The 72,089-nt window shown below is 39.9% G+C and overlaps 4 protein-coding genes across 4 annotated transcripts; 2 read left to right on the forward strand and 2 right to left on the reverse strand.

Moving 5' to 3' along the window:
* Nucleotides 1–5,184: 5,184 nt before the first annotated feature.
* Nucleotides 5,185–7,466, forward strand: irx4b (iroquois homeobox 4b). The gene is made up of 6 exons (XM_026349314.1): nucleotides 5,185–5,229; nucleotides 5,466–5,648; nucleotides 5,870–5,976; nucleotides 6,292–6,448; nucleotides 6,645–6,798; nucleotides 6,889–7,466. Exons 1-6 carry the CDS (start codon nucleotides 5,185–5,187, stop codon nucleotides 7,464–7,466), a joined length of 1,224 nt encoding a protein of 407 aa, XP_026205099.1.
* Nucleotides 7,467–13,165: 5,699 nt separating this feature from the next.
* Nucleotides 13,166–14,637, reverse strand: ndufs6 (NADH:ubiquinone oxidoreductase subunit S6). Its single transcript, XM_026346748.1, has 4 exons — nucleotides 14,459–14,637; nucleotides 14,067–14,120; nucleotides 13,570–13,692; nucleotides 13,166–13,301 (listed from the first exon to the last, which is right to left on the reverse strand). The coding sequence occupies exons 1-4, from the start codon at nucleotides 14,600–14,602 to the stop codon at nucleotides 13,233–13,235; spliced, it is 390 nt and encodes a 129-aa protein (XP_026202533.1). The 5' UTR covers nucleotides 14,603–14,637; the 3' UTR covers nucleotides 13,166–13,232.
* A 2,978-nt stretch (nucleotides 14,638–17,615) lies between these two features.
* lpcat1 (lysophosphatidylcholine acyltransferase 1) lies at nucleotides 17,616–37,488 on the forward strand. The gene is made up of 14 exons (XM_026348825.1): nucleotides 17,616–17,842; nucleotides 25,903–26,042; nucleotides 26,318–26,532; nucleotides 27,211–27,323; nucleotides 27,563–27,623; nucleotides 31,331–31,389; nucleotides 32,896–32,930; nucleotides 33,246–33,300; nucleotides 33,513–33,595; nucleotides 33,697–33,822; nucleotides 34,396–34,549; nucleotides 35,571–35,669; nucleotides 35,743–35,884; nucleotides 36,354–37,488. Exons 1-14 carry the CDS (start codon nucleotides 17,765–17,767, stop codon nucleotides 36,485–36,487), a joined length of 1,494 nt encoding a protein of 497 aa, XP_026204610.1. The 5' UTR covers nucleotides 17,616–17,764; the 3' UTR covers nucleotides 36,488–37,488.
* A 12,636-nt stretch (nucleotides 37,489–50,124) lies between these two features.
* Nucleotides 50,125–55,363, reverse strand: nrsn1l (neurensin 1-like). The gene is made up of 4 exons (XM_026349139.1): nucleotides 55,230–55,363; nucleotides 53,318–53,401; nucleotides 52,461–52,613; nucleotides 50,125–51,746 (listed from the first exon to the last, which is right to left on the reverse strand). Exons 1-4 carry the CDS (start codon nucleotides 55,356–55,358, stop codon nucleotides 51,333–51,335), a joined length of 780 nt encoding a protein of 259 aa, XP_026204924.1. The 5' UTR covers nucleotides 55,359–55,363; the 3' UTR covers nucleotides 50,125–51,332.
* Nucleotides 55,364–72,089: the final 16,726 nt, after the last annotated feature.

Consider the following 72,089-nt stretch of genomic DNA (forward strand, 5'->3'; position numbering starts at 1 on the left):
AATATGAGATCAGAGTTCAAAATATTGGCTGGTATTTAACATGCTACTGAGAGGTGTTTTTTTTTTATCTTGTATATCCTACAAGATTAATTGTAAAGAAAGAAGAAATAGCTCTGACAGAAAATCAATTAGTAGAACAATACAGACATTGGGCATAATAATCACAACAGCGAAAATGTAAAATGTGCTTAAATAGAAAGAAACCACTGGTATACCTTTCAGCAACATAATTAAGAAAAAAATCTTATACACAAAAGTATTTATGTTTTTACATTATTCTTTGAAATATAGTCAGTTGAAAGAATGAAGCGCACCAAAGTGCAGTACTTGTGTGAAAGTAAATATTTCTGCTAACTTCTATTTGGCTTTTTCAAACATCCCACAGAGACTTTAGTATAAGTTCCCTCTGCACCTTCTTTAGCAAAAAGAAACAACACACATTTAACAATGTTTTATTATTATCACAATTCTTGTCCTAATTGTATGAGAACTACTTATAAATGATTTTGAGCTTAATACTTGCTTCAGAAGTGTAGCTTAGAAAAAGAGATAAGATGATTGAATATAACAGATTTTCCTCTGCATTAGTTATTAATTGGATTTTTTAACAGGGAGAACCCACACAATGCCAGCAAACACACAGGTGTAATTAAGAGCAAGATTAGACGTTTAAAATAATGGTCAAGAAATGTATCAGAAAATACTCTAATGGACAGAGAGAGTGATGAGCAACAAATAAACAGATCAAGGATCAGTGGGGGAGTTAAGGTAGGTTAAAGTGTTTGTTAAAGGCTCTATCGGTCCCTGTGGACCGAGACTTGGCAAGCTGAATAATGTATGTCCGCTCCTGCAGTAATGAAGTGGAAGTGATAGGGAGGAATACGGCTGGCCTCCAAGGACTCAGTGCAAACTGTACACACTCTTAAGAGCTGCCTGTATCCTGAACCTGTCTCCCTCTCTGACTGTGTCTGTGTCCGTCCACCTCCTTCGCACACACACACACACACACACTCAAACACACCCTTCCACACACACTGTTAAGAGGGTTAGCTTGTCTCTGTACCCGTGTCTTACATCATTGATGAGGAAGACCAGGGCATTTATAGTATCCCACTCAGAGAGTTCAGCAGCTCCAGATCGTCCATGAAGCCCTTATTAGACAGGAAGCAGAGAAGCAGCAGATAACATGGCTGCTGCACACTGGTCAGACAGGCACTTGGTGTTGGCAGCCTTGTTTGTGGATCAGGTCTAGCCTGGCGTGCACTTGTACTCAGTTGGTGCTTAACAAGAAGCAGCTGCTGTAGGTCATGTGGTGAAAAAGAAAGGACTATTTTCTTTCTTCATGATCCATTTATTGCTCTTCCCCGTCTATCTTCGTCTCTTCGCCGGGATATCTTTGTTTTTTGTGCAGAGCAGAAGCCGGATGAAAAGTGGAAAAGTGACCTTGAATCACGCTTGTGTGTGCGACAGCGAGGACTGGAGACAAGAACGTTTGCAGACAAAAGTAATGACATGTTGGAAAATAACTTTAAAAGGAAGAACGCAAGTTACAGTGACACAAGTACAGACAAGTTTTTGTAGTTTTTGATTAACTTTGTCCAGATCACCAATCACTGTTGTAGTGGATGCTGAACATTAAAAAGTATCCCCCTCATTTTTCCAAAATTACTGGTTCAAGATACAGAAGCTAGAGGCTTACCCAGATATGACATAATTGCTTTGGTTAGTTCTTGGCTGCGTGCACACACCAGTAGGAAGCCAGGCCATTCAGGAGAGATTCCAGGAAGTCACTGCACACAGCCAAGGCAGAGCCCTGTACATGACCCCACAAAAAAATTGTGCATTTCAGTTTTGGATGAATTACACAAGCGAAGATATGACCTCAGAGGAACTGGGAGGCACATTTTGGAACACTTTGATTTGAGGTGTTATACGTTTTGCCCCATTTGCACTCTCAATGCTAAGCTATGCTAAGCTCGCTGCCTATAACTTCATATTTAGCATACAGACATGACAGTGGTGTTTATCCTCATATTTAAGTCTTGGCAAGAAAGTGAATATGTGTTTTTGCCTGAAGGATTTACATAGAATGCAAATTGTATATTATCCATCCGCTCGAACAAGACTCGAAACTAGGCTCAAAAATCCATGTCTCCACTCAGGTTGTTCAAAGCCTTCTCACTTTAATTTGAGTTCAGCCGCTGAGATATTTTTTCCACAGTGAAATCGCTAAAACCAAGGCGAAGGCTCAAAAAGCATCTACATGTTAAACAGTGATTAAAATTGCATAGATTTCAGACTTTAAGGTAGAAAATATTCAAATGCAGTGCACTGTGATTGAAGGAACTTGTGATTGGAGTTGTTTTGCCCTGTCTTCCAAACACTTTGTGCAGTGCCTAGCCCTCCTCCTCCACTCACATTAACATGCTTCTATCATTAACCCCCACGCCCCACCTACTGCATAATAGCTGCAGCTGGATGCAGGAAGGAGAGAATGAAAATGTGTTTCCGTTCTTTTCTCTTGTGGAGCATCTTGAATGAATGATTGATTCGGTGAGGGGACCTAGATCAGAAAGATATAATCACGGTCTGACGAACGCACAGCCTTAAGACATATACAGTATATATATACTGGAGGCCTGCCATAAATTTATAAACACACCATATATTAATATATAAGTAGCCCATTGAATATTCACAAAGAGGGAAATAACATGTTTTGTGCACGTCCATGTACAATATATGCTTTGTATTCATTCTCTTTACTCAGGAAGAAGGTAACAAAAGCTCGAGAAGTTAAAGCGGGACTCTCGAAGCCTGCTCGTTCAGCTATAGCTCTCACGTTATTTCGCCCATAAACCAAGATTAAACACAGTCATGTTCATTGTCACTGAGTAAACAAATTGCCATTCTCTGTGAGTGACATATGTTTTGTGTGAAGTCGTGCAACATGAGCGCGGGGAGATAACTTCATTTCCAAGCTTTGAGCACAGATGAGGGAGAGACAGTTAGTTTGTGTTCACTATATGAGCACCTTTCACGGGACAAATGGAATGTCAATCAAGAGCCGGTACACAGATGCCTTCTCCCCAGTGGGGCCCAAGATGCTTTCTGGTGATGCAGCTCTGTTGTTTCAGACTTACTCTGGGTGCACTGGGAATATTTTGTCCTTTTACCCCTCCACATCCCCTCGCTCCATTTCAGATCCCCTGACTATTAATGATTTCTTCAGCTCCCCAAGTTTGCCTGTTTAGACTTTCCGTCTTTTCCTCTTTCATTTCTTCGTGTTGTGCTTCTTGTGCACGTAAAGATTATCACCCAATTCTCCTTTTGCCTTTTTTATTTCTTCATTTTTTTCTATGTAGAAGGTAAAACAATCTCAATACATTGAAGGAAAACATAACAAAGACTTGCCAAATGGTTGGTACAGCTACAGAATACAGTAAGAGAACAAGGAAAAGACAGCACTTGTGTGGCTGCTGGTGTGCTTGAGCAACTTTTTCCACTCAAACTGCAACTCGGAAATAATGGTTATACCGTATACAAAAGATTTGCAACAGCAAATACATTCTGGCTGAAATGGAATACAAACTGTATAATATTTTTTATTCTGCATAATGAGATTGTGTAATTTAATCCATGTAGAAGTTTGCAAAAAATGCTGCTGCTAAATGCACAGAAAAATGTTCGCTGACTTCAATGTATTAGATTTGTTTTAAACACAGACACATCTGATCATCAAATATAAGGTACATTTGTAGTTACTACAGCATTTATTTAATTTTTTCTGTTCACACTTTTTGGTTAAGACTAGTGAAAGAGATCTGGATTACTGTAATACAGAAAAAGTACCTTATTTAAAGCCTTATTTTAAGTAAAGTGCCTTTGTTTGATAAAAACAAACCAGATATACAGGATAATCCAGCCAGAGGTTGCTTTTTCACCATGGTGCAATTGGGAAGCCAGCTGCTGACACAACACTTGACTTCAGTTGCTTGTTGTGTGATATACACAACTATGTCAACAATTTAAAATAATATAATTAATCTCCAAGGGGAATAATGATTTCCTCTCTTATAATTTTTACACAGCTTCTAACTCTGTCTTTCCCGATTCTACACCTTTCTCTCCCTAAAATAATTGATTTATGCCACTTTTTTTAACCCATTACCTGTAAACTAAATAAAAACAACTAACTGTGAACTGAGAAAAAAAAATGAAATAAACGTTTCCACTTCAACAGAGCAGCTTACGACTGTTATTAAAACATGACAAGCCATTCACTTGGTAAAGGTGCTTACTCAAGGGAATGCGGAGAGTGTTTATTCTTTGACTAATTTGCTTGGAGGAGATCTGAAATTCCCCCACTCATGAATATGTGGATGACAGGGAGATTTCTCCGTGGTGACAACTTATCTAAACTGCAGGGCAAAACGATTATGCTAATATCAGGTTGTAGTCATCAATCATCTCGTGTCAATGTGGTGTCAACGCATCACGTTCCTGATACGTCCCCTCTGGCCGTAGCACTGCCTGCGTGTGTGTAGGAGTGTGTGTAGACGGCGTGCACGTGTGCATGTGTTTATTTGGAGAGGAGAATTGATCATATTCTTATTACGCCTAGGGACTGATGGTGGCGGCGGTGGTGGTGGGGGGTTGCACTTGCGCTTGCGTGGAGCTGTTCTCCTGGATAAGAGTTGAAAGGAAACTGAGAGGAAATTAATTAGGTGAACTTCTTCATCCTGATACGAACAGCGGGCTACACGCTGAGAGTCGGGGGCTGACGTCACAGAGACGCGCCTTAAAAACCAAAGCGCGAGCGAGATGCATGGTTTGATCAAAGACGCGCACGCTCGCTTTGGATGGTGAGATAGCGGAGACACTGCAAGAGCTGCAGCAGCTAGGCTAGGTGAGGGAGGCGGGGAACCGCAAAGGAAGCCAAGAAGTTACTTCTAAGTGTTGTTAATCGTGCTGCGTAAAACAAAAAAGTGGTGCGTAAATGTCAACGTGACCCTATTTGGATACGCTGGTAGATGATAACCATATTTTTTTTAAACTGAAAACTTGACTGACAAACTAGTTCTGAACTAGTGTCAGAGGCAAAGGTCTGCGTTTGGCACGGATGCTGTTGGATGTCGTCCCGAGTCTGCGCTTCTGCCTTTTCTTCTTTAATCTTAAGTGAGCATGGCTTACTCTCAGCTGGGATACACCTACTCCACCACCCCGCAGGTACAGTCTGTATGTTTGTGCGTCTTTATCGGCCCCAAAGTTATAATGAACCTGAGTTAAGTAAAGAAGTAAAGGAGTAAAGAGGGTGGTACTGCCTGAAGAAGTATATTTATATATTGTCTTTTTGACCTCTTAAAAAATATTTAATTTCTTTTAAAGTATGTTGCACTTTCTGCCTCAGTGCGTATCCCGTCAAATGACAAATTAAGTTAATTTAGCATTTTTCTTTGCCAAAGTTTCTGGTGAACTCCAGCTCTTTGGCCACTTGTCTGGAGCCGGGAACGCCCGCGTCCGCGCTGCGCTCGCCGGGTCATCAGCTCACCTCCAGCACAGGAGTCGGAGTCTACAGCGGCCCTTATCCAAAGAGCCAAGGTTACTATAACACCTGCGCCAGCGACGCCACGGCTCTTTATTCCAGAGTGAGTTTCACATTTCTGATTGAGTTCATTGGGCTGTTTCTACTCCCTCTGACAGCATTTCTTACTTCACAGCCTTCTTTTAAAACTGCACTGCTGCGCACTAGTCGGTAGGCACGTTGGAGAAGCGGGGCTGAAAAAGTGTTAAAATAGCAATACTACATGGGAACAAATTAAATTAGGGATTGTTCAAATGCTAATATTTGCAATGTCAATATTTTCAGGGGCAACTAGAAGCCAAAGACGGAGCTGCATCTATGGGGACGCCTCAGGCTCCTGCCTACTATCCTTATGAATACACATTTGGACAATATTCTTATGATAGATATGGGTAAGTCAGTTCTTAATTTAAAAGTTATTTACGACTGGTGACTTCATGACGAAACTATTACTGATCTGTCTGTTGGGACTTTTCAGTGACCTTATGCTTTTATAGCTTGGCATTATAACTAAAACATTTTTTTAGTTTCTTAGTGTCTAGACATGTTACAGGTTTTACAGCAGTGTTTTTAATATACTGCATGGGTTCTCTTATATGGCATCATTAATATATGATTTCATACTCAATTATTACTAAGGAACAAGGAAGTAAAATCACTTATTTCTGGTTTGACAGCTATATGTTCTGTTGTCATTTTTTCTTCAGGTATTCCTGCGCTGATGGCACTTCCCGTCGTAAAAATGCTACCCGAGAGACCACCAGCACCCTGAAGGCTTGGCTTCATGAGCACCAGAAGAATCCTTACCCCACAAAAGGAGAGAAAATAATGCTTGCAATCATCACTAGGATGACCCTTACACAGGTGAGATGGGACTCAATTCTTTAGTATACAGTCTCCCCGTCTTTCCTTACTTCTATTCTCCTTATCATCCTTTTTTCTAATTCTTTGTTTCTGTTTCTACCCTTCATTGCTACATGATGTCCTTCTTACTCCCACCCATATGGTTTTATGTTCCTTTCTCACCTCCTTTCCTTCCTCCTTTCCTTCCCTCCTTTAGGTGTCTACATGGTTTGCCAATGCACGCAGGAGGCTGAAGAAGGAGAACAAGGTGACGTGGTCACCTCGGGCTTGTAAAAGCTCTGATGACCGAGCCCATGATGATGACAGTGAGGAATCTGAGAAGCCACTTAAAAGTGACAAAGACCTTCCTGGTAAGCAGAACCCGGACATTTTGCTCGTTCTGTTCAAAGTTTGATCAGTTTGCACAGACTTAGTGTTATCTGCGTCATTCCTTATTACAGATCAACAATGTGCAGACCTGCATAGTGATCTTGAGGACTTCGACCTGCTGGAGTCAGATGCTTCTGACTGCGAACCGAAGCCAGAATTCCCACCTGAGGACGGTGACAGAAACACAGAGCTCCCACATGGGCACCTCTCATATGACCCTGATCCACTGCACGGAAAAGACAGATTGTCCCCAGACTGCCCCAAGCTCACATCAGTCCAACATCAAAACAACGTGTTCTGTCCCAACGCGGACCCTCGCAGCGCACACATCAAGCCAAAAATCTGGTCCATCGCTCACACTGCGGTATCATTAAATGTCAGCTTGCAGCCAGAATACCCTCCCTGTATGCTGTCATCTGCTGGGTCTTCCTCTCCTGCGTATCCATCAAATATGGGTCTCACTAAAGCAGACAGGCAACAGGAATCTCCAGTCGCCACGCTCAGAGAATGGGTGGACGGAGTTTTCCATGGTTCCCCTTTCCAACAGGCCAGGCCAGCTGAGGTGTGGAAAGGCTTCAGTGATGATGTAATAGACAATAGAACACCTGGACAGACCTTTGAAATAGTCAGATCCACGTCATCTTTGTAGTCCAATTAATACACCGTCAATAGACTTTTCTGAACTCTGCTGGACCAACTGACCATTCAGTAAGCTCACGTGTGCTACGCCTGTCATGATTTCCATTCTCACATGGCACATTATGCAGTTTACATTCACAATTATGGCAGATTCACCAGTTAAACATATTTGATTTGTAATTTTTGTAAAATTAGTCATTGGTTTCAGAAAAAGGTGGACCAACGCAGGCCTCTCATTTCCTGTCATCAGCTGTTGACTTTTTTCCATCTGGAATGACAACTGTTGGTGGTGGCTTTTGTTAGCCTTAGCTAACTTGCTAATTAAGAAAGGTTAGCATCCTCACCGCCTGCTGATCCATGCAACAGGCTTAAAAATACATAATAATAATAATAATAATAATAATGAATACTTTATACTTTATAGACATAAAAATGTGACCACCTTCAAAAATGCAAAGTAGCCTGTAACTTGTGGACACTGCATCAACATGTGGAGAAATCGAAAGCTTGGCAGACCTGGTGTGCCCAGCTACAGTTGCTATGATTAAAAATGTATGATCCCATTTTGGACACTTTGACAGGCCTTCACTCTCTTACAACTGACAGACTCTTATGGGCCCAATCAGCAGTCAAATGTGAGCAAACAACTGTCACCGTACACTCCCCTGCAGCAAGCTTCACACACTTGAAAAATATACAATATTGTACACTTGCACTATAGCCTGAACATGCACTGAGTCACAAAAATAAAAGGTGTATTCTGTAGCATGGCAAAGCCCTCTGAGTGTGGCCTTACATTAGCTGTACTGGAACCACTGGTGGAATCAGTTTAGATGATGTAAATCCTGCTCAGGAATTATGGAATATACCTCCCCAGCTTGTGTATGTGCTACAGTGTGTGTGTGTGTTTTGAGAGAGTGGATGAGGGGAAGTGGGTGGTATTCAGCCGTGACTAATGGAAACACACAGAGGAGGGTGCTGCTAAATTGTTAAATCGATGCCACTTCCACCTTGGCTCCAGATATAGCTGCAATCAGCGATGCGTCCCATTTCATTAGGCCGATTTTGACTTTGTCAACCTGGGACTGCCAGCAAATCCACCACGCGCAAAAACGCTTCATGAAACCTCTTAAGTAATTTGAAGTAAGTGTCACATCTTTATCCACCTCGGTGAGTTTCCATACAACCAATAACAAGAAACATCATTTAAATAAACTAAGAAATGAGGCTCATCAGGGCTAAATGTTTTATCAGAAAACATTCCCAGGAGCTTCAATTATTAAAGAAAACTTTGCCAATGTAGCCCACAAAACATTTAAACCAACACTTTCTAAAAGAAAACCCAACAAGAAACAGTGAGAAGTTATTTTTTCACCCCCATCTTTCTCCTCCTCCTGTTTTCGATTTAGGAACAGTGATAAAGTATTTATCAGAACAGAGGAGGGATCTGCCTGGGCTTTGTATGGAATTAACTATTTCAGATTAAATAATTCAGGATGAATTCAACCGAGAATTTCATTCTGTTTCTGCCTCATAAATAAGTAAGATTTAAGATGATAAATAATGACATCTGACTTTTCATTTCTGTAAAGTTTTCTTTCAACCGCTTACTGTCAGGCAGGATCTCGTTGTGGCAGGCTTCATTTTTTTATGCCATTTTGCTCAAATTTTCTAAATGTAATGTTCCAGAACAGATACAGTTTTGTTTCCTTTTTCAAAATCTTGATCTGGATATGACTTCAAAAGGAATGGTGGTAGGGCCATGAAGGATATAGAATGCCGGTCAGATAAGATGTCAGCTAAGTGTTTAGTGGGGTTAAGCGATGCAGGGTTATACTAGTTCTCACTGGTAGCTGTTAGAGACAGCTAACAGAGCAGGTTTGAACCCAGAACCTTTGCAGACGCCTGTGCAGATTTGCAGCTATATTTTTGTAGAAATAGGTTCTTAAACATATCTTAACAGCTTCCATACACTCAGACTGACAGAACAGCTTGGCAGCAGTGCAGAGATGTTGGCTTCCATGTGTTTTTAAGTGAGGCTCACCTTTCCAACCAATCAGATTATTTAAATGATTCCGGCCTTATTAGTAGACTTTACAGCTTTGCATTTATTGTAATTTGATTATGACTAATGCCTGTCAGGCTGTGCACAGCGCGGTGGAGCGTAGCAGACAATAAAAGAGCACGGCGGAGCACTGGAAGGGAGGATTGGATGACGCTGATTTTGAGTCTCATGATTGTAGTGTTAAGTTAAAGTTCAGTATCCATCAGGCACAAAGTAAGGATTCTTTCCACCTGCAGAATGTAAGACCAATATCCCCCCTCTGTTTTAGTCTCTGCCATCTCCTGGGACAATATCAGGCTATTTCTCTGGTAAATGCTGCTATGTTCACCATTAACTAGTAGTATAGTGGTTCACTCTGTCTGTTAACTATTAGCACTTTTAAACTAGCTGTTCAGAGCAGGATTATTGCCCACATTTGCTGCCATGTCGTCCTGTATGAAAAGCATGCTATTAGCATAGGGAGGTCATTGTTGACTTTCCTTTATGCCAGTATGATAGGTAGTGATGTCAACGTGTTGGTCCTGCTTCACCTTCCCTATAAAAAAGAAGAGGCAGAGCATCGTGGCAGTCTGCGAGACCCTGCCTTTTTCCTCCTGCAGCATCATTAACACAGTGCACTCCACGCCCAACAACTTTGTTTGAGTCCATTCATGTCGTAATTGTGTCATGTTGAACATCACACCTCTGATGCCAGGACGTCAGCAGCTGTGTAAAAAGAAGAGTTTGGTGTAACTAACATAACGATGAACTCTGGGGCAAACACTTCTCTGTGGTTCATCATTACAAGCAAAACTCATCATAATACACATTATATAATAATTTTTTTTAATTAATAACACAGAACACAGTTTAAAACAGGTATTTCAAAAGCTGAGTGTTGTCGACCTAAACCGCCAATAAACTACTGTTTAACTGTTACAATATTGAAATGCACTGTAAGGTTTTCCAAAGAGTTCATCTTGGAGAAGGTGGACTTAATAAATACAATTATGTGTCAAAATACCGCCAAAACAAAGTCTGTGGTATATTTTTGTGGGCAATTTACATTTTTGTCTTGTGAGATTTCCTCACAATCATCTCTCTCACCTCTGTTGTTCACACTCTGTTACTTGCTCCTCTGAACTCTCACACTTTTCTCAGCGTTACTCTTCCTTCCCTAACTCACCCCCTATCCTCCACACAGCCCCCTTCTCTCTCTTCTCCCCGGTCCCTTCCACTCGTCTCACCTCACCTCTGTCTGCTTTCGACACACAAGTGAGCCACTCAACTGCCAGACTGACACGAAGGCCTGCTCCCTGGGCCGTATAATGTGATTAAGCCTCACTGTGTTGCTGTACTGCTTGGGGAATGTTAGACTCACTGTTTACTTGTCTGGTTCACGCCACCAGGAGTTACTTGGTCTTTTGTGCCTCATGGAAAATGACGTACAGGTGGTCACCAAAGGAGCTTGTCCTTGGCAAAAATGTTTTGTTAAACTATAATTTGGAATTGGCCGTGTTATTATTTAATTGCACACACCATGCCCCTTTTTCTAATTACTTCTACTTACTACTAAAATTCAGTTGGAATGTCCGCACAAGAAGTATTGACAACTTCAAATTACTCCTCTCTGCACCTTCTGTCTGACACCTATTTCCTTTCAACACCGTCTGTGTCTCTGTCAGCATACTCACACACACAGCCACACACACACGCTCAGCGGTGCACACATACACACAGTTCTAGGTCTCTTGCGTCTTGTCACACACACTTTGGTTTTCTGGGGCTATCAAAGTGCTGAGTGCAAACTCTCTCCTCCAAAAACTGTCACATGTCGCCAGAGGTGTCTCGTTCCCTGCAGTAACCCTCTGAGCTCCTGGCACAAGAACAAGTCATTATTTCCATGGTAAAGGTCAGACGCTCTGTCACCTGACTCTAAAGTGGAGCTGACTGGAGTCACCCCGAGACAATGACCAAAGGTCAGTTTTCTGTTTTGCCTCTCGTACAGATAGTGCGGATGTGAAGAGGATGTGCTGCTCCCAGATCTGCCCGTGAGTTCCTTTTGGTGACAGTGGCTTCTAGACATGGAGGTTCAGATAACTGGCTGTAGGGAGCTCAGTAATGAGCCTCAGGGTCTGTAATGTGACACATCTTCAAGGAGGAATATTTTAATAGGGCAATTACAGCAACGAAGAGGATGTTTTGTGTAGATGAGTGATTGTTGTGGAGGGGAGCTATGTTAAGGAATTCAATGGCATTTAACTCCATTATCTATTGTGTGGCTCAGTAGTGAGAGGATTTTCAATATCATTACAGTTTGTCTTTGTGTGAGTGGTCTGACCCAACAGTGCAGGTCACATAATGCTTAAGAGTTGTATTTGCAATTACTATTTAATGTTATGCAGAAAGAAAGTAGATAATTGGATGTAGCCATGGACTCCTGTGGTGATTTGACAGTTTAAGGTGGAACCCATGGTGTAGTCCACCTTTATAATCTGGCGTTATTTGACATATATGATGTTAAAGAATACTCTATTCTGATGGGTAGTGCATTTAAGAGGAGTGAATAATTAAAGAGTGTGGTTAAATCCAGCACAAAAACACACTGCTGTTTAATTCAGCACAATTCATATGCTCAGTTTCATTTCAAGATTTCGCCCCAGGCAATGCCTCCAACTCATCCGACCACCACTTCTGACCCACTCAGACTTATCAACCACAAGACCAACCAGTCATCAGTCTGACACCGACCCAGCTCGCCTACCTCAATTTAACAATGCACCTCTCTCCCCTTCAATCATCCAAAGTGGTCTGACTATAGATGAGGTTAACTACAGCATAAGCCCCACTTCCAGGAGTCATCGGGGCCAATTATATCAGCCTGACTACTCTTCCCAACCTGAGCTCCACAGTGTGGAAAATTTAGTTCCACTGGCTGCATCACTGGGGACAGAACAGGCTAGTGCTGTCTGGAGCCTGAGCCAAGCGCTGGCCAATTTGGCATGCAGAGGTCTATGGAGAATAAGCCTGATGAAATATATATATGAGCTTCTTCAAACATGTATTGTTCCGCGATGCTGTATCTTATCAGGCTGGCTCCCTCCTGATGTCTTCCAGGCTTGGCAGACCGAGACTCTACAGCGCAGATTGTGGGGGGCCGAAGCACAAAGAATGCCAAGGTTCTCTCAGTGCTTCTGATTGCAATCACAAGTAATCAGTTATTCATGCAGGAGAGAAATATATGCTGCTCGTGGACACAACAATGGAGCTGAGGAAATATAATAGGCTCACTGTAGTACTGATCACCTGGCCTGTGATGGCTTGTTCAAACTAAGTCGAAGTTTAACTTCAAACAATCAATTTACTGTCAGCTTTAATTATCAACTAGCTTTGGTCTGTCAACAGGAACTGGCGTAAAACTTAGCATATATCTCTGTACCAAAGAGCTCTTCACTAGCTTTGTTTTTCTCAAAGCAATTCAGCAGGACACTGCTGACCTCTGTCTGTCAAATTGAGAACTGCATTCAGCTCCTCAAATTATAGCGTACACATTTTATTTACAATAGTTACACTGTATTCAGATCCCTTCTAAACTACAACTGCAGTTATATATAACGTGTTGATTTTGTTGATTTCAACAGTGCCCAATAAGAAGAATACAGACAGACAGGCAAGATATAATTTATTAACCAATATGTCAATTTATACAGAGAAGCAAAGTCAGGAAAAGTTTCAGTGATGATGCTTCTGCTTGAATTGTAATCCACAGTAGCCGCATGTGCCCACTTTTGTGTCTTTGTCCTGGAGACAGAGTAGAGTAAGTAGAAAACAGTTTAGTTATCATCTACCATTTAAAACATTTGTATAATTTGCTGTTAGAGCAATTATAGGAATCATTAATCAGTAGGAAATGCCATAAATGCACTTTTATTTGTTCAGAAATGCACAAAAGGCTATTTGTTTTCAGTACCATGGTCTCATAAACTTTAAATCTACAGTAAAGTTATTATATGTCAGTGAACCACTTCTACTTGGAATGACAGACCACTTTGATTGTTCAGGCCCTTACCAGGTTGATGTAGACTTTAGGATGACCCAGAGCTCCTCCGCCTCCATCACAGGACACAACTCTGGCCTCAGTGTCAGTTACTGGCTCCTCTGCCACCAACTTGATGGCAAAGTTCTTATTCATCTTAACATAAACAACACGATATCTAGTAAACCTAATGTTAATGTGTGTGTGATTGATGATTTGATTATCCATTGTTTTTGCATATTGTTTTACTATTACACCAACTGCAAAAGTGTTAAACTTGTAATAATGTAACAATTGCGGCAAGACATACAGATTTCAGTACATGGTCAAATGAGGAAGAGAAATCAAATAGAGAACAAGCTCTTGATCATACAAAACGTGTCTATCACCAATGTGTGCAAATGTGACAATGTGCACATGGCAGTCTCATCGTTTGATAATTGCCAACAACAAACGCAGATTTGCTCAGAGATAGCTGATTAGATTGACCTACCATTTGAGTTTTAATAAGCTCGTTGGTAAGTTCTCACCTCTTTCTGTCTGCCAACAAATCTGGCTCTCCTAGGATCCTTTTCATCAAATACCTGAGAGGAAAACACTAAAGTTGTCAATTGCAGAAGAACAAGCCAACAGCTGCACACAGTGCTAATTTGTTAACGACCTAGTCTGTTTTCGGTCATTGTGTTTGTCCTGGGGCAGGTAACAATTGCACATAAAACTTAATTTACAGAGTCACTGAACAGTAGATGCGTTTAGATCAAGGGGCGACAAACAAAGTGATATGGAGAGCTGTCTGATAATGGAAGTAACGTTGAAGGACCAACTGCGTTAGCTAAACTGACACAAAGCTAATATTAGCTAATGTCAATCCGCTCATGATTCATTATATCAGAATACTGGCAAGAATGGCTTCTAAACTTACCTGGCCGGTGTGAGTGATTGCTTCGCCAGTACTGGAAACCTCTAAGCTGTAACGGCGAACAGGTACAGCAGACAGCCGCAAAGGTGAAACAAGCAGCTGAGCATTTTTACTGAAGGACAGAACTCTACTGACTGCAGCCGCCATGTTTACAACAGCCTGGTTTCCCAGGATGCCTTGCAGAGAAGATTATTAGCGCTGAAATATTATGCCCTGAGTTTTGATTCACAGGTTAAAGGTATGTTTTTTTTTTACCGTGTAAAGACTCCAGCATTACATTCAGTTAAATCGTCATATGTAGGTATAAAACTATAACATTTACAATAATACTACAGCTATGTTAGAGTTAAAGTCTGATAATAGGCAGAGAGGCAAGCGTTATCCAATGTCATACAGAGAAACAGACTGACAGGCTAATCTGAGGGTTCACTGTCCATAAGGTACTGTCGCAACCCGGAACCTATTGTTGCTCATAAGCAAGAACAGCATCGCAATTGTGCTGTGGCAAAGAAAACACAATATCCAGGGACATAACCCCTGTTTTAAACCCTTAACTACTTACTACAAGGTTTGTCCACGTTCTTTGATTTTGTGATGAGACTGTCTCATGTGGGGACCAACTCGTGGGTCGTTTTATGTGCCTAGCTGTGGTGTGCTAGCAGGTCAACTAGCATGCTTGTCTCCTTGGCATGTTGCACACTGGGGGAGTCTGAAGTGTTTTGCTACATATATTGGTACCTTTCTTGTACACGGCTTCAGGTAGTATTGCATTAAGTGACTCGGGTTTTTCGATTTTGAAGCATGGCAGCATAGTAGGTGTAGCCTATACAGGACATACTGAGATTTTGGTTCATTTCGACAACACTCGGCCTATAATACCGAACATATGTATACATATTGAAGTTGGATGTTATTTTTGTTTATGTATAACTGCAGTTTTGCATTGTAAATAGTGCTAAGTGTGGTTATGGGCATTCAACAAGACACATTCAAAGTTAATATTCATTTCTATCGTTTATTATTTATTTATACATATATATTTTTTTTCTTTTCACTATCCTATTGTAGTCTTAGTACTTAATTTGGAACATCACATGATGTTCACAGTGGCTTTGAAACCCAAAAAAACTAAATATGTAATTAACAAAACCATATAATAGCTTTCTAAAAGTTTGATATCTCCGTTTTGCAGTTGTTATTGAGTATGTCCTTCTTTGCAGCCTTCCATTCAATGGCACCTCTTCTGTTGAAGCACCTGGCTACCTGCCTGACTCGCCAAGTGGCCCAAATGAGCCGGTTTAATGTGACATCCTCACCAGCAGCTAGCGCTTTTAGATGTCTCTACACCCTCACCACAGCTCCTCGCACATTGCTGCTTTCATCAGCCAGAATCAGCTCCATCCTGCCCCCCTCATCTGGCTCCTCTGCTCAGTGTGGGTCATTGCTGTCTGGACAGTGTCAGCATCTTCCCTGCATCCAGCCTTCTGCAGGGATGAAAACCAAGTCTGCCCTGAGGAGGCGCTGCAAAGACTGTTTCTTTGTCCGACGGAGGGGACATTTGTTTGTGTTCTGTAAAACAAACCCAAAACACAAGCAGAGACAGGGCTAAAATATTTCATGTATATTGGAGAAAATTGCTTTTCAGTCGTGGATATTAAAGATAACTGTGTTGCAATAATAAATTCTTTGGCTGAGTAATGTTTGTAGGTTATTTCACATTGGCTTTGTTTCCCTCTTGCTATTTCATCCTCAGCATTATATTAACAGCAGTCATATGATTATAACCAAAAACATCTTCTTATTTCCTAACCTAATTTGCGGAAGAAACAATTGTTAACTTTGACTTTTCACTCATCTATTTGCCTGTTGCAGCTGAGATTTCCTTCATCATTGCACCACATGAGGGAGCCAAAGTCTTTGCAGCATGAATTTAGGGCCTAACCGTCACCTGTTAATGATCACAACTTTTTTTTTTTTAGTGTTACCTACAGTTTTTGTCTCTAGATAACCCAGTGATCTCTACAAATCAGTCATTATCAAAACTCACAGAGGCTGGCCAGAATCTATTACCAGAGGCCCTGTGACAAACTAGGTATTTATCCTGAAATCTAGGGCCAAATTTAGCTTTTTAGTATCATTCCTGAAGGCAAAAAGATGCATGTTACAATACTGACACAATGTGACATGCAAACTGGTCTGTGTTTTTGAACAAACACTAAGTTTGCAGGTGATGGTGGAACAAGAAACAAAAGACAGACGTGTCTACCTAAATTATTACTTAAAACTTACTGAAAGTTTGTATAGTGAATTTCCTTAGGTAAAATATAAGTAAAGTAGGTAAAATATGTAAGTAAAATATACTGGTAATGAGCCATTGTTATTATTATTGAATTGCATGACATTGAAGCATATTAATAGGAATGAGCGTGTGGTAAAAGTTCCTATGGCATCTTTGTGACTCCAGAAATGTCACCTTACAAGAAGCATTGTAGATAATAATCAGTGCTTTGTTGTAACTAACCGCCAGTAGGACTATAATGACTGATCATTTTAAATGTAAACTGCAGACTTGCTGTACATTTTTTAGTGAGGAGTTGACAAACCACTCAGCCCAGGGGATCTGTGAAGATCTGTAGTTGAAATTGGCTAGATTGTGTCATCCAGAAATAAAAGACACAGACATCAGAAACTGATGGGTGGATCAAAACCACGGAGAGAAACTCCGCTTCAAATAGACACAAACCTCTCAAACACACATATCGCAGATAGCCTCGGAATTCCTATCACATTATCGGAATGTTTTACAGTACATGAGGGTGCATGTGTCTGTCTGTGATTAGAGGTTCAACTTCAAAAACGCGTGACATGCGTGCGTCCGAGTGCGCGCTTGTGTTCCACAGGTTTCCAGAGAAATTCGGTTGCCTTCAAAATAAAAGCTGAAACACGGTGCAGACACTAGTGCGATGTTTGTAAGTATACCAAAACTATATGGAATAGCTTAAAATAAATATGGAGAGAATATGCAGAAAAGACAAATAGGCAAATACAAAAATGTTTTGTATGTTTATTAAAATATTAAGGAACTTAATTCTGAAATTGCGGAAGTAGCATCGTTTGAGCTCAGGTTAGCTTGAAACCGAGCTCAGCTCTTCTCCTCCTCCTATCCACGCTTCATCAGTTCCTCCTGAAGTCAGTGGGGGAGAGCAGTGTGAAAGAAAACACACGTCTAACATATAAAACAACCAATTCAGTGGGGCTTAGGCTTTTGTTTTCTTTTCTTTTCACATTGGGGTATCGAGTCGTCCGAAAATGAACAGTCGTTCCTCCGAAGTTCGTCGAAACCCCTTCGTCCACGAGCTGAAATTCACCTTGACAGAGAAAATAAAGGTAAGACAGTTAATATAATGAACGGTAAATTAATTATCTATTATTAAATATGTTATTTGTTCATCTCAAACTACTGTCATGTACACTGTCCAAGCTGTGCGTCCACAGTGTCTGTGCTGAGTAACGTTACACTGCAGGACACAAACTTTAGGAAAACAGGTTTTCTGACTGTAGATCGTAACAGTGGAAAGAAATGACCTTCGTCATTTGATAGTCTACTAAAATACATAGCACGTTTACTTCTCGTAGACTCTTGATATTTTTGTCCCACGAACCTCCTGCTGGAAAATATTTTATAGTTTTGAATCTATAATTATTATTATTAAGTAGATCTCAGTGGAGCTCTCTCAACAGAGATCAGTAACCGTGCAGTCCCATATGTAGCTTGGGAAGCAAACATTTATTTCTTCTAACAGATTATTATTTTTTTTTTCTTTTATCATCCACATGTAACCTCAACACGCCCCTGTTTGGTCCATTGTGACTGTTACATGATACTTGTGGTGTCATTTTTGGACCAGCCACTACCCCACATTTCCCTGAATCAGTCTACAAAGGCAGTGCTGGTTCTTGATTGAATTTGCATGTCAGACATTTGCATTCGATTTTAAGCGACGCACCTGCAGATAATGGGAAGGTTTTCTACAAAATGCAACTGACACCCACACATTATTTTATAATGCTGCTGAACTGTCATATTGACACAAGCTAATTAGAGTAACATGCACTTGACTTCCTCCCACGTCCTCCCCTCGGTCAGACTACACTTCTGTTTCTAGTGGTTGGTTTGTAGCCATCCAATTGAATGCTTGTTTACACTTGAGTGTTAGTACAGAGGTGAGCAAGCATACAGCTAACCAAGTTCCTTGTGTACTCGGATAGTCCTCATTAGAATGGATCAGTTTTCACGATGGCATAGCACGAGTGACTAATGTTTTGGGTCAGGTTTAAGAAGGTGTCTATGATCTGTCCAGGCACATATGGACATTGTGCTGGCTCTGCCACTGTTAGTGCAGCTACATCTTAAATCAACTGCTTGATTTAATTTCTCTGGTAGAGGACAGCACTCAGGCTGAAAAACCTTGTCATCAATCATTCTTACCGAATGGTAGGATCTGCTGACAGCATGAATATTGTGGACACTTGCTTCTAATACATCTGACTATCCAGCAGCTGAATGTAGCTAAAGTTCAATGGAAATAAGTAACAAAATGCTGTTCTGTGAAAGTGTGTTTCAGTTTTTGCAGTTACAGTCAGTTAAGAGGAGGAAGTGCACTCCCTCTCCTCTTCAGCAGCAGGATTACCAGTTTCCCCATAGCCCCAGGTCCCATATGCGTTTTCTTTTATTCATAGCAGAATAGGAAAAAATACAATGCACAGTCCACAGTAAATCTGCTTTTATGTTGTGGTCATTGGTTTAAAACAACTGAGAAACACTGTAAACCTCAGCCTTGCCAACATGCTTTTAAAATTGTAAATGGTCTGTACTTATATTACATACCTTTCTGCTACTCAAAGCGTTTTACACTGCTCCTCATTTACACACACACACACACACACACACACACACATTTTTATCCATTTCAAAAACAATTAAAATTAGCCAGGGTGATTTTTAAAGAATGATCTACATTTTTGCATAGAGGCCTGTTATTAGCAATTATTACTTCTCTGCGTAAATCTCCTGATATGGCTGCTAATTCAAGTTAATCATTTAAAAGGCTAATTGATCATGAGAAAACCCTTTTTCAACTGTGTGGCACAGCTGAGAACAGTTGTGCTAATGGAGCAAACACGGGAGCATGGGTTTCTTTAGGTTAGGTTAGTATCTGAACATCAGCAGTTGTTGTTTAACAGGTTCCAGTAGGTACCAATAGCCAAAAGAAAGAACTTTCATTAGAGACAGTCAGTCTATTGTTGACCTGAAAAAAGAGGCTACTCAATGCTAGAAATTGTGAGGAAACGTAAAATTTCTTATCATGCTCTTAACTACTCCCTTCAGAGAGCAGCACAAACTGGCTCTAACAGAGACAGAAAAAGGAGTTGGAGGCCCCGATACACAACTGTGCAAGAAGTCAAATATCTGAAAGTGTGTAGTTTAATCCAAAGACATCTCACAGGTCCTTAACTGGCAGCTGCACAAAATAGTACACATCAAACACCGGTGTAAGCATCAACAGTGAAGAGGATACTTCAGGATGCTGGATCTATTGGCAGAATTGCCAAGAAAAAGCCGTATCTCAGACTGGCCTATAAAAACAAAAGACTGAGATGGGCAAAAGCACAGATACTGGACACTGGAATACTAAAAGAAGGTGTTGTCTACAGATGAGTTCAAGTTTGAGGTCTTTGGATCAAGCAGCAGAACATTTGTGAGGCGGACAGTGCTTAATACTTTTAGTCAAGCAAGGTGGGGGCAGCGTGATGGTCTGGGTGCTTTGGAGGTAGTAAAATACATAGTGTGTACACAGTGTGTGCACAGTGGAAGGGACCTTGAGGAAGGAAAGCTATTAAAATTCACAGCTAGAAGGCCTAAGGTCTGTCTGGCTAGTTGGCTATTTACTTAAGGTGTTTTTTTTTTGATGAAGAAAATGTTTAAATGTTTCCATTGATGTTGCAGTAGATTGTTCAGCTGAAACTTGTGTGTCTCAGTCAGGTGTGTTTCTCCACACATGTGCAGACTTGCATGCACTATTTTAGTCCCACGTAAACAAACATGAGCTCTGGCTAAGAACTATGTACAGTACATGATGACAAATGACAGGCCAGTTATACGAGACGTGTGTTAGCTTTTGAATCTGTGGGTTTGTACTGTATAGAGATAGTACATACTGTAAGCACATTCTTCCCCCAGGCTATTTGTCTTCCTGGAAATATATTTTCTAAGTTCCTTATGCTTGATACAAGCACATTTCTCTCCCTGGCAATTGGTTTTCCTGAAATATTTTTTCACTTAAAAATTAAAATCAGGAATCAGCAGCATTAAAGACCAGCTAGCTCAGCAAGTAAAACAGACAGACACATGGTAGTGCTGATTAAGCAGAGTCACACATAGCCGAACTGTGAGCTGTAAACAAATACATGGCTTCCAATTCCTCAGATAACAGAATAAATACCTGTAATATTCGTTTGAGTTGGAATGTTCAGAGACCGGATTTAGAGCCCTCTCAAATATCAATAAATATATCATGGCATTTTGGCATGTGGGTGGTGTGTAGTGTACACACATATATACTGTATATAGTTTATGTATAGTTTTTATTTTGTGCAACAGGTTCTACTAACCTTTGCATTTAACCCAGTGGGCTCAGTTCCCATGGGCTGTCCTTACTGCTTGCCAGACATACACTGACAATATGAAAAACTGTAGGTCAGGTTGAGTGCTTCGTATGCCCTCATGTGGAAATCAGCACACACTCTCTTCAGCTCATTCAAAAATAATTAGCCAAGAGCAATTATCCATCACTACAGGGCACAGAGCAGCTGAAAGTGAGCTGGGCCACATTTCACAGGGGAGCTGGATATTATAAGACGTGGCTATGGAAAGTAGGTAGTAGTGTGTCTGGAAACAGTGCAGCTCAGTGGAGCCCAGCAACTTCATCCATTTGAGGTTTCATGTTCAAGACGTGTTAGTGAAACAACAACAAAAAAAAAAAAGATGTGCCAGTGAAATCATCAGGATTACAGATTTATATTTGGGTGAGAAATGGTAAAACAAATTGTGGTAAATCTTTCTGTAAGATCCGTTTATTAAGGTAAAACAGATGGTTCCCTCCCTCTACTTTACCCGTACTTATACAGTTAATTAGTGTGTAGTTTAATTGGTGCTATACTGTATGTACAAGCAGAATGTGTTTGTGTACAAGTCTCAGGAGACAGTAGGACCACCATGGCTTCACAGAGACTTTTGGCTATTTAATAAGAGAATAGCTAAATGCCCAACAATTTCTTAAAACTTGAACTTGAAACATATTTGCTGCTTTTTTGTCTGTATAACCATTAGGAACAGCAGTAGTTAGGAGTAAAGTGTTTCCCACAGAATTGTATTTTACTTGTACTAGTGGCTGCCAACTGCACTGGGGTAGGAAGATTGGTGTACAGGGCAACATACTACAGTGAATTGGCTTATTTAATCTTAGTTTACCAAACATTTGTGACAAAGATGCTCAATATAAATAGTAAAAAAAATGTATTGTAGATCTGTGCAAAGCAGAAGAAAACTTTATATTAATCATATGGTACATGATTGTATTTACACATTTTTAACAATATATTCTCTATTTGTCTCTATGATCAATATCATCTTATTTTCCTACAGCTACAGCTCTAAACACAGAATAAGCTAAAAGTTGGTCTTGATTTATTGACATATAAACATTTTAACTGGGACATTCTGAAACTGATTAAAGATCAGCTGATGATTTTACTAGAGGAGACTCTAGAGACTACGTTTTAAGTGTTTTTGTAACTAAAGTATAGAGACACCCAGTTGTCTCTTTTTGTTCATAGGTTTCACCACATGATATGTCTTACCTCATGTAGGCAAGTAGTGTTGTTTCAAAGCCTGACCCCTCAGCATGTCATCAGTTGAAATCATGGAAGAATATTAGTTAACAATAGCTGATCTGAGCTTCAGTTTCACATTTGAATTGGAGACAGTGACAATTAGAAAAACTAGAATCTCCTACCTGAATGGTTTTATGTGTACTTTTTCTGTTCCTTTCAACATTTTAAGCAACATTTTTCATACAGTTTTTTAAATTAAATAAGAATTAACTGTAATGAAAACTGTCATGTATGTTCAATATTGTGCGTTTTTTCAATTAATTCATTCATATGATTGTATGAATAAATACATTTGGGGTCTGTGTTTAATGCTGTATGAAAGTTTGAAAACATGGGGCCTTGATATTGGACTGCTTTACAACCGGGTAACTGTGGTGATTTAGTAATAAATTTATTTTTCACATTAAATCTGTCACAGGTGTTGGGGAATACTGAACATTTAAACTGTATAAAACATTTTGTGAATCCAGAGGAAGCTGCATGTTCTGGATTGCTCCAAGTTGGATACGCTGCCTTAAGTAATATAATAATATAACATGTGAAAAAACGGCTTCAAAATAAATTGCCTCATTACACTGAGTTATAATGAGGCAAATGGTATCAGTGCCACTGCCACTTCCAGGCTTGTCTGCTATCACACTGTATAATAGCAGAGACTGACCGAGAAAGAGACCAGACGATAGTAAATCAGGCAGGTTTTTACGAGTTGGCAACAGACAGAAGCCAGGCGTTGTTACTGTTATAAGTATATAGAATTTAGAACAGCTTGTCTTGAACATAGCACTGGTGCTGCACGGTTGCTCTCATGTGTCTGACACTCATCTCCTGGTATGCATTAATGAGCATAGCATAGAAATCCCCAGTGATACTTTTCTTTGTTTTATTTCAACAAGATGCATTTTGGGGCGGCACATGGTGTATTGGTAAGCACTAGCACTGTCACATCACAGCAGGAAGGATGTAGGTTTGAATCAACAGATTAGCTGGGTCTTTTTCATCCTTTCTTAGGGTACTTTTACTTTCTCAGACATGCAGGTAGGTTAACTGGTGTCTCTAAGTTGCCCATAGGTGAACGGTTCTCTAACGCTAAATTGGTGAATGACGAAAAATCTTGTACAACTTGCAAATGTCAGCATTGTAAATTCTTTTGTTAGACCCTCTGCTACGCTGCAAAAAAGATTTTTTTAAAGACAAATTAAAAATAACTTTAATGATGTTAACAGATTTCTTCAGACAAACCCTATTTAGAGCCAGAAGAGACTAAGCTGTATGCCTTTCATAATAAGGGGATGTTCATCTCTTTAGTAGAGAACCCCTTAAGACTGTTTTGCCAAGTCATGCACAAAAGAAGAAGCTTTTCGTATTTTAGGTTATATAATGACAATGCATTGTATTCAAAGAAATGTTTCCATCGATCCAAAATGTGTGACACAAGTGAACCCAGCTGTTCAGTGTATTATACAGCAAATTATCAGCCTTGGATGGGCTTATACTCTCATAAAATGGTGTAAATTGCTCCCCTGTACCCCACCGTGACTCATTCTGATGCCACCTCCTGAGAAAATGTCAGTGGAACCTGCCAGATGGATTTGTTAAGCTGTTATGAGTGCACTGTGCACTAGGCATGAGGATGTGGCAGGGGCCAGGAGAGGCGATAAAGCGTCACAAATCACTCCTGTTACTGTTTATTTATTAATACACCCCTGTAGCATGCACATAGGCTCCTCCAGAGAGAGAAAAAGACAGGAATGAGAGAAAGGATGAGACAGGAAGGTGGTGGTTAGGGGTTAGATATAATTCCCCAGAGTGAAGACAAAAAGCACATGAATGCAAAGTAGGATGAACACAGTTGAAGGTGCAGCAGCATGATAAATGAAGGGGTGGCTGTGCAAATCGAGACAGGGAATGAACGACTGATGGATTGATAAGAGGAATTCCTGTGGGACTGGAGATTACTGTAAGGCAGGCCGGAAGGTTGATGAGAAGGGAATGTGGGAAGACGATGGAAGTGATGAAGAGATCGAGTGGGGGTTGGACAAGGGGGATGAAAGAAGCTTAAAATGTCACACATACATCTGAATTTACACTGGAGACCATGACCCCTTGACCCTGTTAGAATTCGCACCACATCTCTCTCATTACCCATTAATAGAAATGACATGACAGGTTAGTCAGACTTCTGATTTCTGCTGTGGCTTCAGTAAGTGAATTTCAGTGACAGGACTTAAACTTAGCTTCATACAGCATTTGTAGAGTTGCCATATCTCATTTCCTATCTTACTATTTATACAGAAAAATGTCACTGTTATGCAAAGGCAAATGACCTTGTCTGATATCATATCCCCATTTCATTCACCCACTTCAAAGTAAAACCTCATGCACTTTTATATGGAAAGTCAAGTTATGACTAAATCCGTATCCAGGCCAACAACTACTACTAGAGTGGCTGTGAAAGAAGGAGACTAATGAAGGATGTGTCCAGGACACACTTGATAAGTGAAGAAGTTTCAAACTGCAGCTGAGTTTGGAGAGGCTGTGCATACATTAACTACTGGTTGGGTTCTTCAAAAGTCAAAGCTCTATAGGGAAAGTGGCAAGAGAAAAAAAAAACATAAGGCATGTGGTAGACTCAAATTGAACTTTTGGCCATTAGACTCGATGCTGTGATTCGTGATGAACCCAGGCAATAGTTACTATATGTGAGCACTTTGATATTTTAAGCAACAACTTGGATGTTAACAAGGTCCAGTACATTTTCCCCTCATGTAGCAAACTTCACACTTTGGTAATATTGCAGCATAACAGTCTTAAAATTTGATTCAAGTTGTTGTTTTATTGATCTATGATGCTGCTGTACAACTCTTGCAGTGCTACTTGAGTAGCAGCAACATTCAACTCCCTTGACTGAACTCATGGCCAGCCCGTCATGAATGTAAATTCAATTTACGATCAACCACAGTGTTCATGGACTATAACATTTTTGAAGCTCGAAGGTCCAGAATGAAAATAAAGATGCAGCAGTCTATCAGTTAAACCTGAGTTGTACATCCTAGCTGTTCTCCCAATCTTCAGCTGAGGTTTGCTGAATAATAGGCTGTTTTCATTACAAAACAGAATGAAGACAAGCACTGAAACAAACACTAGAAAGGAACAGTAACATTAGAAGTTAGTTTTTAATAATATAGTGAATGTTGTAGATTTGTAATGTTTCAAACACAATCAAAAGGTCAAGGTTGTTTAACCAGAAAAGTGTGACTCTGTTTATATTTGATACATGATTGTTTGTTGCTTCAAATATCTTCTTCCCCTGACCCTGAAGGATATACAGAGATGTATAGGAATAAACACTATCCTAAAGATTTCAGTAGTTGTTGTTTGACAGTTTGCCAAGAAAAGACACTAAAGTCTTAACAGTGAGTAGTAGTTTGTGGAAATGTAGTGGAATGGTTCACAATTTTCTCCAATACACACTCTCTTCTGTGTCCTCTCTCCAGATAGGACTGATGTCAGTAACAGTGTTTCCTGTGCGGCTGCTGCTGGTGTCCTTCTTCATGCTGCTGGCGTGGCCCTTCGCTTTCACAGCCTCACTGGGTCGTTCGGAGTTTGTCATTGAGCCACAGTCATGGTGGAGGAGGTGTGTGTTACAGTGCTCTACAGCATGTGCTACTAAGGTTGCTATAGAACTACACAGAAATTCTGTAAATAACATAATGGCAACCAGATTAAAACATACAAGCTATTTTTATTATTTATTTTTATTGTCTACTCAAAACTATTTATATTCCTCCTGGAGTATTTTTTATAAATCCACAAGGTTTGTAGACACTGCACAGGGTTGGTTGGTTGATATCTCTGAACAAAAGATTTTAAACAACTAAACTTTGCTTCTACTCTGTGTATGTCTACCAGATTTATAGACCTGTGTTTACGAGCAATCATGCGAGCAATGTGGTTTTGTGGCGGTTTCCACTGGATCAAGGTGAAAGGACAACGTGCAGCACCTTCGGAGGTTCCCATCCTCACTGTGGCACCACACTCCTCCTACTTTGATGCCATCCCAGTTACCATGACCATGTGCTCCATTGTTGCTAAACTGGAAAGCAGGAGTGTTCCAGTCTGGGGCAGTGAGTAAAACACTTTACAAAAAGAAAGACAAGAAAGTGCAGTTATAACATACAGCATATGTTCAATTTGATGTACATAGTGATCCTATATAGGCTGTTGCTGACATACAGTGAAAAAATGCTGTGCAGTCAGAATGATGAGGATTTAATTTAGTTTTATACTCTTATAAGACTAATGAATCACTGTAGTATGTTGATCAAATACATTTAAATGCTGCACTTGTTTGGCTAAAAGTTGATGTTCTGTGAATAGTTTCAGGTTTTTTTATGCAATTACATTTTTTTAAACACTGACTGCAATAGTTAAAAATGCTGTTTTTCAAATTTAGGTGGCCTAAATTAAACCTTTTATGTTATGTGAAAAATTAGTTAGTTATGTGATGTAGAAAGAAGGCAAATATAGTACATAGTATATCAAGTTTTAAAAATACCTTTTACAGCATACATATTCTGTTGTTGAATGTTTGTTTTTAATTAATATGGGATATATTTTAACTACTATTCTCTTTGACCTCTGTTACTAAAAGTAATATGTGAGCTGCACCTGTCTTAAGATGACCTCATTAGTATAAACTTTGGTTAACAGCAGGAAACATATGTTTTGGAAACATTGTTGTTTCTTTTCTTGTTTGACACACATCCATAGACCTCTTCATCATTCTCCTCTATTCCTCCCAGCTCTCATCAGTTACATCCGGCCAGTGTTTGTGTTTCGGTCAGACCAGAGCTCCAGAAGAAAAACTGTAGAGGAAATCAAGCGGAGAGCACAATCTGGAGGGAAGTGGCCTCAGGTAATGTACATGAATATGCACATGAAGGCACCGACGCTCACACACACACACACAATGAGCTAGGCTGAACTCACACCATATGGGAAGTGAAAGGTGATACCATAAATACAGTGAGTTACATCACACAGGTGTAACTCGGTCACACAGATCAAATCCAAGTTGAAATAGTGAATCAAAGTCAAATGTATTTGTCTCTGTGTGTTTCAGTATACACAACTTAACACATATGTTTGTTCCAGATCATGATATTCCCAGAGGGGACGTGCACCAACAGATCGGGTCTCATTTTATTCAAGGCTGGTATGTGTTTGGTTTGGTTCTCTTCGGACTTTAGGCTAATCATGAACCAGGTTGAAGGTACCATGGGTGGATTTACTTGTCCTCAACAAAAGCAGTATAATCTTAGGATATATGTATTTATTCTTTGTAGACTGAAAGAAAAACCATCCTAGCCAGTCTCTTAATAGAGCTATGGCACTAGCCAGATAGGCTTTTTTTTATGATTTTGTAGATTTGCCCAGTTTGTTAGTTGATCAGTCTACCACCTTGCTCCTGACTGAAACATCTCTGTTAATCCATCCACTTTGTACTTTGTGTACAGTCAGATTGCAGTGGCAGCAGGCTAAGCAAGTAGGTAGCCCGGCCTGTAGACAGTCTGTAAAGACAAATGTAGGAAGACATTACCTCACCCATTCGTCTGCATTAGAACTGGTTTAAAGCCCAGAGTTTATGGTTGGTAGTCTTTTCCAGGACCTTCCAAAGCGATTTAATATTCTGGCTCATTATAGATCAGTGAATAAACAGAAGCTCCAAAACTCAAACTGCAACGCAAACTGTCAATCAGGACCCACACAGCCTTCTATGAGCCAAATTCAAATTCTTTTAATGGGTTATATCTTCCAAAATTACCACTAGAACACTTTTCAGAGGGCCCCAACTAAGCATTTCCAGGGAGAAGCTGATGCTTCTTTAATCCGGGCCACGATTTTTCAGAGTCGGGTGCAGTCAATGGCTCTGCACAGGCTTCAGCCTCCAGTTGTGCCATACGTGTCCACACATTCCTTTACTAAGTAAAAATGTTGCTGCTTGCTGCTTCTCCTGGGAGATTCCAAAGCTTTTGGCTTTCTGGCTAAGGTCAAGCCCAGAGACTCACGCATGGAGGATTTACCTGAAGAACTCCTGACTGAAGGCACAGAAGGCTTCCCAATGAAATGCTTGAACCACCTTCTCTTTTGACTTGAAGCAGTACCTACTCTATTCTTAGCACTCTTCTTTCTGAATCTTAGAGATGAAACAGATTTTGGGCCACTTGTACTTCCAGTCTCAGTCCTTGGTCATGCCCTTACATGAGGGTTTGGAAAATAGCCCATTAAGACTTTGTTTAGATTACGAAACCACTGTATTTTGTTCAGTGGCTACAGATGGTAGATTTCAAAACTAGTCTGCTGCCTAAAGTCCAAATTAGAGTTATTATCCTTCAGAGCAGTGTATACAATAATTGCACCAACCACAGCTCAGCACATTATTTGGTTGTGGTTGTTGGTAATTTCCAGCCAAGGGTGTGTCTGTGTGTTCAGAGAGACTGTGTGTGATCACTTTGTACAGTATTCATTTCATTCAGTGTGCGTGCACTTGTAAATTATTATTTATGCATGGAGTTGTCTGCATAGCTGACAACACCAGGTGTAGACATCTGGGCAAGGTTCAGTGTTTTGTTAAAGGACACCTTAACAAGAACTGTTGCACCTATCTTTTAGGGCTTATTTTTCTGTTCACCTTGTGTGTATGTGTGTGCATATGCGTTATATGTTAGGCTGTCGGACATTCTGCCCTGCCTGCTCTGTCTAATCCCCTTTCTTCCACTCTGTAGTTCTGTCATTCCCAGTAAGCCCTGCTGATCACACCCTGTCCTGCTGTGGTTGTGTATGTGTATCTTTGTGTTTGTCCAGTTTGATCTGCCTGGTGTGTGTTGCCAGTTCTCTCTGGATGTGTCTCCTCTAGTTATATCTATTCACTGCTCCCAGCACAACAGAGTAACCGTGTGTGTGTCTGTGTGTTTTAATGTGCATGGTGCCACTTTTGCATGACCTACTCTGCTGACACCTCCAGCCTTTCGCACTTATTCAAAAGGCCTTTTAATAGAGATGTCACTTTCATCTTCACCCTTTCGTGCCTGTCTGTACTTGTACTATTTGTCAGAGCAGGCTCACTCTATTGCTTTTTTTATATTCTCTCATATCATACGCTGTGTGCACAATTATTAGGCAAGTTATTGCCTGTTCAATGATTATTGAACAAATGCAGTGCTCTCTGTCAATCCAAAATGTTAATAAACCTCAAACCTGAATATTTAAGGAAGTAAAAGTGAGGCTTTGCCTTTCCTAGGAGAATATCTATGTGTGCAGAGTTATTATGCAACTAAATGAAAAACAGAAAATGTCACAGCTCAATTGTATTTTTCATCTCTTGAAGTTAAAACAATGAAACAACTCAAATTTTACAAATAAACATTTCTGACATAAAACAAAAAGTCACCAATAAAGCCACTCTTCTTTTCAATAACACGGATAACCCTTCCATTCATAGAGTCTGTCTGTTTCTTGATCTGTTGATGGTCAACTTTTTGACTTTTTGCTACCACAGCCTCCCAGACACTGTTCAGGGAGGCTGTTTTCCTTCACCTTAAAACCCATTTAAGAAGGGCCCACAAGTTCTCAATAGGTTTAAGGACAGGTGAGGAAGGGGGCCATGTCATTATTCTTTCACCTTTAAGGTCTTTATTGGCTAGCTACACAGTGAAGTGTGTACTTTGATGCATGTGATGGAGCATTGTCCTGCATAAAAATCAGTCTTCTTGAAAGATGCAGACTTTATCCTGTACCACTGCTTAAAGAAAGTGTCTTCTAAAAACTGACCATAGGTTTGGGAGTTGAGTTTGAGTCCATCTTTAACCCAAAAAAGATCCAACCAGCTCATCTTTAATAATACCAGCCCATCAAATCCGTCAAGAGTCACTCTCATCTCAGATATTTCTTGGCCTAGTGTTGAAGTTTCAACGTATATGTCTTGTTCAGTGGTGGTCAGGTTTCAGCCTTCCCTACCTTGGCTATGTCTCTAAGCATAGAACACTTTGTATTTAAATAGACAGCATTGGAGCTTAATGGGTTCCTGATAGCTTCATGTTTGATCCTTCTCAAATCTTTGGCAGTTAACTTGTGTCTTTTATATCCTTAGGCCACACACTACCTCATTAATCAAATACATATCATCAATTTTATACAGTTTGTTGTCAGAAATATGCCTAAAAATAATTATATGGTCAAAATACCCACTTGCCTAATAATTGTGCACACATTGTATAAAATACCAATATTAAATTAAACAAAATATAAGCATATTAGTATAAAACACAATTTCACACACATTAAAGAAAGTTAGTAACCAAAGAAGAAGTCCAGGAGTTGGTCAGCTACAGCTGTCGCTGTTCTTGAGCTAATCAGGTCCACAGATGCTCCACACTCACTCACTTGTTACAGTCAATAACAACAAGAGCACAAATTTGCAAACCAGCAAGTGACTATATCTCTGTGGCAAACAAAATACACACCTGCTCCCCTCATATTTCACTGTGTTGACTGTTGAAATTGGCAAATGATTGGAGTGGAGAGGAAAAACTCCCATTTAAAGGAAGAAACCTCCAGCCGAATCAGACCAAGGATACCTACAGAAACATACACAGAGAGACAGAGAGAGAGACAGGAGGAAGCACAACATCTCCACACAGATGCTGATTTTCTATTGTATTCAACTCTGTTAAAATCTGTCAAAAGTCCCAGTGACTAAAAAAGTATTGTAATTTGGCTTTTGCTAATAATATCCCATAAAGTAATAAAAATGGATCAAATACTGGCAATTTATAAATTGTTAGTAATAATATAGTTCTTGATACATTTGATTTTTTTTTCTACTGTCCTCTCACCACCTATCTCCACTGTTGTCTTTCTCAGGTGCTTTCATACCTGGACTCCCAGTCCAACCCGTGGTGCTACGCTACCCAAACAAACTGGTAAGTACCCTACATCCACTCTGTCCCTTTCTCTTCAACTATTTTGATAGCTGGTCAGTATCTGTAACCTTGGGTGTAGTGTGACTCCACCCTTACATACACTGTGTACACACACCTGTGATGTGATGGTTTCTTTCCCTCACGTTAATATGTGTTCCTCTTGTGTAAAGGATGATATTTCATCCCCCCTTTTCTCTCTCACTCTCTAGCACACACACACACACTTGTTTTACTACAGTTGTGAGGACTCAATTGTGCATTCCCTAGACCTTTATCCTCACATTAAACATTGCAGCTAAATGCCTAACTCTTATCTCTATGTAACCTAAACCTAATTCTACACCTAACCCTAATACCAAGTTTTGACCCTCAAACTGCCCTTTGAAGCCAAAATGTCCTCACAAGAATGGCATCTAACTAAAACATGTTCACACAACTACATAAACACATGAACATACACACACACACAACCACACACAGAGGTGTTATGTCTCTTTCTCCTCACTCTCTCATGAATTATGCAGTTCTTATTACCTACTTTTTCTTTCCTCCTTTGTCAGTGTTTGCCTTTGTGCTGAGTTTAGTCACTGTGCTGACTTTAGTGACAACGTGGCAGCACAAGGCAGTGGAGCAAGTGAGGCAAAGAAAATGTGAATAAACTGCACTACCAGGGGGAATTGTCTTCAGTTCGTATTTTCCTCTCCAGAATTTTTATTTCTACACCACCAGACATTTTCCACCCTATCTATTTTCATCTGTTCATAGTGCTTTGTTGGCCTTCTGCAACTGGAAATCAAATTAACAATGACACAAAGTACAGGTTGTGTCAAAATATGTTCAACTATCTTGATCCATATACAACAATGCCATGAATGTCTTCCTTTGGCCCGTTGTACATGCAGTGTCATACTTTACCATGTGAACTGTGTTCACGCATGTTATTTGGCTTCCCAGAAAATAATTATTGTTGAATTTATACTTAAGGCAGTTTATTTTTTGCATTTTTATTGATAGCAGCTGAGGGCAGACAGCACAAAACTAGCTGTGATGTTGACTTACCATTTAACACTACTCTTGCTCCCTACAGATACTTCCAAACAAGAAGCAGTAATAATAATAGTAGTCTGCTAAGAAATAGCAATGTATATGCCTGTGTTGTCAGCTCTTTTGGTCAGTTGGTTGGAAAAGAATTAGTGCACTGATTTGCTAAGCTGAATAGCCAGTGAGTTTGGTCTCTTTCACCCACTGAGTCTGCTGCTGATTCAACATGCTGAATTGGCTGAAAAGCCATTGACAGTGGTCTGTCAATGGTGCAGGACATACCGCAAAAGCAGATGCCTACCGATGGCACGACATTGGCTGACAGCTGTCCACTGGTAGCAGTATGATGAATTTTAGGAATTTGATAAAGTGACTGTTTTTTCAGCTGCCCTATATAGCTACAGACACATACAACTGAAGTGTTTGTGTGTTTATACTGAGCCTTTTTTTCCTTACTCACCACAGGATACTATTACATGGACATGGCAAGGTCCCGGAGCGTAAGTGTTTCCATCTTTGCCTCACAAACACACGCACACACACAAACACACACATTCACACTCACACACTCACACACACACACACACACACACACACACACACACGCACACACGCACACACATAGAGCTTCTACTGCCCTCTGCTGTGCATAGTTAAAATTAACTATTAATTACTTAGTTTCATTCACTTAAAACAAGGCTGTAGGCCATTGTCTATAAAGTACCATATGTTCAGTCCTGTCTTCATCCATCATATTGTTTTATTCTAGCTCTCTTTTCATGTACACACACGAAGCTAGTTCTTCTGTTTTTCAGGTTCAAGATCTTATGGCTCACTCTGTGCCAACTTCATAATCCTGTGGAGATAGAGGTGAGTGTTTCAGTAAGCCACATGTCAATAAATCTGCTTTTATTTGCCACAATGTCAAGAGTTTTTGCAATTAAAGAACTATCAGTTTAAAAGAAACGATTCTGGTTATCCATATAATGCATATTATTGCTAAGTCTATATTTATTATATAGCAAATCCACACAGTTCACAGCAACAAAGACTAAGTCAGTATTCTCTCTCTCTCTTGTTAGTATTTACCAATTTACACTCCATCAAATAAAGAGAAAGAAAACCCTGCTCTGTTTGCCAGTAACGTCAGAAAGATAATGGCCAAGTAAGTGTGTGTGTGTTTGTACAAGTGTCTTTTATCTGCTTGCTTTCTATCCTCACAAAACACACAGACATAACTTTAAGCCTTCACCCCCCCCATAACAGGGCGCTGGACGTGCCACTCACAGACCTCTCCTTTGATGACCGTGAGATCATCCTATCTCAGGGCCCACTGGGCATTTATGACTACCGCAGCCTGTTGGAGTTCAACCAGTTGGTGCACTGCTTAGGGTGAGATGAGGGGGACTGGACTGACTTGTTGGACTGGGTTGAGGGTGGGTCTTATGGTAGACTTAGTGGCAACAGAGGTGAAGAAACACTGACGCATTATGGTGGCGGAACTGAAACTCAGACCCAGGGACAAACTGTAATTTCTTTGTTAAGATTAATATCTAAATCTAGCTAGCTATCTAGCTCTAAAGTGGTAATTCTGCTGGTTTGTGATTAAGGATGTCAGTACCTGTTTTTTCTCATTTAAGTACAGAAATGTTGAAGTCCCATGTCTCATACACTTAACATGCTGTATGTGCCATTTTAGTGATTTGGCTTCTAATAATGAGATGTTCTCCTAAATATTGTAAATTATATGTGAATTGCAATAATATAACTATTTATATAACTGTTAAATCAAACTGTTGTCGAGGAATTCATCCAGTTTAGATAAAGATAACATCTTTATCAGAGAAAAAGTAGTAGTCAGATCAATCAGATCAGTCTTCTTTGTTTCAACCATGTTTCCATATGGCACAGTAATATGATTTAAAAAAAAAAAATAAAAATTTCTGCTCAAATTTGTCGTAACAGATTAAGAGCAGGAACCACAGACAAAGTGCTCGAGGAGCAGGTCAGAAGAGCTAGAAAGCTGCACCGGGAAAGACTGGGATTGGAAGACTTCGCCCAGTTCCTGAACCTGCCTGTTACAGACACACTCACACAAGTCCACAGCCTCTTCAACGAGGTATATGCAAATTGACTTTGAACTAGATTGAGTGTAAATGGAGTTTAATGAAAACAATGATGATATGATTATATAATCACAATACAACAAAAAGAACTGTGTAAAATAGACACACATTACCCCACTTTTCAGATCTCTGCACTGGCTTCCTGTAGCTGCCGGCATCAGGTTCAAAGATCACAGAGTGGTCAACTTAACAGCTCTGGCTTACTTTGCACTTATAACCCATAAAACTGAAACAAAAGTTATTTTCCTTGGCTTAGATATTTGCTTGATTTGTACCTCACTTGTAAGTTGCTTTGGATAAAAGGCGTTAAGGCAAATAACTAAATGTAATGTTAATGTATAGGCTATAGGTTAAAACCTCAACCTAGCAACGCCCCATATTATCTGGAACTTAACGGCGCCTTTGCCTGTTGATGTCAGCAGCTCAGATCAGCTGTTATTGTAAGTGACTTGCAATAATAGCTGTGAAACCAAAATGTTACTAATGTTGTGTGTGTGTTTGTGTTTTACAAGTCTATGAAGAAACGCAACACTGATCTCTGTAAACCCAGAGATTGTGTGTGATGTATCAACCATTGCACTGTAACAGTGATGAAAAATCTGTGGAATAGAGACTTTTCTATTACAACTCTAACAAGATGAGATTCTCCCAGTTAAAGATTTATTTATATTGTGCCAACAAATCATTCATATCAACTTTTAGTTTCAAATCAATCAGTGACTTAAGATTAGGAGCAAGAAGCAATTGGAAAATGTACCAAATGTACCAAAGTCAGTAGGCTATATTTGTAAATATTTAATCAGCATGTCATATTTTCTGTTGCTCTGTGAGGTATTGTACAGTGTATTTACACTAGGTGTAAAAATCTGACATATTGAATCCAGAAACCTTGTTAATGCCAAAACCTCTTTATCCAGTTGAGTTTACACAGTTTCAAAATTGCTGCAAATATTCATTTTATATACAGGAGGATCATATTTGCTTCCTACTTATACTCACTAATTTTTTCAACAGCATGGAGATGGACAGATAGACATCAGACATTACCTTATTGCTCTGTCAACAGTTCATCGGCCATCCAAGTCAGTGGAGACTCTCAAAATGGCTTTCAAGGTGAGCACATTTAGAACTGAATCTGGTTTGACATTTTTAAAATCACTGCATAAAACTAGATGTTGTGGTACAGATGTATGAAAGTGAAGAGAATGGACAAGTCCTACAGGAGGAGCTAGCCACCATCTTGGAAATAATGCTCGGAGTGAAGGAAGTGGAGCTTTCAAGGCTGTTCTTAGCACTTGGTAGACATGACACAGGGAAGATAACATATGGTAAGACCCATTGTTTGTCACAACATTCAGTAAATGAACTGCAAAATGTTCTAACATTAGTTAAAAATAACCAGATTAATTGTGATTCCTTGTTACAAATGCAAACCACGGTAGAGATGAATGGCAGCATTTATCCGTGTGTCCTCGCTTTCTTCATGCTGTCACACAATTGATTTCTTCTTGGCTTTGATGTCTTTTGCCAGGGTTTTTACATTCAACATCTTGCTTCTGTAGAAACTGTCACAGCCTTTTGGTGCACACAGTGTCTCCTTTTACCATAAAACAGGCAGATTTCCCCATCTGCATGTAGTGTAAAATACAGATGAATACAAGTTTTCTTTCAGGGCACTTTTACTAAAAAATGAAAAAACTAATTACATATAATCTAATAATGTGTAACTCTAACATTCATTGATGCTTGCAGAAATAAAAAATTTCACAATTTTCTACATATCTTCCCTTTTACCAGATGAACTTCATCATTTCATAGAGGAGCATCCGCACATTGTCCATGACTGCCTTGATTTCAAAGACGGCCCACACAGATTCCACATCAGCCAGCCTAACAGCTGCAATGGCCAGAGCCACAAAAAAGATGACTGAATGATGGACCTGAGATATCCAAACACTTTATTTAACCTCTCTGTCTGATGTAACAGCATTGCCAAACACATCAGCTTGTCTGCTACGCTGTGCCTTTACACATAGAGAACGTAGAGGAGGAAGAGAATGTTAAGAAGTGTAAGGGTGGATTAGTGCAACAAAGATTTATGACAAACTTCTACCCCCTCTGTTTTAGTCCTTATTGATGAACATGCTTTTAATGATCTTCAGATATATTGTTTTAAAAGTTTTTTCTTGACAGATATTTAAGACATTTCGTTAAAGTTAGGAGGTGTGAATTTTTTAGCCCTGCTGTTGACTTTGCATTAAAGGTTAGTATTGATGATCTCGTAATTTTTTACTTTAAGCAGCCATCTCACTGCCACTGGGCAATTCAGCCCAAGAAACCCTGCAAAAAAAAAAAAGAAAGAAAGAAAGTGTTGACATCGACGACTGTTAAAGTGACATTATTTATCAAACATTGTGGAATTACTGCTCAGGAATCACTGGCTATCAGTTAAGCCACAAACTGCTAAAAGTAGGACCAAATATGCATGACAACCTTCAGCCATATCAGCCATGTAAAATTATTTATTTTAATTTCAGAGACACCTGATCAGCATAGGATGACTTCTGACACTGCCTTCTAACGTGACTCTATTTTGATTGGTGTTTGACCATGTTTTTTTGCAATAACATAATAGCTGGTTTGGCAAAATTATATTTTGGTACTGATTTCCATACTAGGTTTTTGGCCACCTCCAGGTCTAACTTATGATTGACACAAGTTAACTTTTTACAAGTTAACTTTTTACAGAAGTTACTAACACATCTTCAGTTTAAGCCTCTGTGCATATCTTGGCTGATCTCAGATGGTTTGCTCAGGACTGACACTTTTTGTTCCTTATGACTGCAATGACCCTGTAATATCTAATATCTCAATAGGTGATGTAAATGTGGGAATCAAAGCTTTATTTTACAAATAAAATTATTTCAGTTTTTTTTGTCTCCTGTTGTTTTCCCCACTAGGTGGAGCTCTGCTTTCACACATATACATCTAGCAGGTTTTACTTACTTGACTCTATCAACCTGACCTGCAGCATTGATTGTGTAAGAATTCTGAAACCACTGAAGCTCTTATTGTTAAAGATAAATTTAGATATTTAGATACACAGCAACATTCTGTTCATATAACCTGTGCTCATATTCTTTGTTTTTGCTCTGATCACACTTCTTCAGGCACTACCTACTGTACCTGCTGTTGCTTTCATAATAGCTCATCTCTTCCGAGCCCACATGGTGGTGCTAGCTCCCTAAGTAATACACCCCAGAGAGGCCATGCACCACTGCCCACCTGATGGACAGGAAAAGCATTACCTCATCCCTTTCTTTCATTCCTTCAGGTAAAAATAGACAGATTAGGCCCAGGCTTTGATGAGAGAAACCTTCAGAGGAGGTGTGGAAGCAGAGAGAGGGATATAGGTGGAGGAGAGAGACTAAATGGATCGTTCTGCTCCAAATCCAATTCCTAATAGCTGGAGGGAGGATGGGTGGGAGGAGGGAGAAGAAAACAGTCACAGAAAGAGGAGAGGGGGAGTGTAGATATCACGTCTAACAATTAAGACCTGCCTTCGGGGTCTAAAGAAGAAACTTTGTTGAGAACACATAGACTGTAAATTGCTCATTGAGCAGCGCCTCTCTGCAGTCTCCCTCAGATACTCGTGCCTCAAAGGAATCTGCCATAAAAGACAGCAGCCCACAGCCCACCATATAGGGGGGCTGGAATCTGTTCACAGTATTCAGAGATCCATCTTAAGCCATCATCTTAGCCAAGCAAAGCAACCCCCCCCCCCTACAGTAACAGTAAGCACAAACCTGGATCTAACATCACAGAACATCCACTAGAGATCCCATGTGGTAAATGTACTTTGCAGGGTGAAGAATCCAGCTCTACTAGCAGTTGTCTTATTGTCTTTTTGTTGTACTGACCAAGTGGATGAGCTTCTTGATAGTCTATGTTTGCCCCTCTGAAAATATTCAAAGTCCAGCATGTGTTTAGTACAGGATAATAACAATAAAAGTTCAATCCAGTCTGACCTGTGGACTGAAGGGTACATTCACCCCACGGCTAGTTGTACGGTTGCCGGGAGTGCATGGAAAGACTGTGGAATAAATCGATTGGTAAATGTAAATTATGATTTGTTCAAAAAATATGTTATGTGGTAATTGCTAGATAAAATGTAGCCAGAGAAGTCAAACCATCAGGATAAATGGACAGTCAAGTACTCACAAATGTGTAGCTTCTGAAATATAAGCCAAAATTAATAAATAATTAAGAGTTGTAGTAGAGACAATCCTGACATACTGAAATGAAACTGAAAAACTAGCTATAATAAAGCAATAATGGGTGGAACATCACTAAAAGTGACCAATAAATAGCTAGTAATGACTAAAAATTGAAGTTGTAAGCTTAAAGTACTCAACAAATGGTTCAGATTGCTCGAAAGTACAAACAATGAAATAAATAAACCTTTAGCAAAAGTACTGATTGACTTTAAAGCAGAAATAAATCACTGCCAATATAAATAATCCCTTATTTCATTTCAAAGTGCATTCACAATCTTTTGTTATACTAAAATCAACTGTTTATGAATTCTTTTTTAAGGACTAATTGATTTTAGATCTCAATGGTAGCTATTTATTTTTTATTATTAAGTTAATACAGTTAATATCAGTTTGGAGTTTTTTCTTTTACTAATTTCCTTTAAATGTGTGCCCTGGTCCACCCATTAGGAACTGGTCTTGCCCCTGTTGAACCACAGATCTACTGCATTTGGTGGCCCTTGAAAACTAATCTGCTCTTCTGAGTCAACAATCCCACTTTCCTAATTGGACTTGTAATGGTAGCTATGTTTTGGCTTTAATTTCACTGTTGATTTCCTCTCCAGCTAGCATTATTTAATTATAGCCTAATGCATTTTAGTGGGTTTTAGCTGTGACCTGATTCTGCTTAACTATTCCCTGCTAGTGTGAAATGTAATTCTGGAGAGTGATTGATGACACATCTGAGCAAACATGTCAGTTTCTTCTGTCACTCAGCTTCATGTTATGGTTTCATCATGCTCATCAGCCCACTGAGTACACGGACAAAAATAGTACATCAAATCATCATGAATTTGTGTTTGTGTTATGACAGCACTTATAGTTTACAGCCAGTTCCCATGTTCAAATGAGTCAGTCATTAAGAAAGAAACATGCATCGACTTTGCGCCACTGTGTAAGTGTGCATTTATAATGGTTTTTATGAGTCACAGTGAAAACAGTGCTTCACAATCTAGAGTTCACCCACTGGTGCAGTCTGCTGACTCTTTTCAAAAGTAGGATGCCTGTCCTCCTCATCTCTTTCTCTTTATATCCAACTTCTCTTTTGTCAATGGTATACTGTGCATTTAATGAAGGTAGGCTTTTATTGGCTGTTGGTTCAGCCCACTTTATTATGGTTGGGTGTACAGAGCAACACGACATACCGTGGGCTGCCTGTGCAGGTTTTACACTCCTGCTGTATTCTCGTTTGGGCTTCTGGCCTCACACTCGCAGACTACGCTCCTCTCTTCTCTCATGAGGGTTTCATGCACTGCCTGCTCCAAAAACAGAGCGATCATGTAGGTGTTGAGGGAGGGATGCATGCTCCAAATTCTCCTCTGTGTTTTTACAGTCCAGCCCGCTCACTTTTGAACATCCCTCCTCCATGTTTTATCACAGAAAATGTGTGTTTTTTTTTTTTTTTTTTTTTTTGATACATTAAATGTCAGAAGAAAGATGGTCAAAAAATAAATTCTTAGAAAAAGGAACAGGCACCCTGCTGTTTGACTCAGTCATTTTTCTTTATAAAAATCACAGCAATAAGTGCTGCTTTCTAGAAAACTTGTTCATTCTATTTTATGTTGCAGCCGTCGTGTTGATGAGATATGATTTTTATTCAGAACACGCTAAGCTAGCAGCACAAGTGATATGCCCATTGGATTGGAAGAAATTGGCCAATGTTGAAAGGCAGCTGTAAACCCTTTCAACTCACGGCCATTTTAAAAGGTAAGTAAGGTAAGCCTCATAAAAAGCTGGTGAAAATGGATGCGAGTCTTGTATATATTGATAATAATTCATCCTTTATGCTTTTCCCCCCTCTATGCTGCTTGTATGTGGGGTGGAAACATACATGTGATCAAGGGGCCTTCCCCATAAAAGACACTCTGCGCTGTATGGCTGTCCATTAGCCACTGAGACAAGCAGAGAGGCAACACTTGGCATTCACAGATGGAGAGATGTAAAGAGAGTGCCATTGTGGCTGAAAGGTTCAAGGCGAGTACCAAGAAAATAAATCAGAGCCTAGTTGATGTGATTGTCAGTGTGAAAACAGGATGCAGAGCCTATCAGGTAGTACAGCCTGTCATCAGAGAGCAGGCTGGCCAACCTAGGGAGGAGGAACAATGAGACAAGGACGGCTGTGGTGATGACAAATGCTATAAACGAAGATGGGGCACTATAGACCCGTATCCAAACACCCTGAGTGATTCCGTCCATTTACTGCAGTCATGAATCCTATACATTGCTGCTGGTTATTTTGCAAACTATGCTCTAGTGTTTCAGATTTTTGAATACATATTTCTAACTTCCCATCTTTGAATTCTAGCACATAAAACATTTACTTAAGTTGTGGGGGGAAAAGGTGATATTAAATTTAATTAGTGTTAGGCCTTGTTATTGTTTTGAATTGAATTGAATTTTGTGGTAAAAGGAAGTTCAACAACAATAATAGTTTAAAGAAATGATAAAACCTTGATATCACTTTGTTGGATTATACATCAGCACCCGCAGAGAATGTCTGGCACAAATTAAATTTGGACTCACAATTGAACTGATTAGGATATGAGTCTGGACACACAGTCCTTTAAACTGCACCTTGACTGGTTGGAGGAGGCATATGAGGTGCGAGGTGGTAATTCTAGTTTTCAGACATTTCAACAGCACCTCACACCTCAGCAGATAAAGTAGTTCCAGCTTTACTGCAGTGTCCATCTGAAGAGTTAACTCTTGAAACTCTTGAGAATAAGAACCATATTTCTGCAGCAAACGTGATGAGCCGTCTTCTATTAGAGCCACTTTGTATCAAACCTTCTTTGTTGAGCTGCTTCCAGTAACTTGGATCGATTCTAAGTGCGAGCAAATCACGTTGTGCGACAGCAAGTTTCCAGCACGAAAGTTGGGAAGTTGGGAAGATACCAGTTGTTTTTTAAAATCAACTTAATTTCATGAGTTCAGTGAACTAATAGACAGCTTTTACACCTGACACACGTGATTCGAGACACATCACTGTTTACACCTGTACACATACTTATGTCTCCATGTCCAGCAGGAACTGGATCATAATTTATCCTTGTGGCTGACACGTGTATTTACCTCTGTCTACTGATCACCTGAGACTCATCTCAATAATGTCAAGAGGGTCTTAGAAGTTAATTCTTTTAATTCATCATTTGTAAAGACTTCCAGTCCGTCCAGTTGTTGTTTATGAGACAATAACAATAGAAATTCGAGGTTAAATTAGCTTAAAATGATAAAACGTTTTACTTTAGGTTATTGAAAAATATCAGCTGATTTCACACAGTTCCTGGACAAGAAATTTGCAGATTCCTATTTGAATAGGCAGTTTGTTTCCCATTTGAATAGGCAATAAGCTTTTTATGCCATTTAACACAATTTATAAACTGTTTACCATTCCTGAAAGCAGTATCAAACTGAAAGAGTTACATTATGACATGGAAAAGCTTTTATCTTTTCATATTTCATGTTTTTATTGGTCGCTCTTTGCATCATGCTGTCTCATACTGAGCCTCCTTATCCATTTGTTCTCCACATAACATCACTGCGAACGTCCCCGTATCTTTGTGGTATTGAATATCATAACAAGTATGCAATTTTTGTAAAGCTGATTAGAGAGCGGATGCAGGTCTAATTCCAGTTAACAGATTCACATTCCCAGCCCGGTACCAAATGGACAGGTCGTCATTTTGCCTGCAGCGGGCTGTCAGTGTCACTGACGCCTGTGTGTGGCTGAATATGTTGGTGTGTGAGCGTCTGTCCTTCCTTCAGCATCAGTTCTTTCACTGCAGCCATAATTACCACTGTCTGAGGGTAACCAACAGTGGCGGATCTCATTATGCCATGATATGGGTCGCGTCTGCATATACAGGCACACATGCACTGCCTATTTACATATGAATGGATCCAGTTTTGTGCACACACAGCCACAAGCAGGCACACACTCATCTATCCACCCACCCACAGACACACACACACACACACACACACACACACACATAAACACAGCATTTGCATATAAAAGCGTTAATGTGCGACACACACGTTACATAGTACACACACACAGCAGCCTATTCATACATGCACCTCACACATATGGGCTACTCATAAATTTAGACACTTCCGTCAGAAGGCCCTCGCCAGCCGACAGGGATATGAACCCAATATAGCATCCCAGAGATAAGCCAGTGACTCTGGAAGCAGAACTAATATTATTTGCATGGTGTCGAACGTTTATCTGGCGCCGCCTGCAAAGTGATGGTTCGGTGTCACTTTTGTTTAATAATGATGTGCCAATAGTAATATGCCTGCAGGCTGGAAACCTATTACAGTTCAAAAGATTATCCAAATACAATCTAATTTGGAATATTGCATTTTGACAGCCTGTGACTGGAGGAGGTGGGATGGTAATGCGATATTTTCTTTCCTTTTTAAAAATTCCAATTAACATTTTTAATGCTCAACAAACCAATGGTTACTGCAAATATGCAGAGGTGTTTGACTGTGCCAAATCTCCTGATGGGTTTCATACAAAGGAGAGAGGGAAAATAACTTTTGCACAATGCAAACTTTTGATTAGGCAAGTGCCATGTTTGGGTTCTCCTGTCTGTTGACTTTAAACTGACATTGTGGGAAAAAAGATAATCTTTAAATATATTGTAGGAGAGAAAACACTGTCAAACTGTTATACTCCATAGAAACACAAAAATCCCTATTTTACATTCATCATTCTTATCAGGGATGACAGCAGTGCCTTCTGTTGTCACACTAAGTGAGTTTATCTTACATATTACTTGCTTTAATATTGCACAGATCTACACCCACAGCCTGTAAATTAGTATTGCACAAATACTGTTCATATACACCCTGGTATGGCTTTTACGTTTAAATAAAAAGTAGAAAATTAATTTAAAGCAACAGAACTTGAAGCAGGTCTCTTGTCATTCTGCCACACATTTTTCCTAAGATAAAATAATAACCCAAAAATGGTACCCGCCACTTTATTAACATCTGTCTTTGCATACCTGCAGCCTTGAATTTAGCTACCTTATTATCACCTTCCTCTCATAAATACTTAACAAAGATAGATCAACAAAGTAGATGAAATTATTAGGAAAAAAATACCTTTTTCAAGTTATTAAAATTAAGTTATTAAAATTGAAATTAAAATTCACCTCAGATGATCTGACATTGTTATATATCATCAATACCTAATGTTTAATGGATTCCTGCAGTTATTTTGTGATGAAGTGTTTTAATTTCCTTTTTTCTGTTCATATCCACATCCCTTCAACGGGTCTCAACTACAGTACGTCTTCATTTGTGATTTCCTGCTTTTGCACAAATGGCTTTTTGACAACTGCTGGAGAAGCCGTGAGTTGTTGCTCCAATCAGAGTGGGTGCATGGGTGTATCCATATCCTGACAGTGGAAATATAACAGTCACCTCCACAAGCTTTGAATTTTTAATTTACTGCATTACTTGTTACATCATCTATAGTTTATTTCTAAGGTATTTTAAAATGAATGCTTTCAAATAGTAAACACCTCAAATGTATGCATGCTAAGCTGTTAATTCATGCACAGCTTGCCTGTACTGTAACGTGATAATTTATGCATTGACTCCATGTCTGTTTGTCGTTAAGCTTATGGTTCTATGCCTGACAATGAAAGGCAACCAAAACAACGTGGAACATTAAAAGTGAGTTTATCGATTTTTGCACTTGTTCTCTACCACGCTGAGGAAGGTCACTTCATCTTAACCACTTTGTGTTTGTGCGTAAACCTAACTGAGCCCTGCCATGGGCAAAGAATATGTTTGGCATAGTAACAATGCTAACACTGTATGCACCCATAGATACACATAGATGCCTCACCCAGGCTTCTGCTGCCATATTGCAGTGGGGTTCTATCTAAAAGTAGGAAACACCAGACTTGTGTGCTGCTTTTGGATGTTCTAATGAAAGAGTAGAGTAGGATTAACTGCTGGTATAATCTATAGGCCTATTTAGTATAACTTATAAGTTCTATACTTATGGCACTTTAAATGACACGTCTTGCAGGTGCTACTGCCACAACCTTCATCACTTCCTAATTGTTCACCTCTTCTTGGCTTGATCTCAATCAGGGAATCATTCATTATTCATCCTGTTTCAGTGCAACGTTATTAATAAAGTCCATTGTCTAGATCAGTGGTTCCCAACCCTGGTCCTTGAGGACCAGGAGTTAGGAACCACTGGTCTAGTTGAGTAAAAATTGAACGTCCCAGAACAACAAATCAAACGCACACTTATTCTGCTACACTTTTTACTTGAGAGATTTTGCAACAAACATCTGTCTGCCAAAAGCCTGCAGCACTGGACACCAGTCAGCAATGAAAGATCAAAACACGACACGGACGGTTACAGATTTGGAACAACTAACAAGGAGACAAAGTGTTGTTGAAGATGACATAAGGTTAGCAGATGTGTTTTCTTTTAGTAATATTTTAGTAGTACTGGACTATACCAAGCAACTTTGACCTTTGAACTTTGACATTGCTGACTGAGTAGAACAACAAAAACATGGCATTAGAACTACAGTAAGTGAAAACTAAGTGAAATTGTTATGAGCGAATAGGGGCTTTCTTTCATTAAAGTCTGGACTAAAATGACTTACATTAAACTATGTTCAATAAACATTAAAATCATTTCACATTCACCACACTTTCTTCAGTCATTTATATATAATAGAAGTTAATTAGCTTAAAACTAGATCACTTTAAAAGTAACCACACTGACGGTTAGACTTCATGACTGTGCAGTGTAACAGAATACAGGTTGCATTAATAAATGAATACTTCTTTCATTGAATTACTCAGGTCCTCAATGAGGATAAGGTGATGTCAATTTCTCTAAAATGAATCTTTTCTACATTTGTATAAAAGTGTGTGATTGGAAGATATATCAGCTAAAAATATCTTTTTTCCTTCCTGTATTTTTTTTCTTCATAGAAGCACATTTTCGTACTTTTTATGTGGGAAGACGTGCTCATGTAATGAGACTTTTAACTGATGAAATAGGGTGTTGGTCTGCCCACCAGATTCTGTTTCATCTTCACAGCCTCTAACAGCTGCGAAGCAAAGACTGATTGGTTGCGGCATGTAGAGAACCTCTTCTTGAATGAACAGAGAGAACATCGGAGGGCTGATGCTGACTAAAATGCTTCATGTTGTACTGGTCTCATACAGTCCAATGATTCTCAAATGATAGACAAATTCACTAACTGGCCTGACTTTCTCTATGTTCCCGTACGTACTGTTAACTTCCTGCACACATACCGTGGCCTGCAGTTGATTATTTCATGGTGATGGACTCTATAATGCTCTGCTTACATAAGAACTTGGCCATTGGAATTGTTTAAATTGAGTTGTGGTTTCAGATGGAAATAACGTCTCTTCATGTTGCGATGTGAGACATCAGCATGGTCAATAACGCTGAGTTCACTGGTAATGTGATTGCCTGCTGTCACTTCACTTCTGAGCCACATAGCACGTCTAGTTCTTATAGAAGAAAATGAACATTTGAACACGAAGCCATGCACAGTAATGGCAGATGGCTAGTGCGACTCTCTCCTTCTTCTCTACCACATGATTCATTTTCCCTGTCAAGCTCTTATGTTCCTTATAACGGTCACATCTGTCTGATAATGGCATCTGACGAAAAAGAAATGTGCATCTTTATTTGATTCAGTGAAATTTCAACTGTTCGCTTTTGGGTTTTTGTTCTTGAACACTTAAAGTCAAAGGGTTTAAGACCATTTATTATACCAAATGTAGACAATAACTCCTTGGATTCTCCCCAAATGAATCCAAGCTGTGCTAGATTCTGAAGAAAGCACATAAAATCCCCCCAAAGAAGTACACAGAAAGAACACTCATGAGCAGATACAGATCAGTAAGATGTCAGAGGCACATAAATGCACAAGGCAACAGCTGCCATTGTGAGTATGGTAATAACTAGAAGAGGAGGAGGAAAATGAGGAGGAGGAGGAGTGGTGGAGTGGAGTGGGAAATCAGCAGAGGGTGTAAGATCGGCAGCATCAAATAGCAGGCAGACTTGTAAGAATGTGTCTGGATGTGTCATAGATTTGATAAAAGGCCTACTTTATTAACAAAAAACAAACAAACAAAAAATCCAAAAATATAATCTACAGTTCCATTCAACAGTATTGAAATGGCAAGGCTAAATCCAGACACTGACTATTGTTTTAGATTTCACAGCTCTCACAATGCTCCTGTCATCAGTTGTTTTTCCCGGTTGAGCCGTTCTATGTATGATGCTCACTACACCAGTGGTTTATTTCTTTTTCAGGACAGTCCAAATAGTTGTATTGTCCATAACCTATGCAATGTTTGTGTTTAAGTAACAAAAAAGTTCAAGAACTGGCAGTTATACTCTGTAGTCTATGTGCAGTTGGTTTATCCTGACTAGTGCTGGCTAGCACCATGATGCTAAATGCTATCATTCAAACTGAAGGAGCAGACGGACCTGCTGACTAGGTGAGGGCACTTCATTATTTCACAAGTAAGAGCCGCATCTGCTGCAACAAGGAGAGTTTTCAAAACAAATATGCATTTATTCATATGTTACCTGTTAAACTGAGCCGTATGCTACTGGGCCCTTCAACTCCGGAGTGTGCATCTTCACAGCAGTGGGCGTTTGTTTGCAGGATAACAGGCTCAGCTTTGGCTGCAGCATTTATTGCTAAATAAATACTTAGATGTTGCATTACAATTACAACATTACCATTCAGAAAAACCCCATAGAGAAAGAGGATAAAGCTCAAAATTTAAGGTGTAATTATATTGGTAAAATTATATCCATATTGTAAAAGGCAGATTATTGCTGCAAAAAAATACAAAATTAAAATAAATAAATAAAACAACACTGTGATCAAATGGATGCTGGTCTGTCCTGGTTGATAGAGGAAAGGTTGTTATTGAGTTTGATGACTTTCTTTTGTGGGAATATGTTTTATGAAACAGCCACTATGTCTGTTTGTTTAGATATTTTTTGTGAGGAATAAGCATTGTTACAAAACTAGAATTAATTATTATTATTAATATTAGAAGGACAGAAGATTTGGTGATTTACAGTATATTACAAAGCTGTTATTTTCATAATGAGAAGCCTTTGTTTTCGAGCACAGTTTAGCCCTGTGACCTTTAGCAGAATGAACTTCTGATGTTTACGTTTTGCTTTTCTGAGCTATATTTTAAACGGTTATCATCTTTTTTTTTTCTCATCTGCCTCCATTTCAGATCTCATTTGAGCTTTCCTGGTCAAACGGTTACATAAAAAAATTAGAAGAAATCTGGACTTTTTCACACACGACTGGTGCCAAATATGTCCAAACAGTACTTAACCCAACACACAAGCTGAGAGACGTACCAGCTTCCTATCTGCTTTCCACAGCAGATGAGATGTTACAGTATCATATCGGTGCAGCAGGCTCTCAGGCAAGCAGAGATACAGCATCCACACACACACACACACACACACACACACACACATACACACACTGGGATGGATGGGTCTGCCAATCAGCCGAGCAGACTGCAGCCCAATCCTCGGCTGTGTGGTTCTCTCCCACAACAGAGTGACTCACACTCGGAGCTTTGCAGTCAGTGGAGTGTATCAGCCTCCATCTTCACAGGAAACACTGTCACCATCTCCACTTTTCTATCTCATTATGCACTTACATGCACTTGCTAATAAACCCTGAATGCTCAAATCAGTCGTGCAAACATGCTGAAAGTGTGCAAGATGCATGTTGACTTGTTTTTACTGCACTGGTTGAGGACAGTTGCAGTACATCAGAGCCTGAAAACAACTGAAAGGTGATGATTTATAAAATATGAGATAAGATATGAGTGTATCACTCCAGCTATGTAGCTGAGGACTAGTTGTGACCAAACATCCCCAGTTTGTGATTTGGGAAACAAGATGGGATGAGTCACACTCCCAGTTGTGACTCATCTCACCAAAGTAACACAATGTACAGCCATAAATACAACTCACCTCTCACACAGTCGTGCACAAACCCAGGTCTAAATCTCACTGTCAACTGCACAGTACAAGAAGTACTCAATGTGATATTTGCACAGTGAGTGTCCTGGTATTGCTTACTGGATTTCTTATGCTGTTGTGTGGCAATTCTCAGTAATAGCTGACTTTAAAGTGCGTGACTGACACACACATTTTGAATGCAGTTGAATGTCTGCACAGAATGCCAATTTACACTATAGCTTCACAGTGACATATTTTGAGAGAGTTAGTCTATCTATAGATAAACTTTACATTAAATTACCTTGAGTTAAGATTTAATTGTGTCAAACTAAAATTCATGGCAGACTTAATATATAATAAATATATAATAAATAAAATCTCTTAGAAGGAGTACACATCCAGCGAGTGCTATACAAATTGATTTGGGTCCAACTGAAAAGAAAATTTCAATCATTTGGATGAAAACACTCATCTTTGAAGTTACAGGATGTAATGCAGATTTCTTTTTTCATTATCTTATCCATCTCTCTTACAGTGTCATACTTGTCATAATTTGCTCTGTTTTAGTTTGATGGGTTCTACCTGTTTAACACTGGTTGGTTTGCTTTTGGGACATTTGGTCAATGAGCATAACAACTAGTGAATTATTGTTTATGTATATACAGTGTGTTTTTTGTTTAGGAGTCAGGGGTTATAGAAACTTCACTGATTTCCACCAATTAACCTAATTCGACACGTGTTGGCTGGGACTGAAGACTTGTTGAAAATGAAACCAATCTGTACGTGTGGAGTTAGAAAGTGTGTTTACCAGAACTCTGTTGCTTAAATGTAGACGACCAAGGCAACATGAACAATTAGCAAAATAGAAACCAGCCAATCAAACATGATACATAATATGTTAAGACCCATGGAAAACCTACCTGAACCTAATGTGGATAAATTGATTTCTAAAAACGAGAGAACAGAGGCGAACCAAAGAACAGCCTGAGCTGACACAGGCAGAACCACTGATGATTAGGCCTGGTCCAAAAGGCGCTCGACCTGAACAGAGGAGTGTCAACGTGTGTGGATGAAATGAGACAACATCTCTGTTCACAAGTCGCAAAAGTGAAAGTTCTGAGTAGACAAAAGGATAAGGGTTTTTTCAATCTTGGATCTTGAATCTTGAACATTGAATCACACGTCTCTAAACGTTCGGTATGCAGATCACAAGTTTATTTTGCTCATTTGCCTCCTGTTATTCTGTTATCTTCATCATCTACCAACACAATAAAACAATGAAACACCAATAGTAACATCCAGTGGAATCAGTGCAGTTGAATGAGGACATCATAGTAATTCTACCTGTAGTTTACTTTTTTTTTTTCTTTCTAACATGTACTCTCTATTATTCCAGCCAATTTAACTAAATTGGAGGACCCAATCAAACAGGTGGCCCCTACGGTGCCAGTGCAAATTCCTCTCACCTCAGCGCTTCATCACTTAATCGCTACTACTGTGGTATGCCTGTAAACAAAAAATCTGATTGGTGTGAAAATAAGGAGAGGGGGAGTGCTTGGCCAATCAGAACACAATCTTTGTCCAGAGTTGGAAATAGAGCACTCGAAGCCGAACTGTTGCCTGGAGACACAGATTGCAGGCAATTACGGAGCTAGATTACAGTGAGGAGAAAATAGGTGATATTGTCATTGGAGCACGAATTTGTGGGTGTGGGTGAGCGGGTGAGTGCAAGTGCATGTTAGGTGTGTTGAACACAGAAGGCTGAGCATTAGTGTAGATATGTGGAAATATAGATATGGCATAGTTAATGATTCTTTTTATCCGTTGTCTCCCTGCATGTGAGTCCCTTTTGAAAATCCTGTGATTCATGTGAATGGAAATGTGGGTTGTCTATATGATTCATGCCGTATCGCTGCCTTCTCTACCTACTTGGAAAGCTGATACCATTGCTATTTTAAAAAGGTAACATTAAAAAAGACTATCACCACTAAGTGGGAGGTAAAAACATTGTTTTCTACCACCCGTCATCAGGTTTCTTCTATCTTGAAGTCTCCGAGTGGATTGTATTTTTAAAATATAACATTAGTGCACTGCACAAACACAGTCTGGTCGACAATCCATATGCTGCAGGATGAGGTGTTTAAGGGAGCCACAGGGTCTATAGTTAAAGTCTCAGAGCCTGGATTTACTACAAGAAATGAATGATCTATTAGATTAAGTTGTGCTTCTAAACTTGATAGTTGTTTAAAGTGCTTGTTTTATGTCTAACTGTAATGTCCAGGTCACAAAACAACATCCATTTGAACAGTTTTTATACTCAAATAACTAATTTCTTACCAAAACAGATCAGACACAAACAATAATCAGTAGAAGTAATAAGTACAAGGAGGCTCCTGAACATGTAGCTCGACAGGAAACTTTTTAAGAAGCGGGCTGCACATTTTCCACTTTGGACAGTGAGACAGGTATTTTCCTCTTGTCTACCCCTGGCGGCTTCGTGATCACATCCCTTGGATCCCTAAATCCTCTCCACTTTGACCCCGAATCTCCTCTCTGCTCCCCATCCCCGATGCTGTGGAGCAACCTCTCTTTCAAGTTGGCTCTGGGGAGGATCCAAACAACAATCCCTACGGCCACGAGGGCCGAGCCCAGGCAGGAGAGCCCAATGCCGGCTGCGGTGCTGATGTGCAGCCCCTTGTTGAAGCCGACAGCCTGGGTGTCCACGAAGAACAGGTCTCCCTCTCCAAACGACTCTATTTTATGAGGAGTGGAGTAACCAACTGAGAGGCTGGCAAAGCCTGCAGTCAGGATCAGGAGACCCAGAAACAAGGACACCTGGAGAGAGGAGAGAAAACTGAAGGGGTAATATGTGCTTTCCTGGTCTATTCTTCTTTAGGTGGCACTCTTTGCTCAGCACACTTCACTTCTTGTTAGGAAAGGTCATTTTGTTGTTTGTGATGCAGAAAAATCCAAATTGCCAAACAGGCAGGGGGCTTACATGTAATCCTTCACCTTTACAAATACCACTGCACCGCTGCTGGTACTGCATCATGTGGAGACAGCAGTTTAAAACGCTGGTGTTTGAACAACATAAAGAAAGATTTTTTCATTATATTGGTGAAACTCATTGCTGACAGGTGAAAACAATCAGCGGGAGGTGGCGTAGCTCTACCGGCACTCACTGGGCAAACGCAGGGGTTGACACTGACAAGGACACAGGGAATTTGTCGGTCCAAATTTGCGGAAAATGGAAAAACAACAAACAGCAACAACGACAACAACAACTAAAATTTATGTGACCTTTCGAACTTCAGCAACTAATTATTCTTTACTCTGTATACAAAAGAAAAATGGTGACTTGAAAGTAATATCTCAATATCAATAGGGTGCACAATATTAAAATAAACTTCTACATACGTTGCATATTGTAGACATTTGTTTCCACCAAGCTCTGGTACCTGTACTAAATGTACTGCATTGAATACAAAGACAAGTTATCGAATTAGTCTTAAGATCCAGTAAATGTGTTGGAAAGTGTTGATGTTCTACCTTCCAGACTGCCGAGTTCCACCACAGGGCTGACCTCTGGCTCTGGACGAACCCCCGATCCTCAGGGTCTCTGTCCCACATGGAGGCTGAGCACTCCTCGTAGAAGTGGTGCAGATACGAGCGAACCCCAAACTGAAGACAGCTTGAACCGGCCTGCAGGGTGTGAAAACACCAGTCACTCAGTGATTACATTTGCCCTGCACAGTCTCTCTTTCAGGTTTGAAGCAAGAAGAACAAACGCCCACAAAACAAGGAATGCAGAGAATGGGTTAACGAATAAAGAGGACTAAAGTTAGACTTGAAGTACATTATTTTTAACTCTTTATATATTGCATGTGTTTAATAAATACAAAGTACACTTATACTGTTACTGGGTAAGAGGAAGAACAAGAAAGAAAACAAAGTGACAGTGTGGTGTTAAAGTAACTAATGGTCCTGAAGCATTCAAGACGCTTTATTTCCTTATTACAATAATATGACTCCAACCAGCAGTTGGCACAATTTAATGCCTTATAGTTTATCTTGTAGCCTTAGTAATTTTGACACGAGAGAAGGAGAAAGTGGTACAGAAGGTCAGCGTGGATGGATCATAAAACACGGCCTGATTCCAGTATGAATGGGTTTTTTTTAAATTAACCATGACTGTTCCACAAAAAAACACAAACATTTAAAATCACAACCATGCCAGTGAATGTAAGCCCAAACATAAACACAACCACATCACCTGAACATACCCATTATCAAACTGTATTAAGTGACCTTTCTACATCTGCCTGATGTTGACGTTAAGAACATTTTAGCTGTAATAAAATCAAGTGAAATCAAGTGACCAATCACCGTGGGAGACCCAAGCTCACCTCACTGCCGGACGACTCTCCTCCTGATCCAGAGCCACATGCCTCAGAGCACAGCGCCATACTGTAATACCACACCTGGTCCACCTATGGTAAAGATATATATTACAGCTAATACATACATACAGTGCTGAACAGATTGATGTGTGTACATGTCAGCTGCCGGGCTGTTGTAGAACAAACACTGGTTGTGTGCTGAATATGGATTCCCCTCAATAAAAAAAAAAACTCCCTTCAGAGACTGGTCATAAATCTTGGCCTGTTTCGTCAGGTTGCCCCAGTTATTGTTGCTGGATGTGAACGGCTCATGGCCACCAGGGCCCCGAGGGGGCTTTATTACCACCCACAGATGAGTCACAAATATGCAAGAACATGCACACGCTATTCCTCCTTCTACGCATATGCACACATGTCCCTCTGTTGTTATTCTCCTGAGACGCTTCGACTGATTCCGTTCGTTCTCTGCCTTCAAGTGGTTGCTCTAAGTGGCCACACATGACTGATCGCAGTCTGTACCATAAAGTAACCTGCAGTAGATGAGTAGGAGATCTTGACTGTTTTATTTTAACTGACTGTTTGAAGCAGCGTTTGGTTTTTTACCTTACAAACTAAAACTTTTACAAACAGCATTTACAAATTATTCCATTATCTTCTAAATAAACAATTGAATGGGACCAGACTTCATTAACTAAAAGCTATTTATTTCAGTTTAACGACATACTTTATTGATCCCCTTGGGGAAATTGTTGTAGGTTTAGTTTTTCCTTATAAAGGAATTATCCTGACCTTTTTAGTTTTAATTGTGGTAAACATAATGACAATTAGAAGTATAGAGTCACATGAATAGGAGGAAACATAATGTGAAAACCTCAACTTCACATAAATGCTTCTATTGCCACAATTTAATGTAGTTTCTGGTTAATAATAATAATAATAATAATAATAATAATAATAATAATAATAATAAATACTTTATTGATGCCCTTGGGGAAATTGTGGTTGGACAGCTGCCAGACAGTACATGATGGTTCTACTACGGGGTTTTGGTGTCTTGTCAAAGGACACCCTCAGCAAATAGCCAGGAGGAAATGGGAATTAAACCACTCACCCTTGGGTTTGTAGATGAATGCTCTACTGCTTAAAAAAATATTCATGCATTTAGTTTCTAAACATAGTGCATATAAATTTGCACTTGTTGAACTAGTACTCATCCTTGTAATGGAGTTTTTTTTTTTTTTTACAGGTATTACGCTAAAGTAAATATCTGTGTACTTCTTTCATTGCGTTGAAGATTCAGTTATTGCTGTTAATTAAACATGGAGAGTGCTGCCTGATGATGGAATAAGCAGTAGAATATGACACCAGTTCATGGGTTTTGATTGCTAATGAGATATTTTTTTTTTCATAAGACTGACAAACTGATTAAATATAATCAAATAACACTTTGTAATAATGCCACAGCCCCACATCGCTGTCCATGGTGCTAGTAAGTTTGGCCCAACTTTCCTCCTAACTCAAAGTGAACATCAATGCAGTAAAAAAGTTCAGTAAAAACAAACTCCAGCAGTAATTAGTGTCTTAGAGCATCTAATGCGCACAGTTATATGAATCTTTACTACCACTCACTTGCAGGACTTTATTTCTTTATGCTAATATACTACATTAAAACGGCCAAAACGTCAGATTTTTATCAGATTCACATCCTCTTAAAACATTCAGGATGTGCAGCTACCGTGTGATCGGAGCTCAGCACAGACATCATCTGTGCGCCATCTCTCCACTGACCAGTGAGTCATCGCGGCCACGCAGCTCCTCACACTTCTTTCTCTCTACAGCGCAGCCACTCGCTTTCTTATTCCAGCCTCCTCTTTTCAACTCTAACCGTGTTTACAGCCAGTGAAGGAGTCCGTCTTACCCCGCTGGCCGGAGTGCTCGCCCTTCTCACTGGGGATCCATGAGCTGTCGGACCGCGCGGAGATCCAAAGATGCTGTTGATGAGAATCAGCGGAACGGAGACACTGAGCATGCGTGGAGACGCTGTCATTAAGAGGTGTTTCTAATGTTTTGGCCACCCTTGTTACATAGATAAAGTGGGATTAAAACATCAGAATAACCTCTTCGTCCAATGCTCTTCAGTTCGACTCCACCACCTATAAATCCTCAATAATAAACATACAGTAGAAATATCACCTTTCTGACAGTTTTAATACAACTGAGAAATTCTAACTTTGAGGTAGAATTCATGTCAGTTGAGTGTAGTCCTGCAGGACTAGTGAAATCAGGTAACAATATTCCTTAAAATATAGTATGTACACAGTATATGTATGTATAGTAATATATATGTCTTGTGCCGATCCCATTAAAGAAAAAAAAAAAAAAAACTGGACTCAATTCTTATATGTGCCAAAGCGCTGAGGTTCAGAGTGAGGAAAACTTGACTTGGTTTCATCATCTTCATTCTTTATACAAGATAAAACTCACAGCAAACCTTTAAATACTACATGAGTACGATATAAAACTGAAAATATGTGTCTATATACCACAGGAGATTAAAGCATTAGTCTCTACACTCACTACTCGACAGCATAGATTCACTCCCGGCATAAAGGAATATGTAGTAATATTATACAAACTATACCTTATATATCATGAGCAGACACTGTATGTGTGCTTTTATTGTTTTTTTCCCAGCTACTTGTACTTTTATTCTTGTCCTTTTTATAATATGTTCAACATTGTAAAGAAAGTGCAACATCCTCTAGGAACATCACCAAAATAAAATGACTGTCTTTCTTTTGGAAGGTAGGTTTTTGTCCATAAAATAGAGAAAAAGGTTTTACAAGTTCTCATTCAACTTCAGCATAGGAGAAACAAAAATGCAGATTTTTCATCTTTACACAACGGTCCTTTAGTTTCATAGCTGAGTCCTTTTAATTTTGCAGTAACAATGAGATAAATATTGCAAGGTAAGTTTTTGTACAACTCTTAGTCTTGAAACTGTCCATCAAACGGCTAATCTGACAGGATAGTCTACTTAAACTGAACGCTGCATTCAACCAGCTGTCAGCGACTGATAATGCCTCTGGGAACGTAAAGTATTTCTGCCTCTGTAAGTGGTCGCTCTCATTAAAGACCGAAATAATGTTAAAAAGAAAAACAACAACCTCAAGAACACACACATGCACACAGTCATAATCCACAGCCAGATATGTGCCAATATGTGTTCTGTAAATATTTCAGCGTTTTCCTGAAGATGCATTATTTATGCAGACTGTCATAACAGATCCCAAATGAAAGGCAAACAAATACTGTCATTTTCACATATTTATCCAGTCTCTGTGGAAAGAACGTTTGCTGCCATGCAGAATAAGTGTGTGTGTGTGTGTGTGTGTGTGTGTGAGCATGGGGGGAGTGACTCCTCATCCCTGTGTATTTATTTGGACACAGTATGGTAAGACTTAAAAGGAAGAATAAGACTGTTTCCAAGGTGCCCTCGTGTGAGAATGACATGGAGATGTGGTGTACACACACACACACACATGCACACGCACACGCACACACACACGCACACACACACACACACACACACACACACACACACACACACACACACACACACACACACACACACATAAATACACACAGACATGTGCTCAATCAGAGAGAGAAATAAATTTCCATGGTTACTGGTCCAGCAAGGTCAGATACAGGAAGTAAGGGCTACAGAGATTGGCTGACAGAGATAATTATACTTGCGCAAACAGGGTTTTTTTTTTCTCATCTACTCTATTTGAAAGCTGTTGTAAAGCATTATCAGCCAGTTCAGCTGCCTCCCTTGCTGCCCTTATTATGTCCTTTATTCACCAGTTTGGGAGGGTTATCCTTTGGTGTGAGAAACTGTACATTGTGTTTGTCTGGTATCTTAAAAATAACCTGTGCATCAACCCACGCCAGGCTATACAGCCGCTGTCAAAGCTGTGGAACATCCGAGCCATCATGTTAATTAGTTGTGAAAAGCCTTTCATTTATTGGCTCGTCAAATAGAAAGGGCAAAGCGTTTTCCAAAACCACAATGTTTAGCTTTGATGACTGAGAAGACAGTTTCAGTCTCTTCATTTTCTTCACCTGTCTAATCCTTTTCAGGGTGGTATGGATGGTGGCGGCTAAATTAAAAGACACTTTTGACAAGTTGGCAGTTCTGGAGGACGTTAATCAAGATATGGACACACTGACATTTTTGAAAGTTTCCAGTCCACCTTGTTTTCTTCCTCACCCCTCATTTTGAAACAGCACTTAGGCATTTGTATGCATGAAACTGTTGATATAAACCTTAAAGGAACAGTTGAATATTTTGGTAATCATATTTTTCTTACAGAAAGTTTGGAATCACAGAGTTGTCTATGTGATAATGCTGTGTTCCATTAACTTTACAAGCTGGACGTCAGAGCTGGGAATGATGTTACACCTGACTTGAATTGTTGTATCAGTACACCAGGTTAACCATAACAATACAAGTTCTAGCCATTGTCAGCAATACCACTCTGTAGTAATGTGTTACACTGTAGTTTGCACATACCACAAGGTAGCAACTAGGTTTGGGCATACGATATGCATGTCGATACACCGTCTGTGATGTAATGCATTAATAATGACATGATAATGACATGCCTCGTGAGTAATGAACTGTTTTAACCTAGCAAGGAGGACGTCCAGCTGCAATAACTCATCTTCCAGACTTGCATGACTGAGACTCTTTACCAACAGTATTTCATACAGCTATGATCAACAAAAACAATTTGTGGTTTGTTTTTGTACAGAGTGCAAAATGAAAAACTATGTGTTTAACAGTTTTTAAGCAGCAGGCAGTCTTAATTCACAAGAGAGCAGCTGAAATCCATTCATCCGTTCTACTTTGCAGCACCATGACATATCTGAATTGTTTACCTTTTTTGCTCTCTTGAACAACCTGCGGCGAATTTCTACCCTCAAATATGACCATATTTGTTGTGTTCAACAGCGGTGCTCATGTTTGTGTATCGCTTCAAATCAGGTAATCTTACCATACACGTACATTTTTGAATGAAACATAATCATTCTAACTCCTCAGTTCAAATAAAATGCACCCCCAATTAGCTTAGCATGGCTTAGTGTAGAGACTGGAAACAGAGGGAGGTTCTGTCCAAAGAAAACAACCTTCCAATATCACTATCACTATAATTAACACACTACCACATCTCTCTTTTTTGCATTTATTAAATAAAAAAACTATTTTTTTATGTGGAGGACATGCACTGTTTTCCTGGCATGCTCTCAGCCAGAAGAACGGAACAGTTGATGTCACATATTATTAGTTACTCTGTTTTAAAGTAATCATTGAATTGTTTGATCAAAGTGATGTAACTTATTACAATTGATTACTTTTGGATTACTTTCTTAAATCTTTTAAATTGGTCTACAAAGACAAATACTGTCAAACTAACCAGTTGCTCCGTTTCTCAGTTCAGCCTTTTCACTAAGTTCAGCTTGCTGATTGCTGGTACAAGCCACACATTTAACAAAGCTACACTGAATACAGCAGGAGAGCTGAGACCTTTAAGCTACCTCTTCGTGCCAGTTTCTCTCTCTTTCAGATGAACACATGATTTGTAAGCTTACCTTTTAGCAGCTTGTTAAAACTCATATTTTTCTTTTCTTCTCTCTATCTTAAAAACATTTGGCTCATAGAATCACAAAAGGCACTTTAAAACTCAAATCATTCTCTCTTTCTATCTCAAATGAAAGCAGCCTGTGACTTATCTTTTAATTGCACTACAAGCTTGTTAACTCAAATCCCCTCTATTTTCTCCCTTGTGTTATATCTCTCTTAAATTCAAGCATACACTGAGGATACATCGTGCTATCTCAAACACAGGCATACCTTTTTAATTGCATAATTAAATGCTGGTTAAACCCACTCTGGTGCTCTCTATCTCTTACTTAAAAGCAGGTAATGCAGGTGCGGCGGTTGTGGATGCACCGAAGCTGTGGAAAAATCACAAACTTTGTTATCTCTATTACGGCTGAGCTTTTAGCAAGCCCACATTTTAATTGCCCAATAAAGCCCCTGTAACGAACAAATTTCCTCTCTCTTGTTACATGAAGCAGGGCTACTGCATCGCTGCAGGCGAGTTGATGACAGTCCACAGTTCAGAAGGTCACTGGATGTGTTTGTGGGTGTGGGGCTGGGGGATGGTTGCATTACATCACGCAGCGTGTCAGATAATAGCACATTAACATGAATAATGCATCCCGTGTTGACAAGCTGAGGGAAACACATAGAGTCTAAATATTCTATAAGGAGAGGAATTCATAGAATACAATAGCACTTTGGGAACTAATGGGCCGTCAGGTGTCACATCCTATGATGAAGCAGGTAGAGAAGTGCACGTATGTGTCTGTGTAAATGTGCTGGTGTGCGCCTGCATGGCCGTACTGCTTGTTATTGTTAAAAATGGGCTATAAAACCTTTCCTCAAAAAGCCTTTCTAAATGCATTCTCATTCTGGCCTTCATGCTTCTCACTTGTGCTTGTCAGGAAGGAATAGCCTGTTTTAGAAAATATTGTATGCAGTTATGCAGTGTGTGTGTGTGTGTGTGTGTGTGTGTGTGTGTGTGTGTGTGTGTGTGTGTGTGTCTGCAGTTTTCACTATAATTAGATTTTCAGAGAGTGGAAGTCTGGAGGACAAGTAAAAATAAATCTGTCACAATGTGTCCATATGTTTGCAAGATGTAGACAGTTACTTCTATTGAAAATCTTCAGACTGGGGCTTTGATTGATTTGTTTTCAATGGACAGTGGTGGAAAATCTTTTGAAATGTATTCTACTTCTGTACTCCAAAATGAGTGAGGGTTGTACGATTGGTGGTACTTGACTATAAGTATGAAATAAGCAAAATGTTCTTAAAGTATTAAAAGTAAAACTACATCTCACTGAGAAAAGATTCTCTCTGTAATTATTATAGTCCAGAATTATTTAATATTAATGTGTTATCATGTTAGATGCACTTGATCTTATTGTTGTGATGAGCAAACCTACAGTATATTAATCCATCTGTCACTACTTTCTCACTTTCCTACCTTTCCTACCCTAAGCACCAAGCTGAAAATGAAAATCCTCTTACAGATATTGTATGGAAACTCAAGTATTTTCCAGCAAATAAACTAAGCTTAAAAATCGCATTCATGTCGGATTATTGTAGCTGCGGGTTAATATAAAACATTTGTCTCTTAAGTCAGGAAGAGGGATTCTCAAAATAAACTAAAGTGCCCATGTTTATGGAAATGAAGAAACAGCCAGTGCAACTCGCTGATGCTTTTTTTGACAATGTTCAAGCTATGATGAGTCAAAATAAAATCCATGAAGTAATAACTGCACTTTAAAAAAGTAAGAAAATAATTTTAGTAGCAGGCACAGTGACAAAAATGTCCTCAGGTTTGTCAAGAAAAGTATCAGACAAGGTAAGGCAAAAGAAGCAGACAATATTACAAAGAGTCTCTCTGGTAAGTTAAAGCAGGTAAGCTGCAGGGCTACACAGAGACCAGAGACCCGAAGACCAGATGCAGGGCAGCAAACCATGCACAAAGTACCAATCAGACAAGATCAGAGTCCACAAACAAAGGCTGAAAAAAAGGTAGATACACAAACAGGAACTCTGCAAAGTAGCTTTGATGCACAGTCTAGCCGGGAGTAAGAAATGTCTGTTGTCTAAAGTATAGTTATACTGAAGGTGGGAAATCAGGTTAAAGGAGACAACACAGTTACTGATATGGAAGGTGAACGATGACAAAAAATATCAAAACAAATTTAGAAAAATGTAAAAGGTAAAATATTTGCCAAAGGCATTAACTGATGCTGTTACACTACTGCTTTTCCTGGTAGTCATCAAAGTGTATGACTGGAAATTAAGGTCAAATCATCATTAACTGTTTTAGTCATGTTTTGGCTGCAGGGGGAAATGTTTTACATATCCTGTTAGATTCTGCATGTAACAGGATGAAACATACATAGCTGAGACCCTCTTCCTTGAGGCCCTGAAGCATGGCTTCTCTTCATCTTTCGCCCCAAGAGGACAAATTTCATCATTCATCTACCTATTATCATTTTAACACACTATATCTTGCATTCATATATGGGGCAAATCCACTTACATAATCCTGCAAAACACTGAAATCTATCTATCTTTCTATCTATGTAGTACTCATGTCACACCTCTCCCATCTCAGACAGACTGACCCACTTCTCTGCCTTTACCCCGAACAGACTGTGCCTGGAGGGGAGGCTGGCCACAACATAAGGCCGCTGCAGAGATGACTGGTTCAGGGGTCCATCTCAATGGGCTCCTTCGCCTCCCTGTCTTCCCTCAAGTCATTACAGGGGCGCATAGCAGACAGAGGGGATGGATGGGTTTCATTCCAGCGCACCGCTTGCACTTGTCTGATCATTCAAGGTCATATCGAGCAGATCAATAAGACTACACTGATGTATGGGAAAGTGTGTGTGTGTGGGTGTCTGAGGGTGGTGGTGGGAGGGGGAAGGGCTCGCAGACACGCACCTGCGCAGGGTCAGACACAGTGTCTTATCTCAGTTCCCGAATCTAACACTAGATGTCAGTGGAATGCAGCACAGGGCAGAGCTTTGTGCTGTGCATCAGTTTGTCAGTGCAGGTTCCTTTGTCTTCTATCTACACACAGGGGAATAACAGCACACATATCTGGAGCCACATGACGTGTTTATCTATACAACGCTTCTGTACAGCTGCTGCAGTGAGAACCTGAGCGCATCAAAACTGAGGCAATGTAATGTCAGGGACCAAAAAAAAAAAAAAAGAAAAGTCAGTGGATTGTGTTAACACACATGAATGACATTCTCTTGTTTGTCTTTATCTTTGGATATGCATGTATATATATAACTCAATTATTCATTCGCTGTAATATTTGCTGAATGATTTAAGAAGTAATTTCTAAAAGGTCAAACGAGTTTTGAAAAGAAGGGTTCATTTGTGTGCTGTCACACTACCAGTGATTAAACTTTGATCTTGGTGTGTATCATTGTGAGCACGCATGTTTTTGTAGCACAGTTGAGTACATATTTCATACATATTTCTTTACACGCTAAATACCTTCCATACAGCTGCCTCAAAGATACCTTGAATACACCTGTGGTTTCAATGAGGCCGAGTGTGTCATCACTATGAAACTTTCATTTAAGGCAGTGTCTGTTGTCACATTACAAAACATCAAAGCCCCACCATATAAACCCATATGCCTCACTGTAATCACATTACAGCAATAGAGCTCTCATGATGGGGTAAGGAATCATCATTATATCAATAAGACCATTTATCATTGATATAATTAGATATCTGGCTGTATGTCATTCCAAACTGGCATATATAAATCCTATTCCACACCCTCTCACCACCTCGCTCCCCAAGAAGTCATTAATGTATCCTAGTGTAACATTATCACATAGCTACATTCCTCCTCTCTATCTAATCTAATTCATCAGTCTAATAGGTCATAATTAATTGCTCCATTATTAATCGAGTGATGTCATACCCACATGCCTGAGGGTGAAATGAACTGTCTGTCACCAGGAACATTGCCTTTGAGCATGTGTGTGTGTGTGTGTGTGTGTGTGTGTGTGTGCTAAATGCAGCGATCAGAGTTGGAATCTTTTTGCTTGATGCACAGCGCTCAGCTGTGTCAAAAGCTCATCAAGACTCCACCATCTACAGATCAAATTTATCACTGTTCAGCGTGACCGCGTGATTACTGCTGATTACCTCAGGTCAAAAGGTTCAAACATCATTGAGGAGGATATTACACCGCAGTGGGACATGAATATTTAACTGTCTCATTCTGGCGATGCTCTTTCTTGGGCTAACTTGAGCCAGAGGAGATGATGATTAGCCTCACATACAAGGCTAACGACCCAGGATGGATTAGAGTGGAAGGCCATTGAATATGCCAATGACATGAAGTGGACAGTCTCATTCATATAAAGGAGAAGTCAGGTGTGGAGAGCAGAGGGCTTGAGACTGCTAATTACACTTTTAAAGTTACAGTGCCTCGGCATGTTAATAAAACCATTGTGCTTGATACTATATTATACTACTATGTATTCAAGTTGCCTTCATGTGACTGGGAATTCACAAGAAATGTAACAAAGTGCTGCTGTTTTTAATTTTATCTCACTGACATAGGTGTAGTGCTGTTTATAATTCCTCCTCTTAGCATAGTATGAAAACTGTTATAACTGATGCTAATACAACACTTCCAACTCCGGTAATTCTGTGTGTTCATCTCCACTGTTTGCACAGATGCCGACTGGTCCTTATGAAATGTGTCTTTTGTGTGTTTTTACAAGGAACAGAAAAAGTAAGAAGAAAAACCCACAATAAGTTGTAGTCAGTTGTTATTGACTGACTTTAATATTGAGTAGTAGTTAGTTTTTCTGGACTCTAAAGAGATACACCAATTGATCTTCTGCAGGAGCTACTCAGAATTCTGGGACATGTAGTATCTAATCAACCACAGACATCACCAAATCAAGCTATACATACATTTTAAGGGTAATCACATTACTGTTTGCATTACAAAATACCTCAGGTGGGGCAACGGGAAGTCATTATATAGAAGTACAAGACATGCATGTCTTAGCTCCAAAAGAGTGTTTCAGCGTCATTTCCTTAAATGATGATTCAACACCAGCGGTGATTGAGTTTACAGCATGTTTTAAAATTTCAAAGCGTATTACAGCAACGTCTGGCAAAGCACTTTGCTTTGCTGTGGGACTGGAGAGACACACTGACGGCCAAATCAAATACACAGATCTGCGTTCTGTTGGGAGAAGTTTAGACGGATGTTAGGCGAATATTCCTCCGGTGAAAACTACCTCAGAGAGATGTGTAGGGACACACACACACAAATAGAAATGCATATTTTAACTACCTTGCCAGTTCTGGCACTGTATTATTGTCAACCATCTGCCCCTTTGTTTCAAACAGCATTGTAACCTTTTCCAGAGAGTGTGTCTGTAGCTGTAGCTGTGTGTTTCTGTGCGTAGCTATGTGTGTGTGCGGGTGTGTTATCACTGGCATGCACACATGCTTGTATATCCAGTGTGTGTTCTGGCTGCCAAATGTCCATTTGGTTAGGGAGTATTGCCAAGGTGAGGTAGAGGTCAATTCTACACAGCTGAATCACTGAACAGCGCTGAGCTGAGCCGCTGCCAGTGCTGGCAAAGCGACTCATAACACAATGTCATCATCTGGGTACAAAACATCTCAGTGAGGATTTTGCTTCTAAATGTTAAGGGAGAGTAAAAATTGACGACCATATGACGTTTTTTTAATTTTTTTAATTTTACATACATTTTGCGTATTTACTTTACTACTTTGATTTCCACACAGTTTGAATCTCAGGCTGAGTTCAGCATGAATTAAAAAGATATTTCCTTGTCTCTTTTCACACAGAGTTGGCGGTCAAAGCTGTTTTTTTTTTCTTTCTGTGTGGGGCCAAAGATGCTCGTTCCCCACCGCGCATTCCTGCTTTTATCCGTGGATCTTATCAATAATAGATGGAACTCCCACAGCCTCGCAGGCAGGGATTGCTTGGAAAAAACTTGGAAAACCAGCCGCAATCCTGCCAGTCCCCAAGCACTGCACTGGAGACAGGGCTCCGCTTGGCCGCCAATTAGCACCAGCGTTTCACAGTCGCTTGCTGGGTGTGACTGTTTGGAGACATGCTCAAAGACAGACACACACACACACACACACTGACAGGCACCTCTGGAGAGCCGCTGACCTACTCCCCTAACCACTTTATTGATCTGTGGGCCAAAGATGTGAAAGCCTATTGAGGTCATCATTAATGATTCATCATATCCAGAAAATGTCAAATGTGGCTTGGGAGCGTAAACATGAACGCGTCAGATGTTATGGACTCATAAACATGAGAGCTTTGAAGAAATATTGCATGCATCTATATGAATCATACATGTGAGAAAAGTGGATACAAAGTATAGAGACTGCCATCAGATAGGTTGATGCTTGGCCCACTTGGCCCTTTCTCTGTCTTCTGCATTGGCCTCCAGCATTGAGCAGAGGATAGGAATCAATAGGGCAGATTTACAGTAAGTGTAGTACATACGTGTGAAATATAAGTCCTTTGCTTATTTGATGCTTCGAGTCATCCTTTGATCAATATTCTAGTGCACACACAGATATGTATATACACAATGCATTAGCTACTCCACCGAGACCCACACACATGCTATCCCACAGGGACACATCAAATAGCAGCCACACAACCGCTGTGGATTTTCAGACCTTTTATACAGACATGTATACACCAAATACACTTAAACACCAAATACGCTCTGATGCTTCTTCTCTACGGTCCTGTAATATGAGGGAATCCCTGCAGTTCTTGCAGTGACGTGATAAAGTGCTTTCCAACTGGCCTGCTTGTGGTGGTTCTGTAATTTGGGGTCCTCCCTCCACAGCCCTGAACACAGGGGCTCTGAGGCCCTGCACAAAGGTCCATTCACAGATTCAAAGGCTAAAATTTATGGATCAGACCAAGCACTGGCGTGTGGGAGCCCCAGACAGTGGGGGCCATAAATTTGGCTTTATGAGTCCAAAAAAAATTAATTTCCATTTGAGCCACAACATGAGTATATGCTTCTAATTTTTACTTGTAGTTTTCTCTTAACACCATCTATTTTAAAGTCACCATGTACATCAAATTTATTAGCCCTTAATTTATCCTTTTTTTGGAAAATTTTGCTGTTTTTGCTAGAGGATACATATGAGTTTTGAACCCTAAAAGACTCAGAGAGATTGAAAGATTGAAGCACTAGACATTCGATGCAGCCACAGATGTTATGTTACTTATGTTTAAATCTAATCATGAAAAAACATATTCATATGTAGTTCTTTTTTGGTTCTTTCAAAATGTTGATAAAAAAACTTTATATACATATGTTTATAAACATATAAAAAAGCAATTACTACTATGAATGTGCAACCTTTTTCATTTCCAAGATTTAAAGATACCTAATGGCATTTTTCACCACTAGGGGTGCTATGGAGCAATGTTTTTACAAATGAGTTTTCTGATTTGCACGAACAGCTTTTCTGCAGATACAGACCATGGTGTATTATTAAAGAAGAGAAGAAGCAGATGCACACCTTTTATTTTGATGAATTATTGTCAAATCCAGCACATACAGTCCATCACTCTGCATCGTGAAGCTCAAGCAATTAGTGAAACACATGTTCGAGTGACTTTTAAAATCAGCTTAGAATCCCGTAGGCTACTATAGGGACCATCGGATGTGGCAAAATGGATAGTACAAAGACACGGTGCAGGTCATTCACCAGACATTAGCAGACTCTTCCCTGTGTCCTTTTCTCTCGTTACCACTCCACAGTACCAACTCTTATTAGACTGGCCCCATATCTCTAACTGAACAATGACTTCATGTCTCTGCAGTTAATTATCTGTCTGATCCATACCATGGAGAAGAATGAATGAACTCCAATGCTGTGTTCCATACACAGGACACACTAATGTTCTTTCCATATAGGCAGGCAGAGGCAGAGTCATGAGACAGAGCTATTAGACCAATGTAATGAGTTTACGTATGAGTAATGGCTGCACACTTACTCGCGCAGGGCTCCCTGCACATCGTTTCTAAGTCAGCTCCTCTCCTGATTCAAGTACAGCAAATCTTGTGACTAATTTTGAGCTCAAACCTTCTGCATGAAGATTGGTGTGAGCCTTGTTTGGAGCATACTGTGCACCACATGTTGTGGAGCCGTGTATATATGCACTACTGCAGGGCATTTAAATTCAAAGAGGCTTTCAGTTTCAGTTAAAACTCTGTAGTGTCTGCCAGTTTAATACCTGTACACTATATTGCCCTGAAATGCTGTAATGTTCCCTGCCATGATACAGTGTATGTGCTAGTCTTGCATCAGTGCTTTTAAACACCTCAGCCATCTTTCTGCAGCACTGGTGTTTATTTAAATGGATTTGGCTTGCTTAGGCTGTAAAGAGAGAGGACATAAAACACTGAGGGCTAGTGAATTACCAGCAATAAAGCTGCAAGCTGAGCCCGTTGACGGAGCTAAGCTGAGGTGGGCCAAACTAGGCCGTGCAGGACTACCAAATCCCCAAGCTTGCCTCTAACAACAGCCTGAATTCTTGCTAATTGTCTCTTCTTGTCATCCCTGTTTACTCAAGCCTCACCACTTTCTCTGCCATAATGGATTCAGGGGCCTGACAAGCCATGTTTGATTGATTTCTCTCCCTGACCACTCAGTGGAAGGACTCCTGGCTGTGTGCCAGCTGTACAGTGGCTCGTCCCCGGTGTGTGTGTGTGTGTGTGTGTGTTTGGGTTACCACACACGTACTGGTGTGTGTGTGCACAAATGGAGCCACTATAGCATAACCACCACGCTGTAACGCTACAGTAGGATACTATGGTGTACAGCGCTCTGCCTGGAGGGTATCATTAACATTTAGAAACAGCCCCAGCATCAGTCACACTGCTTCTGCTTAGGTGTGTTTAACCTTTCTATATGGAGGGATACAGCAGCCAGAACAGAGGGGATTTAACAAAGAAATAGACATGTTAGAAAGGGGAGACGTATTAAAATGTAAAGTGAAGTTTGACAGAGGGTGCTAGACAGGAGAGGCATATTTCCATATATATGTTACACAGCATATATATATATAAAGGTGTGAATGATTATGAAAGTCAAACCAAAGTCAGAAAGATGTGACTTCTTTCCCAGAAGAGTGGAAAAAGACTGTAGCACTTATCAAATCTGAACTTTTTTCTCTTCTATTGAGTCTGACTCTCTGCTGTTTCAGGTTTTATGTGTGTCAGAGCTGAACACTTCTCATGATGGATGTGCAGGGCTGTCATCTCCGGATTGCCTCAGTTAAGATGATAGATCCAAGCTTGGAAAAAGGTCGATTAAAGTTCACGGCTCTGGAGTTAAACTTGTGCCGTGGTTTCCCCTCAAGTCAAGACATTCTGCCGATGATGATTCTAATCGAATCTCACCGAAGGACGGGCGAGAGTCCTGTCGGCACACACCGGGCAGAGCTGTTGTATTAAATCACTGCTTCTGTTGAACATCTGCAAGTTATGGCTTTGTGTGAGTATTTGTGTGTGAGCGAGAAAACGAGAGAGTGAGGCAGAGACAGAGAGAGAGAGGGATTCTCATTATCGCTGAATAACTAAGCAAGGCCTGGCCCCCAATTATGGAGTGTGACTGTCAAAGTTGTTGACATGTCTACACGCAGATGTTGTGGCAAATCGCTTATATCGATATTGAGTAATTCTACATGAATAGTACGAGGCTTTCTGGTAACCTGAAGTTTACCTTCAATATTTCAAAACAACTACTGTATATAATTAAACCCCCTACAGCACATTTTCATGGAACGGCACTCAATCCTGACACCGCTTGTGTTAAATTTGCAAAACATAGAAGGTTTTTATCGTTAGTACATGCCTCAAAATATCAGAAAATGACAGTCCGTGGCTCAAAATATGCATCACAATTAAAAAGCACTACAAACAGCACAACATATGCTCAATATGATCTAAAGCCAGTAATCGAATGGTAAATTATGAAGCATGGTTAAATAAAAAGGGCGCTTTAGCCATAGCTGTCAGCTTAGGCTGATTGATAGACCGCACCAGTTGTGGCAGACAGGGTGAGGTATTGAGTGTAGGAAGCTGTGAACACGTGTGTGTGTGAGTGTGTATAACTGTGGGTGGACGTGCATTACAGTTATTATCAGAGAGGTAAATCACTTTATGAGGTAAGCTTACATTATGATGAATGAACAGCACAGGCTACTACTCACTCTGTCAAACACAGAGGAAGGTATGTATATAAAATTGTAATTAGAGGATAATTGTTCCATATGTCTAATGATATAAACGGATACTCAGCTGACTGAATAATGATGTCTGTGCGCCATTATGAATAGATTCTACAACACCTGGGTTAGAGTGGGCTAAACACGTGAGAAAAGGCCCATATGCTACCTTTAAAGTGGAATGCATTCAGAGGAATACGACTATTAAATGGGCAAATATAATGCTTCAAATGTGCTGCCGTATAGCGAATACCTCAGGTTGTGGTTTGACTAAAGGGTAACATTGTAAACATGGCTTCTCAAAGCATTTGTCAGACGTGATGTAAACACTGTGTGTAAAATGTGACGTTGATATTAATACTTCAGACCTAATTTCATCTGAAAGAGCTCTGACTTACACAAGTGTTTCATTGACAGCTCTTTATCATCTGGCAATTCAAACAAAATATTGTTTGCATCTTTGGAAATACAGGCAACAACACCTATTAGATGTGTTAGGGCTGTGTTGCTGTTGTTGTGATGTTTTTTTTTTTTATTATTATTTGGACCTATCAAAGATAACATACCATAACAAATAAGCGAAGATATTACATGGCTGTAGCTCCATGCCCAATTAGGATTACATGTAGATTAGTTTGCTCATATTCAAATACAAGCCATACATGTAACAGAATACCACCCCACCCACCCTGCAGCACAACAACAGCACCCTTGGTGGTGTTCTCCTACTGAAAGGGATGAATAGGTTACATAGGTTTAGATTAAACTAATGGTTTGGACTTTGAATCTGAACAAGCAATTACAGTTCAAATATACCAATGACGTGGTATGTTTGAAACATGATACAAATGAACCTGTACAAATAAAACGTGCTGGAGTATATAATCTCTATAAGTTTTTTTGTGTTTCTAAAACCAAACTGAGTTTAAATCAAAATGACAGATGCCCAGTAGCCTCAACACCTTGTCTCTCTCTTACTGCCTACAAAGGGGGATTCAGCCTGGCTGGGGCCTGGTGTTCCAGTTCTCACACGGGCTGCAGAAGCAAGAGAGGGGAGGCGGGAGGACCTTGACTCAAAAGAACAAACCAAAGAACGAGAACAAGGACACTAGATGCAAAAGGAGGTGCAAACACCTGAAGCCTGAGCTTGTAGGAGAGGAAACACAGGAACATTTAGGTCTGACAGGGGGATGAAGATGAAATGGTAAATGGTCCGCACTTACATAGAGCTACATGTAGCTCTATGTAAGTGAGAGCCTCTTTCTACCTAGCTGGTACGCAAATCACATTTACACTGGGTCTCATTAGCACACATAAGCACACACACTCACACTCAGATGGGAGAGCTGCTATGCAGTTGACCTGACTCACTGGGGACAACTTGGGGTTCAGTATCGTGCCCAAGCACACGTCGACATGTGACAGGAGGAGGCCGGAATCAAATCTACCAATCCTATGATTGATAGACGACTGTTCTACCTCCTGATGCACACAAATTGCAGTAACATTGAATGTGATGGTTGTTTTGCTGCAAACATGAGTTTTGTATAATGTGGTTAAAAATAAGAATTTGTTTCTCTGCAGTGTAGAAACTAAAAAAAAATAAAAGATTGTTTCTTTCATAAATGGCCCAATTTTTATTATTTGCTGTGCTGACACTTGAAATGACTGCAGCAAAGAGAGATGAAGATCAACAAACTTGAAGATGTACTCAAAGTTAGAGGACCACAATTCTACGGCTTTAAATGGATATTTCCCTTGTGGATTGACTTGTCTCCCACGACTTAATTTCAACTGCACAACAGCTCTCAGCATGTCACAGGATACTGAGCATAACAGTCGAAGCCCAGCTCGAGATGCGTCATGATGTGCACAAAGAGAAGGAGAACAAAGTGGAAAGACAATGAGATGCACGCGGCAGCTTGAAGAGCAAAACCAAGACAGGCCGTCCCGAGGGGTTTGATTACAAATGCCGCGAGCTTTTCGCCATCACAAACAAACAAGAACTGGTTCAAAGATGGAGTGTAATTCAAAGTAACACAAGACACTAACTTTCATCTTTCGTCTGGCGCCTTCATCAGCATCTGATGAGCAAAAAGGTAAATGCTTGGAGAAAACGAATGCCACCAAAGTTCCTAAATCACTTTTTTTTTGTTTTGACATAAAAGCTAAAATATGCTAATCGTGGTGAAAAAAATCTCAATTTAAACTTGCTGCAACATGAGGATGAAGTTTGTGTGCATGTGTGTGACCTGAGCACCGAGGCAACTCTGATTATTCCTTGATATGGAGTAAATGAGAATAATTTTCTTCATTGATGAGCTTTTTTGCTTTAATCTGTCAGAAACCTGCCTTCACGCTTCTGCAAGACATCAGTTTTGAGCACACACACGTGAGCCAAAAGTAAATGCGCTGGTATTTTTCAGATACGCTCAGGTCAAACGCCTGCCTCTGGCTCACTGTTTTGAATTACTTGTATGGTAATTTTGGAGAAACTATACATTTAAAAGAGCCCATTTCTATGGCTGTGAGGAGATACGGGTGGTTTAGGTCAGAATGGCTCGTGCACCCATTTTCTCGATCAAACACCCACAGAGTGAGCCATTCAAATCTCCCCAGCCTCGTCCGCTTCTCCATTCACTGCTCATTTAGTGATAGAGAGATGAGGAGGAGATGAAGGGAAAAGCGAGCCGTCACGCGGCCAGATGATGCGAGCCGTCGACATCCACACACACTAACTGTACTGTTTATCCAAAAGGAGGTAGATCATTTGAAAGAATATTACAGCTGCAACTTAAAAGGTGGAGCCGAGCCAGCAGCCCAAAGAC

Source organism: Anabas testudineus, chromosome 11, assembly GCF_900324465.2.
Source record: "Anabas testudineus chromosome 11, fAnaTes1.2, whole genome shotgun sequence".
NCBI classification, from domain to species: domain Eukaryota; kingdom Metazoa; phylum Chordata; class Actinopteri; order Anabantiformes; family Anabantidae; genus Anabas; species Anabas testudineus.

Excerpts from the sequence above, each read along its gene's own strand:
- nrsn1l (XM_026349139.1), bottom strand. The coding sequence starts at position 55,358 with ATGACAGCGTCTCCACGCATGCTCAGTGTCTCCGTTCCGCTGATTCTC. Across the intron at positions 53,402-55,229 it reads CGAGCACTCCGGCCAGCGGG|GTGGACCAGGTGTGGTATTA; the intron begins GTAAGACGGACT and ends TCTTTACCATAG. Across the intron at positions 51,747-52,460 it reads GGAACTCGGCAGTCTGGAAG|GTGTCCTTGTTTCTGGGTCT; the intron begins GTAGAACATCAA and ends TCCTCTCTCCAG.
- ndufs6 (XM_026346748.1), bottom strand. The coding sequence starts at position 14,602 with ATGGCGGCTGCAGTCAGTAGAGTTCTGTCCTTCAGTAAAAATGCTCAG. Across the intron at positions 14,121-14,458 it reads CAATCACTCACACCGGCCAG|GTATTTGATGAAAAGGATCC; the intron begins GTAAGTTTAGAA and ends TTTTCCTCTCAG. Across the intron at positions 13,302-13,569 it reads CTAAAGTCTACATCAACCTG|GACAAAGACACAAAAGTGGG; the intron begins GTAAGGGCCTGA and ends CTCTGTCTCCAG.
- lpcat1 (XM_026348825.1), top strand. The coding sequence starts at position 17,765 with ATGAACAGTCGTTCCTCCGAAGTTCGTCGAAACCCCTTCGTCCACGAG. Across the intron at positions 27,624-31,330 it reads TCTCATTTTATTCAAGGCTG|GTGCTTTCATACCTGGACTC; the intron begins GTATGTGTTTGG and ends TGTCTTTCTCAG. Across the intron at positions 34,550-35,570 it reads TCCACAGCCTCTTCAACGAG|CATGGAGATGGACAGATAGA; the intron begins GTATATGCAAAT and ends TTTTTTCAACAG.
- irx4b (XM_026349314.1), top strand. The coding sequence starts at position 5,185 with ATGGCTTACTCTCAGCTGGGATACACCTACTCCACCACCCCGCAG. Across the intron at positions 5,977-6,291 it reads TATTCTTATGATAGATATGG|GTATTCCTGCGCTGATGGCA; the intron begins GTAAGTCAGTTC and ends TTTTTTCTTCAG. Across the intron at positions 6,799-6,888 it reads AAGTGACAAAGACCTTCCTG|ATCAACAATGTGCAGACCTG; the intron begins GTAAGCAGAACC and ends TCCTTATTACAG.